Raw genomic sequence first — 69245 nt, forward strand, 5'->3', positions numbered from 1 at the left:
GCAGCAATACTCAGAACAGGGCCCCAGGGCTTCCTGCTTGGCCCCTTTATCTGCCCAAGGGGTGGACAGATCTCTCTGCTCTAGCCACAGAGGAAAAGCACCCAGCAAGCTGTGGAGCCTGGCTGCTGCAAAGTGAGCTGCTTGGGCTAGGAGCTGGGATTCAAGTGGGATCACTCTGCACCAGGAGGAAGAGGGTGGCCAAAGGCTCTCCAAAGGAAGGCAGGCCAGAGCAAGTGTGCTGGGGGCTCAAGGGACACACCTGCTCTGCCCAGCAGAGAGACCCCAACCCTTGTTCTGGCTGAAGGTGGCTGGCTGGGAGTAGCGACCTCAAAGCCTTGCCTCCCACAGAGGCACCCTTTGTCCAGGGCTTGCCTACAGAGTGAAGGCAGGGGCTGGAAGCTCAGGCCAGACCACACCACAGGGCCAAGGGCCACCACACTGGCCTCACAGGGCCTGTGCTCAGGACAGGACCCCAATGGGTTGAGGTCCTGCAGGGGCCCAGCTCTGGGGGAAGGGTCAAAGCCCAGGCACCAGACAGACTACCTGTCATTCCCACCCCCCAGACGCAGGGTCACCTTCCCTGATCTGTTCTAAGTCTCAGTCAGGATGAGAGGAAGGAGAGCTCAGGCCCCCCAGCAAGGAGCCTCAATGGGGTTGGCAGTGCTGTCAGGCCAGGTGCCCTGAGATTTGGAAGCTCTGTCCCTGGGCTCTTTCTCACTGCTCCGGGGCTTTGCTCCTTTCCTTTCTTAGGAAGAAAACTAGCTTGCTTCAATGAAAATCGAGGGGAAGCATGGCTGTTTCTCCAAGTCAGGAAGGATACAGGGGTCAGCACTCCCTGGTGGTAGGGTGAGGGATGGAGGGTGAGATTTGTGGCACTCCCGTAGTGGCAGCATGAGAAAGACAGGAAAGCGTAGTGCTTAAGGGCACAGACACTGGAGTCAGACCCCGTGGATTTGAGTCCTGGTTCTGACACTTTCTAACTGTGCAACCTTGGCAACTTCTCTAAGGCTCGGTTTCTCCATCTGTAAAATGGGAATGATAACAACAGTATCTATCATGACATTGTTATTAGGGTTAAATGGTGCTTTAGCACAGTTTTTGGCAATATAGGCAGTCTCCAAGGTTACCAAAGACTGGCTTACACACAACCCATCAGGAACCCCCACAAAGCCTATTATAGTAAACATCTGAGGTGCATACAATGGTTCATAACAAATGGGTGCTACTTTGCCATGGGCATCAAAACATTATTATTATCACCGTATTATTATGTTAAAGATGTTTTAGTGTATTTGGAAGTGTTTCTTTCATGTTTTTAATGCATACATTTATATGTACTAAGACAAACAGTTGACTAATTGACATTAGATATAAACATATGTAACCATTCATAGTTACATACAATTTCAACTTAAAGACAGATTTAGGAACGGATCTTTGTAATCCAGGGGCTGCCTGTACATGTTATCATTATGGATGGAGCACCACATGTGGACCCAGATACCCTGTCTCCTCATTCAGATCCCGACTCAAAGTTCAGGGGCCCAGCCTGAGGATGGCCAAAGTGCCTCCCCACCCCCACCCCACTAGGGAACTTTCAGAGGTGAGAGTGTGGGTGGGGAGTCCTGCCCTCCAGGGCCTTTCCAGCTCGGTGATTCCCGAGAGCTCTAAGGCAGAGGTCACCGGGAACTGGCCAGTCTCTGAGGGCTCATTGTTGTTCTCTTTTGAGCTGAGAGCACTATTCCCTCCTCCCCTGACTCCCAACTCTGCACGTTCAGGAGGTAGATAAACAAGCCCTGCCCTTCTCTTGTTGTCCAGCTCACAAAGAGCCCTCAGTGCCTCACAATGGCCTTGTGATGACAGACCTCCACACTTATTGTCCCAGCTCACTGATGAGGAAGTTGAGGCCGAGAGAAAGGAAAGGACTTATTTGCTGTCCTACAAAGAGAAATGGCACAGCCAGGGCTAGATTTTCCAGTCCTGTGTCCAGCATTTGAGTGTAGACCCGTGGGCACACCAAATGCACAACCACACCCTGAGAGACAGACAAGTAACCCCACAGGCAGAGAGCACAGCCTAAGAGGGAAAGGAGGGGAGGGGGCGGCCTTGATTCTCACCTCCTCATCAGCCAGGTGGTCAGGGCAGATTCTTTTCTTCCTAGATGAGTTTCAAATCCCAGGTAACTAGAGCAGAAGCCCTCAGCTCATCTTCTCCCCAGGTGTGATGGCCACTGCTCCAACAGGAGCCAACACAGTCCACCCTCTTCCATGGCTGTGACCTCTGCTTGGCTCAATGGGTATGAGGGAGGGGGAGGCAGCAACCAGGGTGCCCTCCCATCTGGTGGATTGCAGGACAGCATGACATAGGGTCAAAAGAGCTATTCACATGACTGGGTGTTCCTTTCACTCTCCTGAGGTCAAGAGGGACAGAAGAGGCTAAAGACCTGAGCCTAAGGTGACCAAAGATCCAGGCTTTCCTGGGTTGCCATGATACGGGACTTAATGTTTAAGCCTAGAAAATCCCAGGCAAACAGGAATTAGTCAGTCATCCTACCTGAGTCTTCTATACTTCCCATTGTGGGAAAATGAGACTCAGTCAGAAGCAAGTAGAGAATACTATGGACTGGGCCAGACGGGAAAAGAGGAGAAACACAGTGAACCATTGTAGTGGCTGGCAGCCTGCCTGGAGGAACGGGAGTCTGCTCCCTCCATGAAAATAAATAATGGAGACCCCAAGCGTTCAGGACCTTTCAGCCTCAACTCCCCTCAGCCTAAACTAACCACCACCCCTGTACGCAGGGGCTCAATCATATTCAGGCTGCTTTTCCAGGGTCCCTCTTTGTGCATGGGTGGGGCACACAGGGGCCTCTTCCCAGTATAACCCAAAGTCATCCTCAAGCTGCATCCCAGAGGGTGGTAGGGGTATAAGGGGAGTATCTCATGACAGAGGTCACTGAGCCATGGGGTCAGTGGGTTACAAGGGCACAGGCTGGACTTGGTATAAGGGTTCCTATTAGTACCTGCAAGTACATGCTTGACCGAGCTGGTCTAGCCTTGGTGCCACCTCCATATGGGATGCGGTCTCTATTTTCTACATAAGGAAACTGAGGCTGAGAGAAGCTAGGTAACTTCCTTTGTGTCTTAGGCCTCACTCCCTCAGTCTGACTGGGCAGTTAGTTAGACACAGCCTGGAAGAAAGGCCATGGCCCCTTTTATTCCATGCAGGCAAGCTGAAGGGAAGTTGCCAAGGTTTCAGAATTCCTAAGCGCTCTCAGCGTCTGATCCAGCCAAGGTTCTGACTCCATCTTCACAATACTCAGGGCCTAGCCTGCTTCTCTGGGCTCGTCTCCCACCTCCCTTCCCACTCTGGGCATGGCAGGCATCTCCTCCTGAGTTTGAGCAGAGCAAGGGCTATGAAGTAATGGTCATTGGGGTGCCCCTGAGCTTCAGAGGGTCACTCACAGGGCCTTCCTCCTGCTCCTCTGGCAGCATGCTACCCAGAAGTTTTCCTCTGCATTTTAGCCTACAGTGGCTGTGGGTGCTACCCCTGCCTAAGGGTGGTGCTGCTTTCTGGGAGGACACAGTCCCCATCACCAGCCCTTTTGAGTACAGTTGTGGAGAGTGTTCACTGCATAAAGGTACCTGACTAGGGGGTAAGTTGGGGGAAATCCTGCCCATACTTCACTGGTCATGTCAATGTCTTGGCAGAAGACTGTGCATTCCTAGAGAAAGGAACACCTTTTTAAAATCACACAAAGGTGCAGCATGGGCTTGGCAGCCCTCCTCCTCTTCTGTATGAGTCCCTTTCCACTCAAGGTCAAATCTGCTGAAGTCAACTGTCCTTCCTTCCAACAAAGAAGTCCTGAGGTTGGTGGGCTATGCTCAGTGCCCAGCAGACCCTGCCTTCACCTCCTTCCCCAGACCCTCTCTGAGACTAAAGCTCAGGCTCAGTCCAGGGGACCAGGCCATCCTCCCAAGTCCCAAAAGCCCTTTGCTCCCAATCAAAATAGAAAAAACCGCACTAAACTGATTTCTCACCTCCTTATAGAAGAAAAGGAAGTAAATAGTTAAAGTTTAATAGACAGGGCACAGGGGTCACCCTACTTGAGTCTTCCGGGAATGCACAACCCCTGTGAGCCTCAGTTTCCTTATCTTGAAAATGGAGATACTGTACCCATCTTTTAAGATTGTATTAAGGATCACATGAGCAGCCGCTCAATGGATGTTTGCCACTGGGGTTGTTGGAGGGGTCTTTCTCCACCCAGATTTGGGAGGAGATGCCTGCCCTGGTCCTATATCTCACCCATGTTTCACTGTTTCTTCAGGTCTTCTGCTCAACCCAGGTACCAGCTGAGACTCAGTCCTTGGTCTTGCCTCCAGGAAGTGCCAAGATACGAGGTGGCTGGGGAAAGGGTGCCCTGGAGGAGGGGGAGGGGAAGATAATGGGGTGCCTGGAATCTGAAATGGGGAGACAATGTTGAATGGGGAGAAGTTTCCAGTTGCTGGAAACTGAGGGGTTCTCAGAGGTGGCTCAGGGCAGGATTTACCCATGATGTCCAGGGGTCTGGAATTCCTACACATTGGGACACAGGTGTCTGGCAGTGAAGATACTCCCTTTTGGGCCCAACCGCAAGCCAAGTCTCCCTGAGCCTTGAGTGGATCATCTAACAATGGTCAGTGGAAATACCCAGCTCCTCCTTCACCCTAGCCTATACAAAGGCCCAGTTGTCTGGTCCCTTTCTCTTCCCAAGCCCTGACTGGGGCAGTCAGCACCATTAAGTTCTTCCTCTCTGAGGCCTTCCTGGGTCAGCACTTTGAGGCTGTGGAGTTAGAGGGCGGTGAGCCAGAGCCGGGAGACCTCTTCCTGTTCAGGCTGATGTCCCCTACTGGACGCTGGTGTGGGGCCCACGTGGGCGTGTATTGCGGCCACGGAGAGATCATACACTTCGAGGGTGAGTGCCTCCAGCTGAAACCCAAGGCCAGGACAGCAAAGAGGGGCTGCCCAGCCAAGCCACGCCCCACCAATGTGCGGGGCACATAGGGATGTAGAATTTGTCCTGGGCTGAGGGCGTCTGAAGTTGGGAGTTTGAGCACATAGCGAATGCGGGTAGGTCCCCTAGGTTCCAGGAAGTGGGGGAGCAGGATCACAAGATTGGGGCTGGAGGGTCTGACGCCTGGGGTATTGGGACCTAAGTCTGGCTCTGATCCGCATCCATCTGGCGGTCCAGCAGGCAAGAATCCCCAGGGCGGTGGACCCCACACTTTTCTAGGCTCCTGGGAAGGTGTCGTGTCTAAACAGGGCCAGCGCCCACTGCTGCACTCTCGCTCCCTCTGGCGTGTACTGCATAGACGCGGTGGTGTGGATCGCGCAGCATTGGAGGGACGCGTGCCCGAGGCCATGGACGCGGACCCGCCTCTCTATCACCCCACGCGCAGCACTGCGTCTGCTCAGCCCACTTCCTGGCCTGGAATCTCCGCAAATACATCAGAGGCCCAGTGGCTGGGTGAGCGCAGCCCTGCTACCAATGCAGGATACCAACCTCCTCCCAAGCGGGCTAACTAACGCACTCCTGAAAGATTCAGACTCTACCCCTTTCCACCCAGGCCACGTTCCTTCAAACTCAGTATCTGCCCAAAGCCGCCATAACCAGACTAGACATGCCGATTCATCGCGGGTCTACCCTTCTGAAACCCTTATGAGCAAGCCCACTCCAGGAAGGCGTTCTGCACCAGCTCGCAGAACCCGGTCACAACTATTCCTTAAACTGAGGTTCAGGCCCCCCCCCCCAAAAAAAAACTAACCCATTGCCGTCAAGTCAATTCCAAGTCATACCGACCCTATAGGACAGAGTAGAACTGCCCCACAGAGTTCCCGAGGAGCGCCTGGTGAGTCTGAACTGCCGACCTTTTGGTTAGCAGCCATAGCACTTAACCACTGTGCCAACAGGTAACGCTCAAATTCAGGCCCCGCCCCATTTGTATTCGCCCAATTGAGTTTACCTACCCCGCCAATTTCCATCCTTCTGGAACCGCCCAGTTCCACCCTGGCCCACCAGTTCTGGCCATGCTACTCCTCCGGGGTCCTAGTCCACAACCCTTATGGACTCTTCCATTCCCCAAGCCCAGCCTAGAGACCTCAGCCACCCAACCGAATACATCTCTTTCCACACCCAACTCAGGACCACAAGATCTCCCTTCTTCCTGCTCGGGTCATTACTTGCCCTCTGATCCAGGCCGTCCTTCCCAGGGGTCCCTCGGGCCTTGGGAGCTGAGCTGGAGACCTCGCAGGACCCCAGGAGTTCTGGCAGTCGCACCAGAACCTAACTCAGCCCCCAACCCCTTCCTTTCCTCGCTGGGTGTTGGTGGACGTGATGGTGGACTAGGCGTGGACCTCTGATCCTCCTGAGTGGGTGTGAGAGTTTCAAAAGGGGCCATTAAACTGTTCTCCAAAGCTGAACTCGGGGTTCACAGTCCTCTATCTTCTCCCCATCTCTCGTCCTCAGCCCACTATGGGCGCTTCTATACCAGCCCGCCTCCCTCCCCCAATTCCACTACCTCCAGGAAGCCTCTCGGCTTCCCGCTTAGAAACCAAGGTCCAGATTCTGAAGGAGAAGTGGGGGCAGACAGAAGGATCATCTGAGAAGGAGTTCCGTGTGTGGTGCCTCCTTCCTGTCCTCGGACCCGCCAGTTTGCGGGCTCGAGCTTCCCTTCAGCCTTCACTCTTCCTCCACCTGGGTGGGTGAACATAAGCGCACGTGTCTGGGATGAGCGGAGCCCCTAGGACCCGTTCCGCAAGCCCAGGCTGTCAATGGATGGGGGCAGGTGGATTGCATCCTTCGAAAGGCTGTCCTACCGTCAGCCCAGCAGCCTCCGCTCACCCCAAGCCTGGAGGGGTGCAGAGTCCCTTTAAAAGACCAGAACCGTCCTTAGGGGAGGAGGGGATTGCTGAGGATTGGGGCGGGCCAGACCCTGCCGCACCGCCCCCCGCCCCCTGCGGACACGCCCTCCGCCCCGAGGGCGCCGGCGCCTTTAAGAAGCTCAGCTCCCGGGCCTGATTGATAAATCCGCGCGCAGCCTCCGCCTCCGCAGATTGCGGCTTCTGCAGAGGCCGGGCCGCGCCGCCGACTTCCGCGGTCAGACCCGCGCTCCCTTTCTAGGCCCCAGTCGAGCCCCGGCCGCTCAGCCTCCTCCCCAGGGAAGCCCTCTCTCGGCTGCCCCATGTCGGCCGCCCCCGCCTACAGCGAGGACAAGGGCGGCGCCGGCGGCCCCGGGGAGCCTGAGTATGGACACGACCCGGCGAGCGGCGGCATCTTCTCCTCCGACTACAAGCGGTGAGGGACCTCGCCGAGAGGGTCGGCAAGGGGCGCGGCCTCCATAGCCGCGCCCGGGCCTGGCTGCCGCGGTCCGCTCTGGCACCATGGACAGCGCCCCGATCCGGCTGCCGGGCCCCGGCCTCGCCCAGCCCCACGCCTGCGGCGGGCCCCCCACCCGCGGCGGGCCCTCCACCCGCAGCAGGCCCCCCACCCGCGGCAGGCCCCCCTCCCTTGGCGGGCCCCCCTCCCTTGGCAGGCCCCTGGCAAACGCGGTGCCTCTCTCCCACATTATACCCCCTCCTTCTCCCTTCACGTCACCACTCTTTCTTGGAGGGGTCAGCCTGGGACCCGAGAAGGGGGGAGGGTTCCCGAGGCTGGTGGGGGTGGGCCAGACAGCTCTACCTCGGCACCGCCCATCCACCCGACCCAGGTTTCCCCTGTTTGTGGGGTTTCGTCACCAGTGGTTCCCCATCTCTTTCGGGAAAGGCCCGTTTGGCTCCAAAGCAACATCGAGGATGGGTCACGGTGGGCGAACTTGAGCTTAGGGTCCTTCCAGGAAGGCAGGCCCTGGACCTAGACCCAGAACCTCCCAGGCCTGGCACCTCCTACAAGTTCGTTTTCCCTCCTTCTGGTTCCCCTGTTCTCATCCCTGCCTCCCATCTGGCACTCCTGCTTCTGCTCTGCACCTATATTCCCTGTATCAAATTCCCACTCTCCCCCATCTTAGATTCTCATTCCTTCTTTCTTTCCTAAATTCTGAAACAAGAATTTATTAAGGGGCTACTGTGCCAAGTCCAGAGGTCCCTAGGTGACGAAAACGGTTTGCACTCAACTACTAACCCAAAGGTTGGCAGTTCAAACCCACCCAGTGGCACCACAGAAGAAAAGCCTGGTGATCTGCTTCCTTAAAGATTGCAGCAAAGAAAACCCTATGGAGCAGTTCTACTCTGTAACACATGGGTCACCACGAGTCCAAATTGTTTGGACTTCAGTGGGTTTGGTTGAAGATAGGTCTGTGAACAAGAGACAGTCCTTGTCCTCAAGTTGCTCTAAAGGGGAGCACAGATGAGGAAACAATCCATGATAATTCGGAGTAGTGGGGGCACCGGGAGGGAGGTGTGAGAGGAGTTTGTTTCTGGCTCTGGAGAGCAGGGAGGTGAGAGACAGGGATTTCCAGACAGAGGAAAGAGTGAACAAAGGCTGGGAGATGAAGGAGCATTAGGCCACAGATTTAGTAGGTGCGAGTACCCTGTGGCCAGAATCATAGTGCAAGCCACTGGAGTGGCCAAAATGAGGGTGGGGAAATGCCAAGGTCGGGGAGGAGGGCTCTTGAAGGGTTCTAAATAGGTTTCCATTTTAGAAGGATCACAGGCTGGATTACAGAGACATTGGAGGTGAGCTGGATTGAAGGCCAGAGGTGACCGAGGGGTGTGTTGAAGTTGATAGTCTAGATATGAAGGAGCCCTTGATTAGAGGAGTGGCAGAGGATTTGAGGGCCACTGTGGAGGTAGAAGCCACAGACCTGAAGATAAATTGGATAGGAGAGGGGGGCTGGGAAGATAGGGATAAGACTTCAGATTACCAGCTCAGGCAACTAGATACATGGTGGTGATATTCACTGTAACGGGAAATAAAGAGGTTACAAACAGATTTGGGGAAAATAACGTTGAGGAAGTGAAGAGCATCCAGGGAGAGTGGATGAGTTCAGACAAGGCCTAAGTCTGAAACCTGAGGACTCCAACATTAGGGGTCACCAGAGAACAAGGGGGAAGTGTTTCAAGGGAATGGGGAAGTGACTCAAAAGGCAGGGGGGAAATAAATAAAGTGTGGCTTCAAGGAGGGGGAAGTGGTCAGTAGCATCATTGCCCATTGAGCTCAAGTAAAACAAGGAAAGAAATTTCATGACCACTGGGTTTAATAAGTAGGAGGCCTTACCAACTCCCCAAACTCCCCACTGCCTGCCCTGGTAGACCAGTTCTCATGAAGTGAGGCGAGCAAGAGCTAAGTTATTTTCTTCCCCCAATATTCTATTATGAACACTTTTAAACATACAGGAAAGTTGAATGAATAATACAATGAACACCTGTGTATGCTTCATCTAGATTCAAAAATCTTTGAGATTTTGCCATGTTTCCTTTCTCTAACCATGTATATATAAATTAACCATTGAAAATCCCGTGGAGCACAGTTCTACTCTGACACACATGGGATCGCCATGAGTTCAGGTTGATTCAATGGCAACTGGTTTGGTTGTTGTTTTTTCTAACCATATAGTTGTTTTTTGGGGGGGGTGGGTGGGTGGGGAGGTCTGAACCATTTAAATGCAAATTGCAAACATCTTGACCCATCAGCCCTAAATTAATCAGCATCTAAAGCCAGATTAAAATGAATAGAGGGTGGAATAGTAGGTAAACAAACAACACACAGTGAACGGGAATTTTGCTTTCAAGACATTTGACTATAAAGGGAAGAGAGACAGAGTTTCTGGAGGAGAAGATCAGTTCAAGCAGGTTTGGTTATTTTATTTTTGTTTATTGTCAGGATGGGAGAGACTAGAGCAAGTTTAACTGCTGATAGGAAGGAGCCAGTAGTGTGGGAGAGACCGAAGGGAGTGAAAAGAAGCTCCAGAGCCCTGCGTTGATGCGGGGGAGGGTTACAGAGCTGGGTGGGAGGACTCTGCCCCAGAGGGAGAAGGAAAGGAGAGGAAAACCTAGATGCAGATGTATGTGAGTCTGGGGGAGGGAGCAGCAGAGGATTTTTTTCTCAGGCCTTTCATTTTCTGTGAGAAGCAGATAGTGAAATTATATTAAGATTGAGGGCAAGGCTGTGGGTGGGGACTTGAGGGACGAGGGGATTTGGAATCCTCCTGGTGTATAAAGCTAGCCAGCCACCCGGCAGGGTAGGGGCAGTGGAGGACAGTGGGACAAGAGGGCCACGTACATGAGCAAGAGAGCATTTGGAGGGATGGATTGGGGCCTAGGCCAGGTAGGAAGAAGGTAAAGATGAGACAAGGCCAATAAAAAAAAAAAAAAAAAAGGCCAATAGGAAGGAAGAAATCAAGGAACTGACTGTGGAAAGACAGGTGAGGATCAAGAGGGTTGGGATCAGAGTGAGAAGGGTATGTGAGGTTTCTGAGGAAGAGCAGTTCTGGGAGGATGAGATCCGGCTGTGGCGTGGGAGTAGAGCTGAGGCCTCACCTCCCATTGGATCAACTCCCCGACCTCCTAGTCCTCTCCTCCCCTCCTCTGAGACTGGTGCAGCCCTAGTCCCCAGTCCTGCCCTCCTCCCCTTCCTGAGGCCTTGCCACTGAACACTGCTGAGGAAACCAGAGCCTTCCTCCCTGCCAGTGTCAGGTTTCTGAGTTTCGGGGGCAGGCCATCTGGTGACAGTGACGAGGGCAGCTCTGGCTCCTGGTCAGCTCAGTCTCATTCCTGAAAAGGGTCTGGCTCTCCATGCAGCGATTCCTGCAGCTCCCGGGGTCCGTGGTGAGGCCAGGGGCTAGGGGGCCCTGTGGAGCTGATCAGGAGGCTGCCAGCCCTGTGCTGGACCCTGAAGGTGGGCCCCCACCCTGGTACCAGGCCCTTCAGCCCGAGGAGCTTCGGCGGCTGCAGGCCCTGGAGGAAGACACAACCCCAGAAACTTCCCTGGAAAGTCCTGACCCAGAGCATGGCCAAGGCCAGAACCAGACCCAGCCACTACGGTATAGAGGGACCCCTGGGCCCCCACCCAGCCAGGAAGGCCAGGGTCACTGACAGCTCAGACTTCTACAAGTCCCACCTTCTCAGGGGGAAGAGGACTGGGCTGGTGTTTAGGGACCAGGCTCTGTGTGTGTGTGTGTGTGTGTGTGTGTGTGTGTGTGTGTGTGTGTGTGTGTGTGTGTGTGTGTGTGTGTGTGTGTGTGTGTGTGTGTGTGTGTGTGTGTGTGTGTGTGTGTGTGTGTGTGTGTGTGTGTGTGTGTGTGTGTGTGTGTGTGTGTGTGTGTGTGTGTGTGTGTGTGTGTGTGTGTGTGTGTGTGTGTGTGTGTGTGTGTGTGTGTGTGTGTGTGTGTGTGTGTGTGTGTGTGTGTGTGTGTGTGTGTGCAGGTGGGGGAGGGGAGGGGAGGAGGGTACACAGAGGCACAGTATGGGGGTAAGTGTATGAGTGGGGGCAGATGAGGAGCATAACCCTCCACAGACTCTGAGGGGAGGAGATGGGTCAAATATTTGAGAGTTGAGGTCCCACCTTGATCTTTTCCTCTCCCCAGGCCCTGGCTGGGTGGGCTCTGGGTGGATTTTGGGGACAGGATAAAGCACACACTGAGTTTAGCCAGCTTCTTCTCCGCTAGTGGATTCAAACTTGGGTGGGGAGGAGGGGTGTGGGTCAGGGGAGGTGAGCATGACTGGCCTAAAATGCCTTGTTGTAGCCCCTGACTGTCTCCAGGCACCCCAGGAAGTCCCTCAGGCCAGGACAGGGGTCAGGTCAGAGGAGAGCAGTGTAAGGGGATCTGACCATGGGACATTCATGTTTCATGGCCTTAGGGTGTTGCTGGCATCTCTCTCTTCCTCTCCCTCTTAGGAATATAAGCTGCTAGGAGCAAGGATGGGAAGACTCAGGGTGGTCTCACCCTGGAGGCATGCTGCTATCTGTATTGGGTATATGCAGGGAGGGGTGCCCTTGGTTTGACCATCAATCCTGCCTGTGCTGTCTGCTTTACACCCAGTGGTCCCTTCTTCCCTCAATTCCCTTGCCCAGGAACCTTCAGTGGCCTGGAATGTATGTGCCTGGCTGGGTGGCCAAGGAGTGGTATGGGTGCCCCAGTGCATGCCCTGGGGCTGGCGCATTTGACATGGGTCTTTGGCATTTGTGGGTGTGGTGAGAGCACCCTGGTGTGAGGAAGTGGACTCTGGAGCAAACCCAGAGTTCTAGGAGTCTGGGTAAACTCTGACCACCTCCCACTAAAGCCCAGTGAGAAGCCATGCCCAGGTGACAGGTGAGGACACTGGGCCTGTGTAGTGACACCCACCTGATCCCTCTGATGGAGGCCAGAAGACCCCTAAGGCTGGATATATTTGATCTTAGAATCCTGAGTTTATCATCAAGGATCTCAACTAGGACTCCACTGGTCATTTTGCTGAGTGACCGAGTTTGTCAAAAAGGTGTTATGTATGTGGTGTGGCTGTGGTGTGTGTATACATCTAGGAGAGTGAGTTTGTTTCTGTGAGGCATGTGTGTAAGTGTGCCTGTAGGGGGATGTGTGTGTCCATGGAAATGTGTGTGGGTGTCTGTAGGGGTATGTAGGTTGGCTGTGTGAGTATCTATAGGTTTGTGGGTGTTTATGTGTGGAGAGTGTGTATCTGTGTAGGGAAGTGTGTCTGAGTGTGTTTCTGTGTGGGTTGTAGATATATCTGTGGTGGGGTTTTGTGGGAGTTAATGGTTAATGTGCTCAGCTGCTAAGTAAACAGCCGGAGGTTCAAGCTCACCCAGAAGTACCTCGGGAGAAAGGCCTGGCTATCTACTTCCAAAAAATTAATCATTGAAAACCCCATGGGCACACAGGGGGTTGTCATGAATCAGAATCGACTCAACGACAGTTAGTTACTGGTTGGTTGTGTGTGGGGATAGGTGTGTCTATGGGTATATTATGGAGGTTGTAGGTGTGTCTGTGAGGTGTGGGTGTGTCTTGAGGGAGATGTGGGAGCATCTGTGATACATGTGGGTGGCAGAGGGTATGTTGATGGTACGTGTTTGGTGGGGGCGTTGGGGTGTGTAGGTGTCTGTGGGGTGCGTGAGCTGACTGTGGGTGTATGTATGGGGGACCCTAGGGTACAATGGTGTGCATTTGTAAATTGGAGAAGGTGGTGCCTAGCTCTGTCATTCTTCTCAGACCCTCAGTGCTACTCAGGCTTAGCCAGTGGTCTGTAACTCTGTATGCACTCCAGCTGTCCCTTAGGAACTGGCACCCCAAACCCTTCCTCTTGACTTCTGGCTGACTCACATGTTTCTCCCAACCCCAAGTCCTCAGGTCTGTACTTTACCACCACCACCACCAGCCCCTCTCTGGTCCTTCTCCTCTGGTTGGGGTCCTGCCTGAGCCTTCCCTGGCCTGTGTCCTTTCTATCTGGCTGGGTCCTGATTGATCCCCTAAACCCTTGTGCCCTCAGCTGACCCCTTGTGCCTCCCACCAGGCATGATGACCTGAAGGAGATGCTGGACACCAACAAGGATTCACTCAAGCTGGAGGCCATGAAGAGAATTGTGGCGGTGAGGGGGGAAGGAGGGACCTCCCTTGGGGGAAAGGCCTGAGTGACAGAGAGCAGCTCTCCTTGGCTCCTTATGGATCCCTCCCTAATCAGTGCTGTATCTTTGCCTATCTCCTTCTTCCTCTCCTCTGATGCCACCACCTCAGATGATTGCCCGTGGAAAGAATGCTTCAGACCTGTTTCCCGCTGTGGTGAAGAATGTGGCCTGTAAGAACATAGAGGTAAGCACTACCCAGGGAAGGATCCCTCATCCCCACCTCCCCCAGGAATAAACTCAAGCTGGGCTGGGAGTGAGGAAGGGAACCATTCAGCTCTTGGGGGCCTGACCTGCTGAGAAATATCCTCTGGCCCAGGAGAAGACACTGTCTACCTGTCACTGAACTGCATGTGAGTCAGGATGAAGGACCCAGGATACACTTTCCCCATTCACTGCAGCTGGCTGGGGTGATGACATTCCAAGGGGTGGGACACCAGCCCCTGGTTAGAAACCTGCTCTCCTCCCAGGTGAAGAAACTTGTCTATGTGTACCTGGTACGTTATGCGGAGGAGCAACAAGACTTGGCCTTGCTGTCCATCTCCACCTTCCAGCGTGGACTAAAGGTCAGAGGTCTCAGTTTGGCTCTTTGGAGTCTGGGTCTCATTGGCTCAATATTGGAGGAGTGGGCCCAGGTAGAGGCTGTGAGCATGGGGGAGGCAGAGTGTGGAGGCCCCTTCCTATTGCCTAAAGTTGGGAGGGGGAGAGTCAGAGGGTGGAGGCCCACTCAGAAGGAATGGGAAAGATGAAGTGGGTACCCAGGAACCTATCTCTCCTCCTCTGAGGAGCCTGTGATAACGGCTGCCTCAGGTATGAACCATGTGAGCCACTGGCAACAGAAAGTCCCTCCCTCAACCCCACTGGTGTAAAGGTGTTCGTTTCAGCCCACAGCCAGGCAGAAATCAAACTTGTTAAGACAAGATTCTGTGAGGGAGCTGCTGACCTGGATTCCTCGCCTCTGGGCATCAGAGTTTTAGCACTGGCAGGCTCACCTAGTCCAGGTGTCTGTAGTGAACAATGACTGTGGGAACCTTTTCACCTGGAATTTGGTAAGGAGAACAAAAGGGTTTACTTAGAATATCTGAGCCCAGTAAAAAAAAAAAAAAAAAATTTTTTTTTTTTTTTTTTTTACTGAGAGGAAAACAGCATAGTTTACTATCAGGAGAGTTGCTTTGCACATGGAAGTTGTGTTCTAAGATCAACACAGAAGACAATACATGTTTTGTCAAAACAAACCATGAAAATTCCATCTTAATAAGTTCAGTACAGCCAGTCATCCCTCTTGAGTTGGAGCATATTAATCTTTCTTCTGTTTAGCTCCAGCAAAACTAATCAGCTTGTCTTAGAAATCCAAGGGTATAAAAAATATCAACACTTTAGCACCCTTGCCGTGGTAGATGCTCCCAGGCAGGCAGAAATTGGGACAGTGGGAAGACTCAAGTCAGCTAGAATGGAGTTGTGGGCAGAATCCCCCACACTATTTAACTTGTGAAGATTCTCACCTTTTGTTTCGTTTTGTTTTTCCCAGGACCTATAACTGAATTCACGTATGTTAGATGCATGCATAAGTCTCCACTGACTGCGCTTTTTTGGCTAATCTAAGATATCTCAAGGGTATAGTCGTCCCTATCACGGCCATTCTGTGCTCTCTCCATCTCAGACCTTTCCATTCTGATTATAACCATGAACCCCTTATTCTTTCCATACATTTAGTTCAGATCCCTGTGGAAGGGAGTCTGAAACACCTAGCTCATCTTGTCATACCCAGCCATTCTTTAGGTTGCTGGGTAGACTGCAAATTGATTGTCTCAATTGGTTCTGTCTGCTGTGGCCAGCAGGTGGGATTGGCAGGGTCTGCTTTTTTGGGGTGGGGAGGAAAACATCACCACTTGCATGAACAATTCATTTACTAAGCAAATACTTGGGTATCTCTATGCCAAGCATTGACTAGGTTCTTGGTGTAACATACATTGATGTAGAACAGACATGTTTTCTGTACTCACAGAGCCACAATCAATAAATACAGATTGAAATATATCATTCCCAATTACGGTAATTGCTGTGAAGGAAAAGAACGGGGTGCCATGACAGAATGACAGGGGAGACCTAATTGAGATTGGGAATCTGGAAAGTGCTTCCTGATGAGGTGACAGTCTGGCTAAGATCTGGTAGAGAAAGTCACTTCTATATGAAGTGTGAGCTGCAAGTAGTTTTCTTAAATGTAAACTATGCAATATCAATAGTACAAAGCCCAGAAACTGAGCAAAACTATGTACTGACTTGACCTGTCTGGGCCTTTTTTTTTCTTTAACTTTTTATTGAGGAATAACTTACACACAGTAAAATGCATCTGAGACTATTTCTTCACCAGTAAAATAGGGATTTGAACTGATGAGTGGAGTCCAACTGTTTTGTGGAATCCTAATTCATTATGAAAAGTTCTGCTTTATATATGCTTAATAAGGAGCCCTAGTGGTGCAAGGTTAAGTGCTCAGCTGCTAACCTAAAGGTTGGCGGTTTGAACCTACCCAGTGGCTCCTCGGAAGAAAGGCCTGCTGACCTCCTATAAAGATTCAAAAAACTACACTCATTGCTGTGGTGTCAGTTCTGAGCACAGTGACCCTACAGGACAGAGTAGAACTGCCCCGTAGAGTTTCCAAGGCTGTGATCCTTATCAGCTGATTGGCAGTGGGTTTAACCTTTATGGAAGCAGACTGCCACATCTTCTGCAGAGCGGCTGGTGGGTTTGAATCACTGGCCTTTTGGTTAGCAGCTGAGCACTTAACTACTGTACCACCAGGGCTCCTTCCCTTAAAGATTACAGCCTAGAAAACTCTATGGGGCAGTTCTACTCTGTCACATAGGGTTGCTATGTGTCGAAATTGACTAGATGGCACCTAACAACAATATGCTTACTGCCTGTTATTGCCACTGAACTATAACAATAAACAAATGAATATTAGGGGGCATTTCTAAGACTTTATTTGGGAAAGAGAGTTCTGCTTGAAGGATCCTTCCAGCTCTCACAGTATATGAGCCTAGATCTTAATTGCACAGGGACTGAGGAATCTATTTTTTGATTGCCTCATCTCCTTTTGAAAGACCAAACCAGTAAAAAACCTGGCCGTCAGTCAATTTTGACTTATATTTTGACTTATGCTGATCCCATGTGTGTCAGAGCAGAACTGTGCTCCCAGATTTTTCAGAAGTAGATTTTTCCAGGTGCCGCTGGGTGGACTCGAACTGCCAACCTTCTGGTTAGCGCATTAACCGTTTGCACCACCCAGGGACTCCTTTTAAGGACAGCTCACTGGAAAGCTGCAAGGGCAGCTGCTCAAGTCTCATTCCTGAGCTCTGCCTTCTTCATGTGCCCTCACTGCTCTGGCCCTGTAGACTTACGGCTTGCTGGCTGAAGAACATCCAGCCTTTACCTCAGGCACTTTACTAGATGCTATTGTGTTGATTGCTCAGATTCACCTGGGCCTATCAGAGGCCAGGTCTTTCACTTCTGAACCTTGATTCACAGAGCTCTGCAACCTTAGCGTTCCAATGATAAGGTAAACAGTTTTTTTTTTTTTTAAAGCCAAAACCGTAGAATCCAGCTCAGACTGGCAAAAAAACTTTTTGTTTGAATGAGAATTAAGCCATTTTATAAAAATTTTATAAACATTGTTTTATAAAAGTTATTCTGGAATTTTTGCAGAGACAACTTTTGCAGTTACCAGTAGTTTCTACAGTCTGCCCCTTTTCCTCTTTTAGAAAATCAGAGGTCATTTAGTGCGATGATCACTCCAGAACAATGGTCAGCAAACCTTTCTGTAAAGTGCCAGATAGTAAATATTTTAGGCTTTGAAGCAATACAGTGTCAACTATGCCAGCTACTCAATTTTGCCCTTGTAGTGTGAATGCATCCATAAACTAGTGGGCATGGCTGTGTTCCAATAAATTTTATTTACAAAAAGGCATTGGATAGATTTGACCCAAGGGCCATCGTGTGCCCACCTCTGCTCTAGAACATCTCTGCCAGGTCATTTCAAATGATGAGGACCTCATTCTGTAAGGCAACTCACATCATCTTAGGGCAACTATCACTGTTTTTGAAAAACTCCTTATGTTGCATTGAAACATACCTTGCTGTAAGTTTTAAAAATTTATCTCAAGCTTACAAAAAGTCAAAGAATATAATGAATACCCATATACTTAACATAAGAAACCAAGCATTTACCAAACAGCCAAAGCCCCCTACGTATCTTTCCTGTGTATTTGTTTATATGCGTATCTTTATTCTTTTACTACCTATTTCTGAATTCCTAAACAATATGTCATTTTGTAAATTGTATCATACTAAAAAAAAAAATTTTTTTTTTTTATATATGTATTCCTCTGCAACTTGGTTTCTTTGTCGTTGTTTGGCCTTTCCTGCACATTGGAACCAGCTGTTTCCATCTAGGGTTCTTTCTTCAAGGCCATGCTTGCTTTCTTAGCAGCACACCCATGTGGTTGGCTCCATTTGGACAAGCCTCCTGTTGCTAAGAGGATAACCTAGGCTTCCAAATATCCTATCCTTGTGTAATTGATCCTTTCAGCCACCTATGAAACCTTATTATATTTCATTTTATTGGCTTCCCACAGGGCCTAAGTCCAGGGTGATTCTGAATCTTAATTTTGTCCCTCCTGATTCTGTGTCATCTTCCAAGATGTTGATAAGCTATTCAGACCAGGGCAACCCACTTCAGTTTCTAGGTTGAGACCGATCTCTTCATAAGCCTCCCCCAAGTACAATGTTTTACCAAGCTGTGGATTTTCCTAACTGTACAATTGGCTGGCATTTTCCCACACTGTCAGGAAGGGGCTTGGTCAATAGCAAAATAAAAAAAAAAAAATCACCTTTCATGTGAAAAGGGCTGTTTGGGTGTTACAGAAATAAAAGACATGAATTCTGCTCCGAAAATGCCTACATAGTAGGTGAAACAAAAGGCTGGCATCAAAAGTGGCAATACAGGAGAAAAAAAAAATGACAGTACAGGAAATGATATGAGAGACTGAGAAAAGCCTTTCTGAAATCCAAATCCATTGTACTAACCTAACATCTACCAGTCTAGTAACACTTGCAAAAAGCAAAACATTTTTTGCAACTTCCTGTGACTGTATGATCATTTCCAAATAAAACGCTAAAAAAAAAAAAGCAGGCATTAGCAGCTGCCTTAATATGATTTATTTCTAAGAAAATATAGACTCCTGCTTCTCAAATACCTATTTCTAAACCATCTTAAAAATAAAAAGTCAGTTCTAGAATTGTGCCAGGGATTACCACTAAATTCACCTGTGATTTTGTGACTCTTCTCTTTTTCCGTTTTAGAAAATCAGGGTAACATCTATCCTTCTTTAGTGTTACAGCACCTCTCCTATGGCCCATAATTCTCCAAGATTAACAGTAATTTACATCTGCTGCTGCTGAAGATAATGGGAAGATAGCCTAAAGCCCCATGATTTCAGTACAGTGTGGCTAATGCTCTTATCAGGTGTGTAGAGTATATAATAGGAGCAAAAAGGAGAGGTCTACATATGCTGCTTTGAGCTCTGCAAGGTAAAGAGCAGTGTTTGAGAGGCTGCTGGGAGGCAGGAATGTAAGAACGAATTATTTGGAAGGGAGACCAGCTTCCATTTGCTGGCGATCAACTCAGGCGTAAATAAAGGGGCCCCCACTCGTAAATCAGGTTGGCTCATTCGGAAACATTAGGTGTTCTGAAAATTTTTCACTCTTTCTGAAGGTGAAGCTGCCTATTTCCATACCTGTTTGGGTATCAGATTTCTGAAGCCAGGGCCAAGAGTCAGTATTCCAAGCAGTGCCCCCAGGTACCTCACATGGCACAACAACCAGGCTCAGGTCAGGAGGCAGGGAAACAAGAACTGGTGGTAATTGGGGACAGTGACTTGCAGAGGGTGTACCCTCACCCCAACAGGGCACTTGGTGCCTCTTCACTGCTGTGCCCACCTCTGCCCTTAGGATCCCAATCAGCTGATACGGGCCAGTGCCCTCCGTGTCCTCTCTAGCATCCGTGTGCCCATCATAGTACCCATCATGATGCTGGCCATCAAGGAAGCTGCCTCGGACATGTCACCCTACGTGCGGAAAACAGCTGCCCATGCAATCCCTAAACTCTACAGGTATGCCACAGCCCCTGCCGTTCATTCCTGGGGATTGGTTTTCAAGCCCCCATCCCACTCCTGGCCTCACCTGAAGTCCCGCAGACAGCCCCTCTTTTTACCCTTCAGGTGATTTAAGGCAGTTTGGAGAGGTGACCCAGATGGAGGACAATGGAGATGGGGGTCCCACCTCTTTATGAATAATCAGGGGCTGGGGTGCAGGAGGCTTGGGCAGGTATTGGAAAGGCTGGCAGTGGGGGTACAAATTCTCCTTGACAATTTCTCCCTAAGTCTGGACTCTGACCAGAAGGACCAGCTGATAGAGGTCATTGAGAAGCTTCTGGCCGACAAAACCACGGTGCGTATTTTGGGCACACAGGGATGGAAGAAGGGAAGGTACGGGTCAGGGGCCCATCTGCCTCTCCCGTTCACCCTCTTGCTTCTGCCCGTCCCCCAGCTGGTGGCTGGCAGCGTGGTGATGGCCTTTGAGGAGGTGTGCCCGGAGCGCATCGACTTGATTCACAAGAACTACCGGAAACTTTGTAACCTGCTCATCGACGTGGAGGAATGGGGCCAGGTGGTCATCATCAGCATGCTTACCCGCTATGCACGCACGCAGTTCCTGAGCCCCAACCAGAACGTGAGTGGACCCAGGCGGGGTGAGCGGGACCGTTGTCCAGGGGAGGCTCCCACTGGCTGGCCTGTCTGTCTGTCCCTCCAGGAGTCCCTGCTAGAGGAGAACCCCGAGAAAGCCTTCTACGGCTCGGAGGAGGACGAGGTCAAGGGCCCAGGGCCAGAGGAGGCTGCTGCCACTGCGCTGCCCGCCCGAAAGCCCTACGTCATGGACCCGGACCACCGGCTGCTGCTGCGCAACACAAAGCCTCTGCTGCAGAGCCGCAGCGCTGCCGTGGTCATGGCGGTGGCGCAGCTTTACTTCCACCTGGCGCCCAAGGCTGAGGTGGGCGTCATCGCCAAAGCGCTCGTGCGCCTGCTGCGCAGCCACAGGTGCGCACCTCCTCGCCCCGGCACGGATATGGCCCGCCCACACCCCTGGCCCGGCCCGCCCCCCGGCACGGCCCCGCCCCCAGGCCCTCCTAGGTGACTCAGGCCAGATCTAGCCCATCACGACCCACTGCCCCGTACCTACTCCACCTGCTCCTGCACTGGCTCCAGTCTGGCCCTCCTCCTCCTGGACCAGGATTCCTGCTCCTACTCTCCCTGCTATTCGGCCCACCTTTCTTATCCCCACCCACTGCCCCTTGCCCCAGGGGGGAGCACCAGTGACCTCTGACCCCTCTCTTCGTCTCTTCTCAGTGAGGTGCAGTATGTGGTGCTCCAGAATGTGGCCACTATGTCCATCAAGCGCCGGGTGAGCACGCGACCAAGGCCTGTTCTCACCCTCTGAGGGGCGGCTGCTGGGGGCGCCAGGGCGCTGTGGGGGGTGGGACCTGGGGAAAACAGAGACGGTGGAATGCCAGGCTGCGTGGGACCAGGCCAGAGCCTGAGGAAGAGGAGACCCTAAATGCAAGCCGAGGAGGAAGGCCTGGATCCTGAAGGGCTGCTGAGAGGGGAAAGCTCAGTGAAGGGAGACCTGGTCAGATCTGAGAGGGAAGAGTTGAGGAGTGGAGGACAGTGATGAGGCAGGAAGGATTGTGGGCTCTGGGTCAGGAAAGGATGGGCTCTGGGTCAGGAAAGGATGGGCCCTGGGTCAGGAGAGGTGGGCCTTCTGGAAGAAGGGCAGGCCTGGGGCTGCTGTTGAGTTCTGGGGTCTGTCTCTTTTGTGCCAGGGTATGTTTGAGCCCTACCTGAAGAGCTTCTACATCAGGTCCACTGACCCCACCCAGATCAAGATCCTGAAGGTGAGTAATGGACAAACGTATGTGAGGCTTTTCTGGCCCTTCTTCACCCCCACATGCCCATTTTCATAATTCACAGTGGCCACACGTGGTGCCTATTTCCGGGGGCACTGAGCCCATGGCTGCCTCAGCCAGATCTGTTTGTTCAAGCAAGCAAGCTAATGAGAATTGGGGAGATGGGGAAAGGAATTGCCCTCTGCCTGGTACCTGTTGTACACCTGCCACTCTTCACATATGAGTTCACTTGATTTTCTTAATAACCCCATGAAATGTACACTACCTCCATTTTATGAAAATGTAGACACGGGGGTAAGGTAGCCAACCCTGCTGACTCCAAAGCTTATGCTTTTCTCACTGCAGTCTTCTGCCTCCCACCCAGTGCTACCACCCCATGCCCCTCAAGCTTTTGTGCAAACATACACCCACAGAAAGAGTGGCAGGAGCCCTTACCTCCACTCCACCCCTGCTCCACCTCCACATTCCTGAGTGGTCTTTGTTCAGCAACAGTTTGTTCTCTTAACCCTTTCTGAGCACCTACTGTGTATCCTCACTTTGCTAGATTCAGGGGGAGAAGACAGAGAGAGCAAAAATAACCAGGGACCCTGTTCTTGTGGAGCTTATGATCTAGTTGGGGGAAGGAAGAAACATTAAGCAGCTAATCACAAAATGAAAGTAAAATTCCATTTGTGTAATATGGTAGGGAAAAAGTACAGAAAGCCATATAAGCATCAAATAGGGGAACATGATCTAGTCTAGGGGTGGGGTGTCAGGGAAGTTTTCCCCAAGGAAAACTTGAGCTGGGGCCTGAGAAATGAATGTGAATTATCTAGGTAAATACAGATAGGAGTGGAAAGGACTGCTCCACACAGAGAGAACAGCATATGCAAAGGCCCTGGGGCATAGAGGGCAAGGAGGAGAGTGGTGGGAGATGAAGCTGAAGAGGCAGACAGCATTCAGGCCATTCAGGAACTTACAGACTGCGGTAAGGATTTTAGTCTTTATCCTAAAAGCAATAGGAAGCATTAAGTTTTTAATGGGAATGGGAAGTGATGTGGTCATGTTGTAAGCATGCTCTGTCAGGGAATCCGTTAAGAGGCAAACTCCTACATTTTGGACAAACTTCATGATCTGTCAGCTCCCTCGTCAGTCCAAGGATGATGCAGCTGTCCTGAGGATTGTTTTCTGGTCTGTGAAGTGTGTTTTGGTCTGAAAGGTTATGAAAGCACAGGAAGCCCACTAACTACCTTGCCCATTTTCTATCTTCTCCACCCCTCCCCACAGCTGGAAGTGCTCACCAACCTGGCCAATGAGACCAACATCCCTACTGTCCTACGGGAATTCCAGGTACAGACCAAGGGCAGCTCCCAGCCAGAGAAGCCCAGGAGAGGTGCCATTCAGATCCTTGTTCTAGTGAGAATCGCCCTGGTGGTCAGACCTGATCGTGAGAGTCCGAAACTGGAGATCATGTTATCTTAGGTCACTCTTCCAATGCCTTCTGGTGGCTTTGGGCTGGGAAATCACTTGCAGGGGGACTGGGCAAGGTAGTTTCTACTTCCTTCCCAGGGTTTAGTCTCTGGCATGATGAGTCTTTGAGTAAGGAGTCACAACCTGCCTGAAGGTTACCCTCTAGCCTGTGGAGTCACTGGCTGCCTGGGGGTCACTCTCTGTTGTGTGTCCCACAGACGTACATTCGCAGCATGGACAAAGACTTTGTGGCAGCCACAATCCAGGCCATTGGGCGCTGTGCAACTAACATAGGCCGAGTTCGTGACACCTGTCTCAATGGGCTGGTGCAGCTGCTATCCAACCGTGATGGTCAGTGTTTGTCTAAGTGTCCAGCCTTATGGTCAGTGGGTGTCTGTCTGCATGTCTGACTCTGATGGCCAGTGGGTACCCACCTATCTGTCTAAGCACAATGTGTGTCCATCAGCCTGTCTGTCTTGATTAGTATCCAGGTGTTTCTGCCCCTTTGAGGGCCACTAAAGAAGTACAGGGATCTGAGGAGGGTCTGGGGTATTGCAGGTGTGTCGCTCTGCCTGTGTATGGCCACCTGTTGCCCAGAGGTCCACATACTCATTCCCATTCCACAGAGCTCGTGGTTGCAGAGTCAGTGGTCGTCATTAAGAAGCTGCTGCAGATGCAGCCAGCACAGCACGGGGAGATCATCAAACACTTGGCAAAGCTCACAGACAACATCCAGGTGAGGGAGCAGCCCCATGTTCCCCTCCTCACGCCAATGTCATCCTGCTTATCACTTTAACAACCTGTAATTAAATACTCCAGCCTTATCAAAATCAACGTCCAAACTTTCCACATTGGTCCGGAAAGGTCTTCAGGTAGAAGGAGGGGAAAGACTGGATTGTGTGACCTTGGCCTTGTTGCCAGAATTCACCTTCCCTTAGTGATCCCTTGATGAGCTCCACAGCCTTTACTACCACTCCCATTTTTGCTCTTTAAAGCTCTGGCCAGGGGTGGCTGATTGACAAATCCTGTGTTTTTCTGCTGCACTGCTGAGTTAAAACATTCCAGCAAAGAAGATTCAGGAAGAATGACATGGCAGCAAAACAGTGAGGGTTCAGTGAATCCAGAAAATTAGTCTTTTAAACCCTGGCCAACTTTGGGGCTTGAAGGCTCTGCTCAGGGTAATGAAACCCCAGGGGAGAGGGGAGGTCCTGCCCAGGAGAGGGCCACCTTTTAATTTCTCTCCCACTGTCCCCCACTCCCATTTCCACAGAACCCCACAATACAGTGGGCCAGCACAGATAGGAGGGCTGATTCCCTGGTGATCCATGTTCCTACTCCCATTCCCACATCTCCCCCAGTCCTCTCCTCGCACTCCCACACCCACAGGTGCCCATGGCCCGAGCCAGCATCCTGTGGCTCATTGGCGAGTACTGTGAGCACGTCCCCAGGATTGCACCTGACGTCCTGAGAAAAATGGCCAAGTCCTTCACAGCAGAGGAGGATATCGTCAAACTGCAGGTCATCAACTTGGCGGCCAAGCTCTATCTGACCAACTCTAAGCAGGTAAAGTTTGAGATATGCCACCCAAATTCTCTGGTCCCAGGAACTCTGCCTCAGCAGTATTCTGTGGGCCCTCACCAGGCAGGCCTCAGCTGGAGTACCTCTTTCTGAAGAGGGCAATCAAGGGTGGGTGGCTGGTCTTCCAGGTAAGCAGTGTTACTAAGTATCTGCAGCTGTTCTGGGGACCCAAGGGCCTGGTAGGGCTGATGGCCACTGCTGAAGAGTCTCTCCTGTGGAACCATGAGCTCCAGTCTGCCAGTGGGAATGTTCCTTTCTGCCCCTTTGGGAGGGGCCCGCAGTGACATGCTTTGATGGGAGAACATGAAATCGGGAAGATGTGGTCCATGCTTCCTCCCCAGGCTTGGCGATGTTTGGCCAGTCTGTGCTGGTGATAAGGGCAGGTGAGTCTCTGTTTGGGTTTGTGTGGTCCATTGTCATTCCCAAGGTGATAGCATGAGAGGAACCATAGCTAAGGGTAGAACTTAGGTGGAACATCAGCGTATTAAAAGGCTCTTGGGTGTCCATGATCCTCTGAGTTGCCCCCAGGAGATTTTCCTAACAATGTAATGTGCAGAGCTTTTCAAGGTATTGGGGGCACCAGGCACCCTAACAGTGCTCACACTCACTGCCCCACTCAGTGAAACAAGGCAGGGATCGGCAAACTACAGCCCAAGGGTCAAATCTGACCTGCTGCCTCTTTTTGTAAATGTGGTTTTATTGGAACACAGTCACCCTCATTCACTTATGTACCGTCTTTGGCGGCTCCTGTGCTATAACGGCAGAGGTGAATAGTCCGTATTTACCCTCTGGCTCTTTACAGGAAAAGTTTGCCAACCCCTGACACAAAGCATCTGGGCAGGTGGCCGGGGTCTGCAGCAGAGCTACATCCTGAGGTTGTTGCGTATCTGCCAGGGGTATAGTTCTCTTCATCTTGGGTTGGGGCCACCCCCATGCCAGCAGGTAGGCAGTGAGGGGAAGGGGCAGCACCTAGTGCACCTTAACTGGTCAAGTCACTTAGTGACTCTGCTCTCCTCTGTCAAATGGGGGTGTAATTCCTACCTCAAAGGAGCCCTGGGGGTGCAGTGGTTAAGCACATGGTTGCTAACCAAAAGGTTGGCAGTTCGAACCCACCAGTAGCTCCGTGGGAGAAAGATGTGGCAGTCTGCTTCCGTAAAGATGACAGCCTTGGAAACCCCACAGGGCAGTTCTACTGCGTCCTGTAGGGTTACTATGAGTCGGAATTGACTTGACGCAGTAAGTTTGGTCTGGGAATACCTAACTCTCAGAAGGGCTATGCGGATTAAATGAGATAGTGTGAAGCACCCAGCACAGTGCTCAACACTAGAAGGCACTCAGTAAATGACACCTGCTACCACTGTCATTTTGTTTAAGGCCTGGCAGGTTAGACTAGGCCAGCCCAAGGGCAGGAATTGAGATTTTGGGTCCTGGAATGTGGCTGCCGTGACCAAAGACTGTGAACCCTGCATGACCTCAGCAAACCCTGTACAATGCAGTTTACTCTGATCTCATTAGAACCCTCTAGGAGGGAGGGTCATGAGCTCCGAGTCCTCTGGGCTGCTCAGAGTGTATCATGTGGTCAGTTGGCTATGAGGGCAGCCTCTGCTAAGGGGTCCCTGCTGTTCCCCCTCTCTATTTTTGTCATCCGGTTTCCCTGGGTGATAGGACCTGAAAACTGTGAGGTCTAGCAGAATATTCCAGACCTTCGCTTACCATGACAACCCACGGTAGAGGGGCTGGCCCAGCCTGGGTAGGTAGGGTAGGAGCAGGGCCTGGAGCAGCAGGGACCACAAACCTGAGGAAGAGCAGAGTCCAGGGCCAAGAGGGCAGCCTCTTTTGCTGACCCAAGGCAGTTGTCCAAGTGGGGTCAGGAGTCTGGGCCAGAGAGATGAGAAGATGTGTTGGAGTCTGGAGCAACGGCAGGGTGAGGAGGGAAACCTGTGTAGAGGCAGCCAGTCACAAGGAAGGAGGGCCTGCAAACTGTGAGGTCTAGAAGCCCTGCTTGGGGGTGTTCGCTAAATGATCTGGGTCAGAGCCCTCCTGTTCCCCCCCCAACCACTCCTGACTTACCTCTTCTTGTCCCCTCAGACCAAACTGCTGACCCAGTATGTCCTGAGCCTGGCCAAGTACGACCAGAACTATGATATCCGTGACCGAGCTCGCTTCACCCGGCAGCTCATAGTCCCTTCAGAGCAGGGTGGAGCCCTCAGCCGCCATGCCAAGAAGCTCTTCCTGGCGCCCAAGCCAGCCCCGGTCTTGGAGTCATCCTTCAAAGGTGGGAGCTGAAATCAAGGGTAACCTTCCTGTGAGGCCCCCAGCCGCAGACCCTGGCCTTAGCCAGGCACCAGACTTCTGGGAAAATGCTGGCCCAACCCTCTGGCCCACCTCTTTGGCCCCTCCTGCAGTAATCAGGGCTCACTCTTATCCACCCACAAGTACCACGAACATCATCTCACCTGAGCCTGCCTCTTGGGCACAGTGGGCTCCTGGCTCCTCTCCTCTCTGGCTCCCTCTTTGATGCCCTCGATGATCAGGCACTGACCATCAGGTGTTGCCATCAAATCAGATCTGACTCATGGCAGTCCCACAGGTGCAGAGCAGAACTGTGCTCCATAGGGTTTCAATGGCTGATTTTTCAGAAGTAGATTCTCAGGCCTTTCTTCTGAGGCACCTTAGTGTGGACTCAAACCTCCAGTCTTTTAGTTAGCAGCAAGCATGTTAACTGTTTGCACCATCCAGGGACTCCAGTCAGACACTAGGCCTGAACATGTGTATAAAGATTTTTAAATACTGAGGACTCAGGAACGCAGGAACTGAAACAACATACAGAGGAGAGGTGTGTATTTGTAAAAGTCCTGAGAACGCAGTTCCCAGCACTACATGGGCTGGGTCCCTGGAGGTCAACCCAAACCCTAGCCCAGCCTCTGCTCACCTCTGCTCTCCTGCTTGGCCCTTAAAGGCTCCTTTCCCCTGACAAGGGCGCTGAGAGGACTCAGAGAGGAAGGCCCTCCAGCTGGCTCTCTGAACTCCAAGAACTGAAGCCTGGAACCGATGCAGGAAAGCCATCTCCTCCACATAGCTTAGTTCCCCTGGACCTCAAGAATAGGGAGTTTTTTTTTTTTTTTTTGAGGTGAAAATATGCACAACAAAACATATACCAGTTCATTTCTCCACATATCATTCAGTGACGTTGATTACATTCTTCAAGTTGTACAACCATTCTCACTATCAGGAGTTGATGTTAAGGGATGGGGCAGATTGAAAAATCTCCCAGGAAAAAGAACAGTCCTTTTCTCCCTCCCCTGACACCGTCACTGCTCATGGGTCTCTGTGCCATGGGTCTTGTGTACTACATGGCAGTTCTCTGACCCTGAATCCTGCTACTCCATTCTACTGCCCCCTTCCCAGACATGCCCGTTCCCCTGGACCCAGCCTGGCCAGCCTTGAGGTAGTTGTAGCTGCCATCCTCACCTCCCTCTCTAGGCCTCCTCCCTGGATCTGGCTGCAGGGTGGCACGCAGTCCCCACTGCCCAGGTAGAGAAGACCAGACTCAGGCTCCACCTGCTTATCAGGGAGAGCCAGAGCAGATGGGCCCAGAGTCACTCTGCCCTCCCCTCCAGTCCCACCTGCCCCCGCTCCTCAGGCCCTGCTGTGGTCAGGCCTGACAACCTTTCTTACAGCATGTGGGCCTGAAGGTGAGTCAGGGTAGAAGAGCCATTAGGGGACACATCCATCCCTTTCTCCTACTCAGCCAGGAAGTCTCAACCAGAATTGCCCCTGGCCCCACCTAGGAAACAATTCCCAGGGCATGTCCTCACCGCCACTACTGGCCTGACCTCTAACCTTGTCCTCAGACCGGGATCACTTCCAGCTGGGCTCACTGTCCCACCTGCTTAATGCCAAGGCCACCGGCTACCAGGAGCTCCCAGACTGGCCAGAGGAAGCACCAGACCCGTCTGTGCGCAATGTGGAGGTCAGCAGGGGTGAGGGTTGAACTGCGTGCTTGTGGAGTGGGGGTGGGCAGTGGTAGGGAGCCCTGGCAGTGCCAGCACAGCCCTCACACCCCACAGCTCTCCTGACACCCTCCCCACACACAGGAAGAAGACTTCTCTCTTATTGAGACCCACATGGGCCTGTTGGGCGAATACACTGAGGTCCCCCTCTGTGTGCTGTGTGCCCCCTCTGTGTGCTGTGTGCCCCCTCTGTGTGCAGTGCATGCCTCCCTGCCCTTCCCCTCGTGGGCTGTGTCCTGGGCCCTTCCTTGTGGTTTGGTGTTGCCCCCTCTGTAAGTGGCATCCCTCCCCCTCTGTTGTCAAAGCCTCTTTGCTCTTCCCCCATTATTCCTTTTGGGGGACAGGTAGGGCCCCAACAAGAGGTGGGTGAAGGGGAAGAAGGCTCTGCTCTTGCCTTCCCCTTTTCCAGTCATTGTGAAATGACCTTCTCACCCTACCCCCCACCTCCAGGTTCCTGAATGGACCAAGTGCTCAAATCGGGAGAAAAGAAAGGAGAAGGAGAAGCCCTTCTATTCAGACTCCGAAGGGGAGTCAGGGCCCACGGAGTCAGCAGACAGCAGTGAGGAGATGGGCAGAGCTGGGGCCTCTGTGCCCTGCTGTGTGTGTTCCTGGTTGACTGTACTGGAGATGTGTGTGTGTGTGTGTGTGTCTGTGCATGTGCTTATGTGGTTGAATGTTCAAGGGGGTATGCACCCGCTTGGGAGCTTGTGTGACCGTGTGTGCACACACGCATGAACACACATGCCCATGTATCTGAGGGGAGTGCATATACTAAGTGTGTGTGTTTGTGCAGATCTTACCCATGTGACTCTGTCTGTGTCCCAGTGGGTTTCCACTGACATCTGGGGGTAGGGGCAGGTGAGAGGGGTTTGAGGCTTTAGTGCTGAGTCTGAAGCTGGGGACTCAGAGCACCTGCTCGGGACCTGAGGAAACCTGCAGACAAGGTAGGGAGGCCTGACCCATTTCCTCCCCAGACCCCGAGTCGGACAGTGAATCAGACAGTAAGAGCAGCAGTGAGAGCAGCTCTGGGGATTCCAGCAGTGAGTCGGACGATGAGGATGAGGAGAAGGGGAGGAGCAGCGAGAGGTAAGAGGGGAGCTGGCACACGCCTGGTGGGACTCAGGGGTCTTCCCTGGAGAAGAACAGCTGGCACCTGGCCTTAGCCAGTCTCCCAAGAACCCTGAGCCTTATTATGAGCCAGTGGGGTCCTTGCAGAACCAGGGGTCAGCTCACTGGTCGCTGCTTTGGCTGGCTGCAGGAGGTCTCTGAAGCCAAGCCTGCCGTTCCCCAGGAGCTGTGTAGAGAAAGAAATGGGCCTGGGATAGAGCTGGCACAGGCTTGTTTAGAGCTGTCACTTGAGCCCCACTTCCTCCTCTAGTGAGCAGAGTGAGGAGGAAGGCAAGAGGAAGAAGATGAAAAAGAGGAAAACGGTTGCAGAGGGACACAGAGAAGGCTCGTCCTCAGATGAGGGCAGCGATTCTAGCAGCAGCTCTTCAGAGTCTGAGGTGACATCAGAGTCTGAGGAGGAGCAGGTGGAATCTACCTCCTGGAGGAGAAAAACAGTGAGAGCCTTGGGGCAGAGAGGGGGTGGGCTCGTGGGCCAGGGCCCTCCCTGCCCTCTGGGTAGATCGAGACACCTCCCACCATCACCCCTACCAACAACCACTGTATCATCTACCCAACTCAGAACAGGCAAGGGTACTCCCTTCCCAAACCCCATCCCATTGTTCTCTTTCAGCCTCCAAGCAGCAAAAGTGCCCCTGCAGCCAAGGAGATCTCTCTGCTTGATCTAGAGGACTGTGAGTCTGTGTGGTAGATGGGGTGGGGTGAGGAGGCCATGGGGAGAGTGACTGAGGAGGGTCCATGGGGGATCTGGATTAGTTTCCTTGGGTGTTGGGAGGAGCAGACAGAACAGTTCTTCAGGCCTGAGAGGACGGCAGGGTGACCTCACTGGTTCTGAGGTTGGGGGACAGGAGGAGTAGCTGCTGGGAGCCTCCAGGCTGCTGCACTGTCCATGGTGCTGAACTATCAGCTTCTCGTGTCTGGGTTCCCTGTTCAACTCGAGCCAACTCCACTTTGCCTATTCCTCGGTATAACCAGTACCAGTTGCTGTTCAGTCAGCTGAGACTCATGGAACTCGGTATTTATCAGAGAACTCTGCTCCATAGGGTTTACAATGACTGATTTTTCAGAAGTAGATTGCCAGACCTTTCTTTCAAGGCACCTCTTGGTAGACTCAAACCTGCAAAATTTTGGTTAGCAGCTGAGCGCATTGTTTGTACCACCCAGGGACTCCATTCCTCATTAGAACCTTCCTCACCTCCTCCCACAGTCACCCCTCCCAGTGTCCAGGCTGTGTCTCCCCCCACAATTGTATCCACCAGTCTGGCCACTGACCTGGAGGGCCTGACACTCACAGACTCCTCCCTGGTGCCCTCGGTAAGTGGGATGAGGACGGGACTGGGCTGGGACAGGGGCATATGTCTGTTCTGTAGCTAAGGTTTGGGTTTAGTGGGGATGGGGGCTGTGATGGAAGGGATAGCTTTGAGTTCCAGTTGCTGGGTGGCTCTAGGTGGGGACTGGGACAGGCTCTCTCCTTCTTGCCTGTTTCCACACTTCTCTCCTCCTCCCCTCTAGCTGCTGAGCCCCGTGCCAGGTGTTGGGAGGCAGGAACTGCTGCACCGGGTGGCTGGCGAGGGACTGGCTGTGGAATATGCCTTCAGCCGCCAGCCCTTCCCTGGGGACCCCCACATGGTGTCTGTCCACATCCACTTCTCCAACAGCTCTGAAAACCCCATCAAGGGCCTGCGTGTGGGCACCCCCAAACTGCCTGCTGGCATCAGCATCCAGGAGTTTCCTGAAATTGGTTCGGAAGGGCTTTAGACAGGGTGGAAGAGGAGGCTCTGGGCAGACTCAGTTTTTCTGTGGGTGCTGATGCCCTCCCTGTGCCAGGCCAGGGACCAGACTGGGGGGAACAGATGGCATCTAACATGATCCATGCCCTAGTAGACAAGACAGACTAGGAAACAAGCAATCCCAAATCAGGGCAGAAGGTGCTTAGGCAGAAGATGTGGACCTTGGTTGTTTCAGGACTGATGTGAGTGGGGGAAGGGTATAGGTTGGGGGAGGGTGTTTATATTTCAGGAGGAAACTAGGAACAGCCTCCAGGGACCAGGAAGCCAGAATTCCATAGAGGGGTGATTGGGAGAATGGGGCTAGACTGAATTCCAGACCTATCAGGTGATGGTGTCTCCCCGCTGAGGCCCCCTTTCCCTGCCTCCCACCACTACAGAGTCCCTGGCACCTGGAGAATCAACCACTGCTGTAATGGGCATTAATTTCTGTGACTCAACACAGGCAGCCAACTTCCAGCTGTGGTATATATCTAACTCATGCTGAGGGTGGGAGGTGGGCTGGGAAGAGGCGGAGTTAAAATGAACGAGCGCTGGGGGTGGTGATAGGTGGGGGATACATCATGATCTGGGGGGCCTGGAAGTCCCAGGCCTTCCTTCACTCTTCTCCTGCGTCTAGATAAAGTGGGAAGTAGGGGGAGAGATGCTGGCTTCACTTCCTCTCCTTGTTTCTTCCGCCTTTGCCAGCACCCAAACCCGACAGTTCTACGTCTCCATTCAGCCACCTGTAGGGGAGCTGATGGCGCCTGTGTTCATGAGTGAGAATGAGTTCAAGAAGGAACAGGGTGAGTGCTCCATGGGGATGAGCAGTGGGGAGGCTCAGTGCCACCCACTGGTGTTCATTAAGCTCCACTACACAGCTATGCTGGAGGTACTTCAGCTTCTCCAGACACAGGGAGGCCTGGTGGTTTGTGGCCCCAGCAAGGACTTCCCAGAGGCCGGAATGCTTCAGTGAGGTTTTGGAGAGAGCTGGGACTCAGGCAGGAAGGAAAGACTAGGCCAGCCTCCCAGCTCGGGGATCAACACAAGCAAAGGCGTGGTGGCGCTGGTGAAAGTTTACAGGAAGAGAGGAGGAGAACAGTTTGATTTGGGGCATAGCAGCCCCTAGCACAGGGGAGTATTGAGGACAAGCTGAAAATAATATGTTTGGTCTAGTTCCTGGAAGCTTTGAATGCCATGGTCAAGGCTTTCAGCCTAGCATTTCAGAGCCGGAGGGGGTCCTACAGGTTATTAGGTCCAATCTTCTCCTTAGATGAGAAAGCTGAGGCCTAAAGAGGAACTGTGACTGCAGACTTCATTTTCTTGGCAGTGAAGGAGTCACTGGAGATTTTGGAGTGAGGGCTAGGAGGCAGGTTCAGATGTCTGCTTCAGAAAAAGGAATCCAGCAACACCCAGAGCTAGCATTGGAATGGGGAGAGCCTGCAGCAGGAAAAAGAGGCAGCCCAGTGTAAATGGGAGAAACATTGGGCTTCATAAGTCCTGACTTTAACTTCTGAACCTGCCATTCACTTGGGGTATGACCTTGGACTAAATTTCTGCCACTCGGTGTCTTGGTTACTTAGTACTGCAGTGACGGAACTACCACAGTGGGTAGCTTTAAAGAACAGAAGCTTTTTTTCTTACAGTCCTAGAGGCTAAAAATCCAAATCAGAGTCACAGCCATGTCAATTCCTTCCTTTGTCAGTAGCCCCAGGCATTCCCTGGTTCTTTAGCATTCTTTGGCTTATAGATGATCCTCATATGATGTCTTATCTTCCCCCGTGTGTGTGTGTCTGTGTCTATTCTAGTGTTTTTATAACTCAGAAGTGATTAGGTTTAGGGCCCACCTTACACTGGTATGACTTCATTAACATAAAAGAAAATCCAAACAAGATCACATCCACAGGCACAAGGGCAAGGAATTCAATACATATTTTTTGGGGGGGGAGGGACACAATTCAATCCGTAACACTAGGTTATGGATTGCAGTAGCTCGGATGAGATGGTGAGGATCTAGATTCGAGCCATGGCAAAGGGAATGAAGTGATGAGCCCCTGTAGACATGAGGCCTCTTAGATGACTGACAGTCATGAAAAGAGGGAAGCCATGGGAAATTACCGTAAGAGGAGGGGAGAGAGATAGGTATGTTAACTCTAGAATTTCTGCCTTAGATGGTAGAGAAGATGGTGATGCCTTTCACCTAGACTACAGGTCAGCAAGATTTTTCTGTAATGGGCCTTTAAGTAAATATTTTAGGCTTTGAGATCCATACGGTCAGTCACAACTACTCAATTCTGCTGTTGTAGCCCCAAAGCAGCCATAGAGGATATATAAATGAATGAGGTTGTTCCAATAAAACTTATTATGGACTCTGAAATTTGAATTTCATGTGATGTTTACATATTATGAAATACTAGTATCTTGATTTTTTTCAGTCCTTCAAAAATGTAAAAAACATTGGACCATACAGGTGGTAGCTGGATTTGGCCTGAGGGCTATAATTTGCCAACCCCTGACCTAGAATAAAGAAGAACAGGTTGGGCAAGGGAGAAAGGAAGATCAGAATTAGTTTTGGATAAGCTGATTTCGAAATGCAGTTGGGAAATTGAGGAGGCGGTATCTAGTTTGTGATTGAAAATGTGGATTTGTGCCCAGGCAACACTTCTAGGCTGGAGTCATGAGTGTAGAGGTGGTAACTGAAGCTGTGAGTGTGAGTGAGATCACTCTGGGAGAGAGATGGCTGGGAAGATAAGAAGGCTAAGAACAGAACCTGGAGGAAATTCTGCATTCCTGGGAGAAAATGGAGGGGGAGGGGTAAGAAGAAGAGTAAAGTGAAGGGTAGGAGGAGAACCAAGAGAGCTGACAAGACAAGAGAGTGCCTTGGGGTGATCTGCAGGCCAGGATGACCAAAGACCTTCAGGTTCACCCTACAGGGAGCCACTGCCAACATTAGGGAGAACAGGCTTTTGTCAAGGTGGGACAGAGGCCAGTTGCAGTGGGCTGAGGGAGGCAAGGGCTTGAGGAAATGGAGTGCTCTTTGGAGGACTTTGACCACGAATGAGGAGAGACAGGGCATTGATGTGATGAAGGATCTCACTTCTGGAGAGGAATTTTTTAGAAATGGAAAGACTCGAAAATGGAGAGACTAAAGGTACCGGAGCAAGAAAATGTTACTTGTCGGGAATGGAGCGTACAGAAGATACAGGAGGGATGTGTCAGTTCTCAAAAGGAGGGATGGAATGGGGGAAGCGGTGGAGGAGGGGAGAGGCTGAAAAGAAGGCTGTGAGTGGGCAGGAGGGTGGACAAAGAGCTCAGGCCCATGACCTAGACTTTGTGGTTGGAAGAGGGCGCGTCAATCCTGTAAAATGAGGGTTGCAGGGATGCTATGAGGGCCTGGGGACTTACAAAGTTGCTGCTGGGAGTCTCCTGTGGGGGCTTCATGGAACTACTGGGCTCTGGCCTGTCTCCCCAAGGACCAGAGCTTTGGCCAGGAGTCCAGCATCCACCAGTGACCTTTGTGAGGGCTCTCAATATCTAGCAGCTGGGAGGGGGTCAAACCTAAGAAAGACCACAGGGTGTGGGGTCCAGAGTGTGGGAAACCTCTAAGAACTGGCTAGCCACTGAGTCCCCAGATATCTGACAGTGGGGAAGCCCAGATCAATCTTTGATCAACAACATGGATAGAGCCCTGGGTTTGATGGCATGGGGTAGGGAGGGTGACAAAGGCTTCCTGAGGGAGGACCAGGTCTGAAAGGGAAGTACCCCCTCCCCAAGACCAATGAGGGAGATTCAGAGCTGCCCTGAGGAGAGCCCAGTGTGAGGAGAATCTGGTGAGAGTGTTCAGGGAGCAGACCCAGGGGCCAGCCTCAGTCCCCACCTCGGCCTCTGCCCTTATCATGACCTCTGCCCCCAGGAAAGCTGACGGGCATGAATGAAATCACAGAGAAGCTCACACTGCCGGACACCTGTCGGAATGACCATATTGTGGTACAGAAAGTGACTACCACTGCCAACCTGGGTCGTGTCCCTTGTGGGACATCTGATGAGTACAGGTACTAGGCCACCAGTAGAGGGGAAGAGATGGGCTCTTGGGAGGGGCTAGTTTGAAGGTGGGGCCCTATACCCTACGGCTGAGCCCCTTTTTCTACCCCCACCTCAGGTTTGCAGGGAAGACGTTGACCAGCGGGAGCCTAGTCCTGCTGACCCTGGATGCCCGGCCAGCTGGGGCTGCACAGCTGACTGTCAACAGTGAGAAGATGGTGATCGGCACCATGCTGGTCAAAGATGTGGTACAGGCTCTGACCCAGTGACTCCTAAAAGCTGTGACCTCCTCTTTGGCCCCCACCTGCCCCTCCCCCATGATATCTGGATTGTCAGCTCCCCTCTCTCTCTCCCCCATCTATCTCCTCTTTCCCGATAGCATCCAGGCGGGCCTCTCCCTCTAGGCTTACCAGGCTACACACCCCATTCCCTCCCCATGGGTTCTTAAATGGCCTGGGCGGAGGGAGATTGCAGCTGCTCCTCAGTCCTCCCAGCTTTCTGTAGCTGTTTATGTAGCAGAGTCTCAATAAAATGTTTTCTCCCTAAACGCTGGCTCCACTTTCTTTCCTTTGGGTTCCATCTAAGGTAGTTGTTGGGGGTGGGGTTGAGGTGTAAAAAGTGACTGAGGTTGACCCCTGTGAACGAACGTTACTGACCTTCCGGGGGGGCTGGGATGGACTCTCAGGGGTGACTGGTTGGACCCCTTGAAGTGACCAACTCCTAGCCTCCAAGCATCTCTGTGGAAGAGACATCTGAGCAAGGATGTGGGGCCAAGCCAGAAGGACTCCCTCTTGCTTTTTATGAACCCCTGCAGAAGTGAGGCCTCTTGGATGGCTGACAGCCCCCCTTGGTTCCCCTCTTGGGCCTCAGGAATGAAGGACCCATAATGTGGGGAATTCCCCAAATATAGGCATGGGATTCCCAAACATAGGTACATTCTACATCCGTCTGGGAAGGTGACCCAGCTGGGCAGGGTTTGGTGGGGAAGAACAGGAGACAGCAGTGCTTCTGAAACTGCTGTGCACCAAGCCCCCTGGGATCTGCCTAACATGCAGACTCTTATCAGCAGGTCTGGGGTGGGACCTGAGAGTCTGCATTGCTAACAAAGGCTGCTCCATGGACATACTAGAGTAGGGAGGATAGAGAGCCTCCACGTCTGGGACAAGCCTTTTGGTGGTTTCAGTGAAGGCCAGGGCCCTCCCTAAGAACCTTTCCTGGTTAGGAAAGTGGTCCCAAAGGGTGTATTATTAGCACTGTTCTGCCAAAAAAAAAAAAGTCTGTGCTATAACAAGTTTAGAAATCAGGGACTTAAAGTGAAATAAGCTGGAGCTTCCTGATGGTGAAAAACATCAGTGCACATGGGAAGGCAGCACATCCCTTTTTGAGACATGGAAGCTTTGTGTTGAGAACCCTCCCAGACCCCGCCCTATGCACCTCTGCTTTGTGCCGATCCTGGTTTGTATCCTTTATAATAAAGCCATATTCACGTCCTTCAGGAAATCTCAGAGGGCAAGGTGAATTCTATATTCCGAAGTACGTGGGCTCAGGATAAAACTTTAAACCGTGCAACTCCTTGACAACACTCGAGATACTGTTTATTTATCATTGTGCTCGGCAGATAAAACAACTTCCAGAAGAAAAACAAGAGTAAGTTCTCTTCCAGATGAAACTACTAGATTAAGGAAGCCCAGAGGACAGTGCATTTTCTTCAGTGATCATCATACAAATGAAATTTCTCAGCTTTAAATCTTGGTAACCAGTCAATCTGACAGCGCTAACACCCTCACGCTCAACAAGAGCTGTTTTTCCTGGAAGGCATCTGATTTTATCTTTACATCCTGATATTAAGAAATGTTCTCTTAAAAATCAAATCTTATCTGTAAAAAAGTTTATTTTCCATAGGCTTCTCAGAGCCTTTACTGCACTAGTGTTCATTGTGATATCCTCTCCCCCCGAAAGGGGCTAGAACTTGCAGTGTTACCCAAACTTGGTTTTGACCTTGGAACAATTTTCCCACAGAACGTTTTGATTGACTGGGTTATGGACCACGTTCCAGTGAAAGTTCGAGATGTGGGTGCTTCAGCCTCTGATACTCCATGGCTAAGACTAGGTCTATGGTCAAACCCCCACAGCCCTGTCACTTCAACACCCCTGCGCAAGCCTCTTCAGGGGTAAGACAAGGGGAAGCAGGGCGTGGCGTGCCTCCTCTCAGGGAGAACAAAGGCAGTGCCAGGGGACACCCTGACTCTGGCTCCAGGGACTTGCTGGGCTTGGTGGCACCAGAGAGCAGCTGGGCTGCTGCTTTTCTGAGAGCTTTTGGGCCCCAGAGTCTCCCAGAGATGACTGTTGTTATCACCGCAGGTTCTGAGGTGGAACTGATGCACCCAGTCAGCGACCGCCTGAATGGGAGACTCATTCTCACTTTTGCCTCTGAATCAGCGCTGCCCACAGCACTGGGAAAGATAACAGGGGCTGTTTTCCTAGAGATTTGAACAAGGGCCATCGGAGAATTCCATGTCAGCCTGCATTCTGCAATGAAGGCCCCAGAGTGAAGTCTGTGGGAACAGAAGTGCATAAGGCAGGTCCCCTAACATCCCTCAAGGAGCTCACAGTGCAGATTTCCAGAACCTCTCAGAACAGGCACTGGGATCTTCAACCTTAAGAATCCAGAGAACAGGACTCTTGGTCACGGCTCTGTGTTGGTTTCTCTGGAACATGTCCCAGGCTGTGAGATTAGCAATAACAACTCTTCATAAGAAATGGTTCTTGTGCTTGTCTCAGGGGGAGAGGCAAGAGGCAGAGGCATGACGGGGGAGCAGGGGAGACTGCCTGACTGCAGTTGGGCAGGAGGAGGAGGAACCCAGCGGGGGTGGGAGGGGCAGTGACTGCTGGTAGAGGATAGGCAGGCAAGGGTAGCAGTCTCTGACCCAGGAGGGAGAAGGGGCCCATTCCGTTCAGAGGAAAGTTTAACACAGGCCGAACCCTGGTGGTGTAGTGGTTAAGTGTTACAGCTGATAACCAAGATGTCCACAGTTCGAATTCACCAGGTGTTCCTTGGAAATTCTACGGCATAGTTCTACTCTGTTCTATAGGGTTGCTATGAGTCAGAATTGACTCGATGGCAATGGGTTTGGTTTTTTAGTCAGAGAGGGAGGAGGAGAGTAGCTGTCTCAGCACTCATCCCAGCCCAATCCATCTTCTCCAAGACTTTTTGCCCATGGTCCTACCTTCCCACAGTGGCCATGTCAACATTCATGAGTGAGTCTCCTCAGGGGTAGGGCAGTGGTCCGCCCAGCACACTGGTAGAGACCAACTAGACATGCAAGAGCTGAGGGGGCCCTGCTTCTCCTCAGGGTACTCTCTTTCCCACTCATATCATACCTTGTAGTTTGTCACTCACTCTGGTCTTTGCTACTGTGGTAACATGATGTCCTCAGGGCCTCAGGGGCCTGATCGAAGACTGCCTGGATCTTGGCTGGGAGAGTGGAAGGGATGCCTGGGGGAATGTCTGGGAGGGTAGTAGGTGCCTGGATCTTGGCTGGTAGGAAGGGATGCTTCCATGAGCAGCACTGACAGGGCAGCCAGGGAGCTGGCACATGGCTGTGGATCCAGGTGGGGGCCTGGATCCCAGAGCAGGCTGGGAAGCACTCTTAGGACCCTGCTGGTGGACAGGTCAGGATGGATTGAGGAGTGGGGTGGAAGTGGATAGAAGCACAGGACTGGCACAGAGGCAGAAGGTGTCCCCAGCCAGGATGGGGTAAAGCATCAATGGGGACAGACGATGTCTGAGTATATTCCCCAACCACATGCCCCAGTGGGTCAAAAGACAATGAGGGATGATTCAAAGTGGTGCCCTGGCAAATGGGGGAGAAAAATGACTTCAGTTTCTGGCCACGTGGCTGCAATAGCTGGGTGGGCCAGTGACCCTCAGAAACAGCTCCACCTAGAGATGTGACGGAAGTCACTACAAGGACCCCAGGGCACAGCTGATGCTGTGCCCATGTCTGAGCCCCCGTCCATCCAGATGCCAGGGCAAGTCCTTCTGGCCAGTTCAGCACATTCTGCTGGGCATCTTGAGGTCACCTCCTCCTAGCACAGCCCATAGACCAGGGGGATGAGTGTTGGTATGTAACTAGAGTGACAGAATTTCCCTGGCCTGTCTGGGAAAGAAAATGGAAAATAGGAGAATGCTGACCCACCAGAGGGCCTGGTTCCCAGACAGCCAGGATCCTCACCACTAATTTCTCCTGACTACCCAGCCACGTCCGTGTCTTTCTGTCACTCCCATTTCTACTATGGCTTCAGATGATGGGGGAAAAGCCTGCCTAAGATCTGCCCTTCCTCCCTCAAGCAGCCACAGCATACTAGGCACTGTGGTGACAAAGCTGAAGGCCAACAACCAGCCAGGAGTGGGTGTGAGCTGTGGAGACCACTGGGACCCCATGGGTCCTGTCCATTCCACCAGCCTGTAACTCTCCACAGAGCCCACTGAGTATAGAGAGCCTGGCTCAGAAGTGCGGGCAGGAGAGCTGGGGTGGAGGGTCCTCACAGACACGGGTCCTCATAAGGGCGAGCTGGACCTTTCCTTCATCACCTCCTCGTCAGCTTTGCCTCCCAGGGTCAAAAGAAGGACAGTAAACTGGTGCCTGGAAGGAGGAAGCCCAGGATAGGGTACAGATAACAAGGGGGAAATGTGGGCACACCCAGAGGAAAAGCAGCAGTGGGTACCTTCCTGATCTTCTCCTGATGGTGTTGGCTTGACCCCCTTGTCTCCCCCTAGCCCCGTATTCCACCGACCAGTCTACAAGAGAAAGCACTTTGGGCAGCATTTTTTTACCTTGACTGTTGGGAGTCCCCATCCTTAGTGCCCCATTACTGCAGAGGATGCCTGGGAGTTGTTGAGGCCCACTGCTGGGCCTGAGACATGTTGATGAATGTGAGTGACAGCCACAACAGTGAGCTTGGAAGCAGCTCTCTAGCCCAGTAGCGCTTCAGATTACTGCAGCCCTGGCTGAGCACTTGACTGCAGCCTCAGGAGAGAGCCCGAGCCAGCCCCACCCAGCTAAGCCGTTCTGGGACTCCTGACCCTCAAAAACTGTGTGAGACACTGCTTAGCATCTACCTCGAAACCCCTTCATTTTAGGGTTACTTAACAGCAATAAATGACTAATACAATCCAGCCTTTGACCCATTTTCTAAGGTGTAGGATAAGTCGAACTGGACGCAGGCTTGTCCTCAGAGGATGCCTGGGTCCCCAGCTCTGGCTTTTAGAGCATTTTGTACCCATACTCTGTACTGAGTGGTATGCTGAGCTGGCTTGTTCAGGACATCGACGGTTACACTTTCAGGAATGTTGTGAGCCAGTTGATGTCACATTGGTAGCTTGAAATCAGCTCTGGTGGGAATATTTATGCTAGGGAAATAGGCAAACGCTACAACTCACCCCCTCCCCCAGCCAATTGTTAAACATTTATCAGCACATCTCTGCCCTTAATTATCCCCAACACTTCTCTCTTTAAAAAAATTATGATGATATAGTTCAGGTTTAAAGAATAAAATAACAATCACCTGTGTATTGATCACCCAGCTTAGGAACCAAGGTATTTATCAACTCTGTAGATGTCCCCTCATTTTTTTTTAAATTGTGCTTTAGATGACCATTTACAGTTCAAGTTAGTTTCTTATACAAAAATTTATACACACATTGTTATGTAACCCTAGTTGCTATCCCTATAATGTGACAGCACATTCCTCCTTCCCACCTTGGATTTCCCGTGTCCATTCAACCAGTTCCTGTCCCTTTCTGCCTTCTCATCTCACCTCCGGACATGAGCTGCTCATTTAGCCTTGTGTCTCTACTTTAACTCAGAAGCACAGTCTTCACGAGTATCATTTTATGTCTTATAGTCCAGTCTATTCTTTGTCTGAAGAGTTGGCTTCAGGAATTGTACCCCTCATTTTACCTGAAGTAAATGACCACTCTGAAATTTGCTGTTTGTCAATGCTGTGCATTTTTTGTACTTGTGCTCCACACAGATGTGATCCTACATAATATATAGTACTGAGCTTCACGAGAGGGGTGTACTGCATGTTTTAAAATTTTATATAAATGCCATCTTGGAGCATATATTCTCTTACATCTTGCTTTTTTCACTCAATATTGTTTGAGAGTCATCCATGTTGATACACTTAGCTTTATTTCACTTACTTTTACTTATACGTACTATTCCATTGTACGACTATACCATGATTTATTGCTCCATTCTCCTGTTAGTAGGAAATTAAGATGGTTACTTTATTTTTGCAATTATGAACAACACAGCTATGGGCATTTTTACTCACACCTCTTTTTACACGTGTTGAGTTTCCTCGAACATATTTACCTAGGAGTAAAATTTCTGGGTTATAGTTGTTGTTAGTTGCTGTCAAGTTGATTCTGGCTCATGGTGGCCCCGTGTGTGCAGAGTAGAACTTCCCCATAGAGTTTTCAAGGCTGTGACCTTTCAGAAGCAGATCACCAGGCCTGACTCCTGAGGCACCTCTGGGTGGGTTCGAACTGCCAACCTTCTGGCTAGTAGTTGAGCATCTAACCATTTGTGCCACTCAGGGACTTCTTCAACTTAACTAGACGTTGCCAAATTGTTTGCCAAAATGGCTGTACTTCACATAAAGCACATTCATAACAGCTTTATTCATAATAGATCCCAAGCTGGAAACCATTTGAATGCCAATGAACAGAATAGATGGAATGCAGTGGAATACTACTTAGCAATAAAAAAGGAAGAAACTATTGAAGCACACAACAACATTGATGAATCTCACAGATGCTAGGTTGAGTCAAAGAAGCCCTGACACTTACATGAAGTTCTAGAACAAGTAAAACACACCTATGATGAAAACAGAATAGTGGTTAACTTGAGGAGGGGGTATTGAGTGGGAAGGGGCATGATGGAATTCTATGGGTTCTGGAAAGATTGTATGTCGTGTGGGTAGTGTGTGTGTATATATATATGTAAGAAAAACCATGGAGCTGTACACTTAAGACGAGTGCATTCTAGGTACTTCATTGTTGTCTTATCCCTTAATTTAAAGCAATGTAAACAATAAAAGCAAAAACTGGCTGAACCACTTTACGCCCTCACTGACAGATATTCTTGCTATTAGGATAGCAAGACTCTTCCATTTTTGCCCATAGGAGAGGTGCGTAATGGTATCCTATCATGATTTTATCTGCATTTCCCTGGTTACTGGTGAGAATGGTCACCTTTTTTCTTATTTAATTTTTATTGTGCTTTAAGTGAAAGTTTACAAATCAAGTCAGTCTCTCACACAAAAATTTATATACACCTTGCTATATATATATTTTTTATATACCCCTAGTTGGTCTCCCCCAATGAGACAGCACACTCCTCTCTACCCTCTATTTTCATGTCCATTCAGTCAGCTTCTGACCCCCTCTACCCTCTCATCTCCCCTCCAGACAAGAGATGCCCACATAGTCTCATGTGTACTCGATCCAAGAAGCTCACCCCTCAACAGTATCATTTTCTATCCCATAGTCCAGTCCAATCCCTGTCTGAAGAGTTGGCTTTGGTAATGGTTCCTGTCTTGGGCTAACAGAAGGTCTGGGGACCATGACCTCTGGGGTCCTCTAGTCTCAGACCATTAAGTCTGGTCTTTTTATGAGAATTTGAGGTCTGCATCCCACTGCTCTCCTGTACCCTCAGGGGTTCTCTGTTGTGTTACCTGTCAGGGCAGTCATCATTTGTAGCCAGGCACCATCTTGCTCTTCTGGTCTCAGGCTGATGTAGTCTCTGGTTTATGAGGCCCCTTCTGTCTCTTGCGCTCATAACTACCTTGTCTTTGGTGTTCTTCATTCTCCTTTGGTCCAGGTGGGTTGAGACCAATTGATGTATCCTAGATGGCTGCTTGCTAGTGTTTAAGACCCCAGAAGCCACTCTCCAAAGTGGAATGCAGAATGTTTTCTTAATAGATTTTATTATGCCAACTGGCTTAGATGTCCCCTGAAATGATGGTCCGAGAGTGGGCATCTCTTGATATGTTTATTGGCCATTTGGGTTACCATCTGTCTTGGTTATCTAGTGCTGCTATAATAAATACCACAAGTGAATGACCTTAACAAATAGAAATTTATTCTGTCACAGTTTAGGAGGCTAGAAGTCCAAATTCAGGGCATCAGCTTCAGGGGAAGGCTTTCTATCTCCGTCTGCTCTGGGAGAAGGTCTTTGTCATCAATCTTCCCCTGGTTTAAGAGCTTCTCAGCACAGGGACCCCAGGTCTAAAGGATTCGCTGTGCTCCTGGCTCTTCTTGCTTGGTGGTAATGAGGTCCCTCTCCTCTCTGCTAGCTTCTATCTCAAAGGAAATTGACTCAAGATACAACCTTATCCTGTAGATTGTCTCCTGCCTCATTAACATAGCTGCCTGTAATCCCGCCTCATTAACATGAAAAACCCGCTGCCAGTGGAGTCAATTCTGACTCATAGCAACTGTATAGGACAGAGTAGAACTGCCCCAAAGAACTTCCAAGGCTGTAAATCTTTACGGAAGCAGACTGTCACACCTCTCTCCTGTGAGCAGCTGCCACATTAAGGTCACAAAACGGAGGACAACCACACAATACTGGGAATCATGACCGAGCCAATTTGACACACATTTTGGGGGGGGACACAACTCAATTCATAACACCATCTTTCGCCCACTTTTCCTCATTAATTTGTAGAAGTTCTTATATATTCTGGGACCTAGTCCCTTATAGAAGTATTGCAAATATCTTCTTCCAGTCTTTGACTTGTCTTTTCTAGTTTTAAATATCTTTCAATAAACCAAAGTTTTTAATTCAAGTGTGGTCAAATTTATCAGTCTTCCTTTATATCCTGTGCTAGTTGTTTCTTATTTTTAAAATCCATTCCTTCCCTGAAGTAATAAAAATATTCTATTTTCTCCTGGGGATGGTGGTGGTTCAGTGGTAGAATTCTCCTCACCTTCCACGTGGGAGACCTGGGTTTGATTCTCAGCCAATCCACCTCACGCACAGCCACCACCCGTCTGTCTGTGGAGGTTTCAGTGGAGGTTCCCAACTAAGACAGACTAGGAAGAAAGGCCTGGTGATCTGCTTCTGAAAGTCAGCCAATGAAAACCCTATGAATCACAATGGTCTGATCCACCACTGATCATAAGGATGGTACAGGACCAGGCAGTGTTTTGTTGTGTATAGGGTTGCCATGAGTCAGGGACCCAGTTGAGGCAGCTAATAACATGTTGTCTTCTAAAAAATTTCCAAGCTTTGCTTTTCTCATTTATATCTTTAACCCACTTTGAATTTATTTTTGTGTATAATGAAGGGTCGGGCTGATCCACCCTTTTATCCCACTTAAAAGAACACACATGCAAAAAGAGAGAACCTTGCTCTTTTGCACAGAGCTTGGCCAAACTTAAACAGAGTGCAGGGGCTGTGTTCCCACTTTACTTCGTGGTCCTCAGTTCCTAACTGAATTCTCCCTCTGACCTTTTGCAACCAGGAAATTATTTTCTCTTAAGTCTCCTTTCTCCTTTCAGCTCTCTGCCTGCTGGGGAAGCACTGAATACATAAGCATATAAAAGATTATAGGGTCCCTCCTGTATCCCTAGGACATGTGTTTAAAACCCAATCTAACTAATTACAGTTACTCTTAAAACCTGTATTGTAAATCTGGGGCTTGACTGTAGAGATGGTGCCAGGCATAGCTGGGCTCAAAGGCTGTTTGTTGACTGAGAGAATGGATAATGCTGCCCATTTGTTCCTGATACTTCTGCCACTGACCAGCTGTGGGGACTTAACCAAGTCATTTAATGTCCACCTCTGGTTCTCTCTGCACCCTGCCCTGTGGACTGAGGGCACCTCCTAGTCAGAAGTACTGTTCTTCCTGTGTGACCTGCAGGCCTGGCAAAGTATGGGCAATGAGCAAGGACTTACCTACACCTGAGGCCATGATTGTGCGTTTGCACACTCATCTGCACTGAGTTCTGTGATCAGGCACAAGGAAGTATACACATAAAGGGCTGAAGTTTTATTCTCATGCAGTTAAGGGTATAGGCTCTGGAACCAGGAGACTGCCTGGGTTTTTGTCCTCTGCCATGTCTAGGTGGGAGACCTTGGTCGAGTTATATAACTCCTCTGAGCTCCAGTTTCCTCATCCACAAAGTGAGTTAACATATATAAAGCACTCACAACTGTGCCAAGTATACAGTAAGTGCTCAATGAAGGTTAGCTATTATTACTAGCTGCAACAGAAAAGTTTAGGAAGAGGGATTTTAGAAAGCAGAAATTTCTGTTCCAAGTCACCTGAAAGATACCTTCATGTTCTTAAGGCTGGGAGTTCTGAAATATGAAAACAGCCCCCAGACATGTGTTCTCTTGGGCTCTCTTTCAAGTTTCAGATTCTATTACGCCCAGCTTTGGGGTCAGGAAGGAGGAATGGGGAATAAGGGATCACAAATTGGCAGCTGCATGGGGCCCCTGGATATGCTCGGCTTGGCTCTTTTAATTTGAATTAGTGAACAAATTTAGAATTTGGAAGATTTCACATTAAACAAGCCTATTACTTTCAGCTTTTCTTGAAAGATCTGGCTGCCGTAGGACCTCATTCTTGCATGTGCTCATCAGTTAATTGCCTTTTTAGACATGCCCTGGTCATTTTCAGTGCTCTCATCCACCCTCACAAGGTTCCTGTACTGCAGGCATCTGGGTGTGGCACTGAGAAAGGACAAGCAAGCTGTCCTGTGCTGCTTGAACCAGGGTGAGACTGCGGGTGTGCTGCCCCCTTGAGAAAGAAGCAAGGAGGGAGCTGAACCAGGAGATGCCCTATCCTGGGGCGCTGAAATGGGCCACCATTTTTTTTTTTTTTGTATGTACTATATTCCTTCCCCCTCCTCCCTTTTTTTTAAAATTGTGCTTTAAGTGAAAGTCTGCAGTTTAAGTTAGTTTCCCACACAAAAATTTACACACACATTGTTATGGGACCCTAGCTGCTCTATCATGTGACAGCACCCTCCTCCTTTCCACCCTGGGTTTCCCATGTCCCTTTTGCCTTGTCATCTCGCCTCAGGGCAGGAGCTGCCATGAAATGGGCCATCTTGAGTACTGACGGCTGATGGCTGGGGGATGCTAGGGCCTCCTTCTCTCCTGTCCCTGCATCCATGACCCTCTCTGCTTATGACTTCAGCAACTCCAGAAAGCTCCGCATGAGGACTAACCGGTACATAGAGATTGGTTAACTATTACTATCACTCTGAGCCCCCTTGTGGACTTCAACTCCAGCATCCATTCTTACCTTCTACCATTAATTCTTCTGAAATACTAGCCTAAACCATTGACTTTCTCTCCTTCCACTGCCCCAAAGAGAACCTCCTCCACTCCTCCTTAGTCATTACACCCAGGCTGGTCTCACTAGCCTGCCAGCAAGGTGGCAGCCCCAACTTCCCAACTACCAGAAGTAGCCTCTAGCACGTGAGTGCTTAATAAATATAATAATGATGGAATAACCCATATAAAACAGCAACGCTCGATAAATGCATGTCCTCCCCACCCCACTCCCTTGTTTCTTTTTTTCTGGGTAACCTCTAAGTCTCCAGGAACATCTTAAAAGAGATCAGATACTACCATTCTCTTCACAATTCTTCAAGTTTTCTTCTGTCTGCAAAAAAAAAAAAAAAAAGGCCCTTCACAAACTGGCCCGGGCTCCTCTCCTTCCGTTTGAGCACGCGGTATCTTCAGTCCTGGTCAGACTGAGCCACTCTGCTCAGCCGCCCTCTCCGCCTTTGCTTGGTCTCCCCACCTGGAATGCCATCGCCGCCTCTGCCCTTGCCTGGGGCTTCCGGTCCGCTCCTGCCCCAGGTTCTCCAGGACGCCCTTCCAGTCGACAGCCCAACCAACACTTGTCTCTCTCGCCCCCTAATTTTCTGGAGGGCTTCCCCTCGGCAGGCCCGTGCCCCCCACCCTATTCCTCGTTCGCTCTCCTTGGAGCTTCTTTTCGCAGTCTGGTGCGAGATCTGCCCAGGAATGTCAGGAGCGATTTCCCCCTAGGAAACTGCGGTCCAAAGAGGACCCTGGTTTCTTTCGGAACTTTCCGGTATCTCGGGACCCGCATTCCCCTTTCAGCGCACAAAGCAGCCAATCTAATGTGTGTGCGTCTGCTGGAGCCCGGGGACGAAGGTTCGGACAGGGACGCCCAAGGCTGGCGCTAGCCCTGGCGGGCTCCCTGGAAAAGGAGCAGCGTGGGCGCAAGACTTTACTGACAAAAAACGTCTCTGCCGTGTCGCAGACGCTTGTAAACCACGCCTAATTTCATAAAGGGGGAAACTGAGGCCCAGAGGAAGTATGTAACTTGATCAGGGTCACGCGGTGAGTGGCACGCTCAGGCTTGGGCCTCCCAGGGCGGACGGGGGGTGGCTGTGGCCAACAGCGGTTGCGAACCTCGTACGCAAGCCGCCCTAGCGCCCTCGTCCAGCCCCGGGTGGGCGGCCGAGCCCTCGGGCCAGCCCGCTGGAAGGGGCGGGGGCGGGAGCCCGGGCGGAGCCGACACAGGTGCTTCGCATCCGGCTAGGGGGCGGCTACGCGGGGCTTTATAAGCCGCCCGGGGTGCGGAGCTGCGTGCGTCTCGCTGCAAAAATAGTGCCCACGTGTCTGCGTGCCCCTCGCCGCGCCTGCTCGCCGGCCGGCCGGCCCGCCCGTCCCGCAGGGCCACGCCGGCCCCATGGCGTTCCCGCTGGTAAGAGCTGCCTGCCGCCCGCCTGGGCGGGGCTGGGCGGGGCCGCGGTGCCGGCCGCGGCAGCTAACGGTCCGCGCGCAGCCTCGGCCGGCGCCACCGTACCCCCTCCGCCCCCAGTGCGCGCGAGCCCCGGGCGGGGCGTGGGTCACGTGCCCGCGGGCGTGGGGCCTCGTGGAGGGGGGTGTGTGGTGAGGGGGGCAGGGAGCCTCCTCGTGACTCAGGTCCTTTGGGCTTAAAGGCGCCGCGGTCCTCCGGGGTCGGCCAGTGGGGCTTCCAAGCTGTACGGTGGACTCCCTGTGGCCTCGGGTGTCTGTCCAGACAGGAGCTGATCGGACGGAAGGAGCCCCGGGCCCGGAACACTTCTTTCTCTTGCGGCCGTCGCACGTGAGACCCGAAGCTGCGGGCGCCTGCAGCTTAGGCGCCTAGCGGCGCCCCCTGTGAGTCTCGAGTCTCCTTCGCACCCACTGAGGCGGGGCGGGGCTGCTGGCGGCGAAGACTCTCGCGCTGGGCCTACGGTCACAAGGACCGCGCCACGACGGCCGCGGGCGCGGCTCCTTTAAGGCGGAGTGATCAGGCCCCTCGTGCCGTCCGCGCGCTGGCTTCCCCGGGCTGGGGGAGGTCACGTGGCTTCACACGTTCGATTGGCGGAGGAGCCGGAGTTCTGGGACTGGGGCGGCCAGGTAGGGGTCGCGCCCTGGTGCGTGGTCCGGCGTGTGTGGCTCAGCCTCGCAGCAGGGAGACGGTGCAGCTGGCGACCGCGGAGTCGACCCTTTGAGGTGGGTTCTGGGGCTGTGGGTTAGGAAACATGCAGGCCGCAGAGGTGGCCCTTGCGGGGAGCGGCCCTAGGCCGCGCTAGCTTTTGCTTCTCTAGCTCCTCAAGGCCCGGCTGGACGGATGCACGTGGCCTTGGTTTTGTCGCCTGGTCATTCACTCCTCAGTCCAGACCAAGGCCAGGTGCCAGGACAGGATTATCCAATAAGCGAGGTAAGCCCGGGCTTGTTTGTGCGTACTTAATTCGTAGCGAACAATTTCACATTTTTGATGTGGCGGAATCCTTGTGAAATCGTTCACTGCAGATGCTCTGGTAAGCTCGGTTAGCGCCGTGTGTACCGGGCCTGTGGGATAATCCGCCCCTGCCAGGTGCCCGAAGTCGCTGGAGGAGTGGTGGGGCCACCTCGGCTCACCTGGTCAGCCAGCTGGGTAGGAAGGCCCGCGCCCGCCCCCCGTGAGGGGTGAATGGGGTCTAACACCGAGGGGTTACTCGCTTCGGTCGTCTCGCTCGGCGACGTTGCTCGGGTTTTTCCCGTCTGGTGGGTGTCCTCTACGGTCAGATCGGCGATGACGGTCGTGCCTTATTCCCAGAGGGCCCAGGGAAGACCAGAGTCCTGGGAGGTGGCCGAGAGGGGCGCCCAGTCGGGTAGCCTGTCGGCCAGCAGGCCCCAGTGGACGCCCAGGCTCTGGGATACAGCCTGGCGCGTGCAGGGTTTGTCCGTAGTGGTGCTTGCTCCTTGCAGCCTTTGCACGTTGTTCTCGAACAGGATTCCTTTTGTGAAAAAAGCTTGAGGCTCAGAAGATACCAAAATAGCTCTTAGAAGTCGGGGTTGCCTGCTGCCAGACCTTCTCCGGAATGAGGCCGGGCCCTCCTCCCCCGACCCGGCAGGCTCAGTCTCTGATTAACGTTGCATTTCTCCGGCAACTGCTTCCTTTGGTCTCCCTGGCTACGGCTCTGCCTCCTCACTCCTCTTCTGGCACCTGAGTAAACTGCTGGTCTGCGTCATTTGCTGGGGCTGTAGGGCAAGCTAGTCGGAGTTGGTTCTCTGGAAGGCCCGGGCGCACTGTCTGTCTCTTGTCTACTCCTCAGGTGGCATTGGTAACATGTGCCAGCTGGAAGGGTTTCTGTCGAGGGTAGTTCGCACCCTTAGGCTCAGGTTCTCTTTGAGCCTGGGGACACGTGCTGGGTTAAGAAATTAAAAAAAAAAAAAAAATCCATACAGCCGAAACAAAACCTCGGAAACCTCAATTTGGTGGTTGTTTCCTGGTTTGTTTTTTATTGAAGGTGGAAAACGAGTGGAACTTGCGCTTCTGGAGCTCAGCGGGGCTCTGGGCTGGCAAGAACCATTAAGGACACTAGCGTCCAGGGCCCACCACTTATGTTCTTTTCCTTGAGCTGTTCTGAGCTGAACTGTAGTACCAGAGCACATTGCTATGGAGTTTGTTTTTTAAAATGATTTAATTTAGACTGGAGTGGCCTGGCAGTAAATGCTGTTTGTATATATGGGATTGGGAAGTTGACTACCCTACGTGTAAGTCAACCTTCGTGATACAATAATACTTGCTCTCTTTTTCTCCCCACCCCCACCCGCAAAAGGTTCTCTTATAAGCATTTTCTTGGCCAAGGCTACCATGTGTGGAAGGGAGGTTGTGCTAGCTTATATAGCAAACAAAAGGTTAGAAAGCTAGTGCATGTGCTGAACATTCATGGAAACATGGGGCACTGGGATTGGGCCCTTGATGTAGAAGTAGTTCTGTGGTGTTTTCTTTTGCTGTGATACTGGTGTCCATGAGGCAGGAAATAGAGGAAAATGATAAAAGTAGTGCGTCTTCAGGTTCAACACCCAACTTGCTAACAAGTAAACTAATGATGATAATTGTTTTAATAAGCATTTTCCCTGGCCACCAAGTTATTAATTTTGTTTTTAATGCTTAAAATGGTCGCAAACCCGAATCCAAGCAGGGACCCAAGGTAAGAGAAATAAGAGCCCGTTGAGGTACAGCACATACACCTCTCTAAAGGGAGCAGCCATGCATGGTTGTTGCCATGCAGAAAATGCAGACCCAGAGTTGGTGGATGTTGGACTTTTTTCCTAGTTAAGCTGGCCATCTTTATTTTGATTAATTTCCTGATATTTTACCCTGACTTTTAAGTGTAGCAATTAAAATTTTTAAATACTGTATGAACCAAATGTAGCATGTTTCTGAAGATTAGATTCAACCTGTAGGTCAGTTTGAGATCTCTATCTTAAAACATCCCTGTTAGGTTTCCCCCCTATTTTGCAGATGAGGAAAGAGGCTCAGAAATCAAGTCACAAGGAAAATGTATGGGACCAGGTCCTTCTGGTGTTGTAGCCCAATCTATGCCATTGTGTTTGTTCTGGAAAGTCAGAGGGGTCAAGGGGTTATTGGTTGTATACATTATATAGAAAACTTAGTGATCTGTGGGCTGGCCGGCCTCATTTGTAGGCAAAATGAACCTTAACTGCATTGGAGGCAATCTCGGTTGATGTGGAAGTCAGTGTGGGTCTGTCTTCTGAGTATTAGTGCAGCAGTGTTGATGTCAGGAGGAATGTGCTGTGTCTATCATTCCATGATGTGTGTCAGAGCAGTTAGCAGATCCTGAGAGAACCAGAGGCTTGGAGAAAGCAGGCTCCTCCCACTGTGGGGGTGACCCTGCCAACCATCTGCACAAAAGACTTTGCTTTTTCCAGACCCACCAAACGAAACTTATTACCATCAAGTCAATTCTGACTCTTAGCGACCCTATAGGACAGAATAGAATTGCCCCATAGAGTTTCTAAGGCTGTAAATCTTTTAGGAGGCAGACTGCCACATCTTTCTCCCTTGGAATGGCTGGTGGGTTTGAACTGCCCATAGACTTTTCGCTTAGCAGCTGAGTGCATAACCACTGCACTACCAGGGCTTCTTTTTTCAGGACAGTTAAAATTTCAGTGATCTTCTTCTGAAACAAGGCAAATTTGAAATTATGTAATTGTTTTAAGATCTGTAATAGTAGAGTGGAGTTTACTAAGATCTCACTTTTTCTCTCTTAGCTAAAATTCTTGTAATATTCCCTCATAGCTTTTCAGGAAGAATTAGTAAGGGTTTTAGCAGTATGTGGCAAAATTTGGCATCGGCTCCCAGGGAAAAACATCCCTGCCCCAGGAATGAAGGGTTGGAGTTTCATTTTGGGTAAAGTTTAGAATCTCAGAAATGTATACAGCCACTCTGGCAGGTACAAACGATTTGTACATTTTTTTCTACCTTATTCTCAAGGGTCTAAAGTAGTGAAAGCATATGCGGAGCCTGGGGGACGGGATTTTTCTGTGAGAATGCAAACCCAAATACAAGCTGCATGGCTTCGTTACCTGTAGTTTGGGAAATTTTTGGAAAGATGGAAACTTTAAAATGTTGTGTGACCTCAGCTGCTTTTATTGAAACCTTTACTGGCCAGACAGTTACCTATGAATTCAATGTGGATTTTTTTGAGCTGGGGTGACGAGGTGACTAAAGTATCTGTCTGCTGGTATTTTAGCATTTACATGCTAGGTATTATTTGTGCAAGCTTTCTCATTCATGGGTTTCAGGCCCCTTTTCTAAATGACCATTCCCTAAAATTGTCGCATGTTTGTTTAAAGGGCGAGTTAATTAGTAGGCTTGTAGCTCTAACTTAAAGCTTGGCAGGAATGCACACCAAACCTGGATATTAATGTTTAGGGTCTTGTCTTCAGAAGCTGGTGGTGGAGACAGTAAAAGAATAATGGGATCAAATCGGAAATTGTTTTCTCTGCTGTGGAAGAGCCATGTTAATCCCATCCTGTTCTGCAAATCTGCTTTTCCTAGGTAGTGTCTAAACTGTACTGACTCTGGGGAGAACTTGCCAGAAAGCCACTGTGGGGAAGGGGTAGGAAGAGGGTTAAGACCTAGAGAATGGGGTGGAGGAGGTTACATTAAGGATTTTGCTTCAATCTGTAGTTTGAATTAAAACTAGGCAGCCCTGGTTGCACCCTTTCAGTGTTTATCAAGCCTTGTGGATACTCCACCTCCTTTGCCCCAACATTGCAGCTGTAGAATGCCCTCTGTTTTTTTTCTTGCTATTCTTTTTGGTTAACCTGGTTTATGAGAGCTGGTAATCTTGTGTAAGAGCACAGGTTCCAAATGCTGGAAGTTTTTAATGTTTGAGATAACCCACTGCCGTTGAGTCGATTCCAACTCATAGCGACCCTATAGGGCAGAGAAGAACTGCCCCATAGAGTTTCCAGGGAGCGCCTGGTGCATTTGAACTGCCTACCTTTTGGTTAGCAGCCATACACTTAACCACTGTGCCACCAGGATTTCCAAAAAGGCATAACCCACTGCCGTCAAGTTGATTCTGACTCATAGCAACCCTATAGGACAGAGTAGAACTGCCCCATAGTTTCCAAGGACTGCCTGGTGAATTCAAACTACAGACCTCTTGATTAGCTATCGTAGCACTTTATGGCCCGTGTTTGAGATAGGACCCCCGGAAAGGGACGTTTCACATTTAGAGTAAACTGAAAAGATTGAACTAAAAAGCACATGACGTATGTCATATTTCATATTTTTCGTGGGAGAATTATTTGACTTTCTGTAAAGAAGCCGGTATCCAAATTTCAGAATGTTAAAGTCACATTGTAGGTGTAATTTCTGGTAAATTTTGTTATTGGGATTTAAAAACACTCCTGTTAGGGATTATTTTGCCTCATTAGTATATAATGTGAGTGTTGTTGAATAGAATAGGCATGGGGGAAAAAAATCTCTGGATAAATGGGGATGAGCTTTGCTTTCAGGAAAGAACACTTAGGCCCATGACCTTTGAATTCTACTTTAGTATCCCTGTCTGGTTGTAGCAGCTGTTTTAGATTCTAGTGACATAACACTTTTTGTTTTGGTTAAGGCATTTTGTGATGAGTAAGGAGTGGCACCGTGGTTAAAGTGCTCAGTGCTGTCAGCAGTTCAAAGCCATCAGGGAGAAAGATGTGACAGTTTGCTTCCGTAAAGACTTAACAGGCTTGGAAACCCTATGGGGCAGTCTGCTCTGTCCTGTAGGGTCACTGTGAGTCAGAATTGACTGGATGGCAGTGGATTTGGTTTGGGTTTTGTGATGAGTTCCTTCAAGGTAGTTGGAGAAATTCCGAAATCGCAGATCTGAAGATTGATTTGTGCACTAAAAAGGGGTCACAGTTGCATGTAATTTTTGGTTCCGGTAGCAGCTTCACTAATAGTTTTACTCTTTTCTTTCTTCTTGGCCAGCATGCTCATAGATGCACCATCCTGACTTGAACACCAGTCCTTGTAGTCTCCTTTAATAATGGTGTGGGAGTAGATCTTTTATGTTGGAGGAGAACAGTTACCTTGAAGGGCAGGTGGTTTTATGTGTGTGTATGTGTGTGTCTTTTGACAGAACGTTTAATCTCTTACCACTTAACACCTGTGCTCTCTGCGTTCTGGCTTTGTGCTCCTGGGTTCTGGGTTTGGCACACCATCTGTCCCCTGAGTGTGCTTTTTCTTCTGAGACTTTTTCTTTAAAGCTGTAATCTTGGAATTGTTTTAAAGGTGTTAGAAACCTGTCTCCCAGGTATAACTTGGAGCTGACGCCAAGCCCAGATTACAGTGTCTGACTTCTTTGTTTCACAGACAAGGAGAATTAAGTTTAGAATGAAAAGCGATTGCTTTAAGTTTATACAGTGGGTGGGTGATAGAGTCGTAACTGGAGCCTATCTCTCTTCACTTCTAGACTATTGTTATTTCTAGAATTCTTACACCTCTATGTTGGTCTCTGATTTTCTCATTTAACATTTTCACTTGATTTGTAAGACTCTGACATCCTACTTTTTCTTTTCTTTTGTCTGATCTTTTCTTGTTCTAGCACTTGCACGTCTTCCTTTGCCCCCTGAATAAAGGTTCAGTCAGCGGGATCATTTCTTCTCTTGTACAGAGGGCTCAGGTCTTTATATAGGATCAGTTCTCTCTCTGTGTGACCAAGTTTTAGGTTGTGCTCTTTAGCCCTGATTGCTCTCCATGTTCGTAGTGCTGATTGGCCTACAGAGTGAATATATCTGAGACATATTAAACCCAGCAGGTGTAAAAACAGAACCAGTTTCTTCCTTTTCCTTTTCTCCTGGGGCTAGGGTAATTCAATCCCCTCCACCCAATTAGTCTGATTTGTTTTCCAGCTAAGCCGTCATGTCCTCTTGGGGGCAAGAACTGTGTTTGAGTGTTTGTTTTGAACACTAGAAACCCCAGTACAGAAGGATGCTAGGTAGGTAACACACTTGTTGCTTTCTTTTAGAAACCACTTCCCAGTCTCCCTAGCTATAAAGCATTGCTGTGATCCTAACTCTGTGTCTCCTTTAGCCCCTGTATCCTTTCACTCTTCTCCATTGCCATCGTTACCACTAATTCTGGTCTCTCCTGGGTGAATATTTTCGATCTGCTTTTTCCACTTTCCTCCTGAGTTGTTTCTGCCTATTCACACCTGCCACTCTGTGTGGAACTTAGCCACACTTTGGCTCATTGCCCCCAAACATATCCCTTTGACGCTTGGTCCTTAGGTCTTAATTGGATGGTATCTCCCAGGCTGGATGGTGAGCTGTGGATGAGAGGACCTTTTCATGGATCCTTCCTACCCACCTCCCATGTGGCAGTGACTGTTGCTTAATTAAATACGGAGGTTTTATGATGGAACTCAAACTTCCCTTGGATTTTTGGACTCCATGGGGCTGAATTTAGTTCTTCTGCTCAGGAGCTGGTGGGTGCCAGCTCCACTATCCCGCTTTTTTTACTGCCCATATTGCCCTGCCTGAGTTGGAAAGGTCTGTATATGCTAAAGCTGCTGAGTGTTTCAGATGAAGCACTGAGAAAAGTATTTCCTTGCCCTTGCAAGAGACTCCCTTACACCTTCACGGTGATCTCAGCAGTTACCCGACCTGATGTCCATCTCCGTTCCTGATCGTGTTTCTCAGGCTCCCTTGTTGCAGAAGGAACAGGGAGGGGGTTTGGAGTCTGGGATCCTGGTTTGAGCCCTAGTGGAGTCCCTGGGTGGTGCAGATGGCTAATGTGCTCAGCTGCTAATCAAAAGATTGCAGGTTCAGCCCACCCAGAAGCACCTTGGAAGAAAGGCCTGGTAATCTACTTCTGAAAAATCAGCCTTTGAAAACGCTGTGGAGCACAGCTCTACTCTGACACACATGGGGTTGCCATGAGGTGGAAGCAGCTTAATGGCAACTGATTTTTGGCTCCATTGACTGAGTGAATTTGAGCAACAGTTTCAGCTTCTCTAAACATGTGTTTTTCTTTGTAATATGAGAAAGATATGGTCTCATAAATTCTCATGAGGAACAAAAGAGACCGATGGCTCTGAACAGTAGCTCGTCATTACAGCCTTAGACTTGCCCTCCCCAATTGGACTTAGCTTCCATTACTATCCTTTTTTTTCCCCTCTAGTTGTTGAAGAAGGAATGTCCTCCCTATTCTAAGAGCAGATTTGTGCTTTGAAATTCATCTTTTCATGTACCGGTAGGCTCTCTTGGTCAGCTATCCCTGTCACACCTTTCACTTCTGCCCGTAAACATGATGAGCACTTTCTCATGCTTAGACCTTTTCTTAGCCCTACACTCGCCTTTGGTAGCCAGTCTCTGTGTCTTTCCTCATCAAGTTTCTGTACAGAGTAACCCCCCGTCTCTACTGCCTCACCTTTATTTATCTCTTTAATCCTTGAGGTTTGGCATCAGATACCCCTCTTCCTTCCCACACATACTTCTGAAACTTTTTTACCAAATTCACTGCGACCTATCAAATCCTATGGGCATTTCTTGAGCCTTTGAAAATGTTTTCATTCCTGCCGGGATGTTCCTGTAAGGTCTTTGAGAAGTGCAGATCTGATCCACTATTCTCTAGGGCAGTGGCTCACTTAACATTTTGGTCTCAGGACCTCTTTTCATTCTTAAAATTATTAAAGACCGCAAGAGCTTTTGTGTACATGGATCATAACTGTCAATATTTGCCAATTAGAAATTAAAACTGGAAATGTTTTTAACATTTATTAATCATTTAAAAATAATAAGCCCATTACATGTTAACACAAGGAGCATATTTTTTATGGAAAGTAATTATATTTTTTAAAAAACAGTGAGAAGATTGGCATTCTTTTACATTTTTGCAAGTCTCTTTAATGTCTGGCTTAATAGAAGACAGCTGAATTTTCCTGTCTTCTTCTGTATTTAATCTGTTGCCATGTGATGTTTGATTGAAGTATATAAAGAAAATCCAGGCTCGTACAGGTTTGTATTTGGAAAAGGGAGGAATGTTTCAGTAGTCTCTTCAGATGATCTTAACTAGTCCTCTTTGATACTACACCAAAACTCAACAAGTGGTAACTTCTTAAAGGTTAGTTGCAATATGGAATCTGAAACCAGATTGATGGACTCTTTATACTGTGCTGCATTGAAAAGCATCGGTTTATCTTGCACTTTGGATGGACCTTTTAACCCATTCCAGATTGTAGCATCATCATTAGTCATTTGACAAATGTTGGCTCACTGAGTTATGCAGTTATTGGAAATGTTCACACGTTAGTTAATAGCACCACCAATTTCATCAGAAAAGTCAAGTATTAGAGAAGCTGTTAAGCTTGTGTGGTTTCTGAAAATTCTCATTTTCGCTTCAAAGCTCAAATTTTCTCATTGGCAACAAATGCTGTCTTTTTTTTCTTGAAGTGACTGACTGACTTTGTTCATTTTAAAGAAAATGTCTGCCAAATACACAAAGTTGAATAACCATGGTTTGTCAGTTCTTTCAAGTAAAAATTGTGTTTCATGAAGAAAAGAGCCTAATTCTGCTTGCAATCAAATAACCACATAAATGCTTTTCCTTGAGATAACCGTTGTACTTCCATTTGCGGCAGAAGTGCTTTACACTTTTCACTTGTCACACAGTATTAAAGGCATGGACTTAAGGATCAAAATTTAATAAAATTATTCATTTTTACTGTTTCCTCAAGGATATTCATAAGTGAAACTGGCTTTTTGGGACTGTGTAGCACGAAGAATACAATGATGACTACTACAGCTTAATAACGTTAGCCTGATTCCTGCTAAGGCACCAGCAGTTTTACCTACACTGTTGCTTTTGCAACATCTATGCAACTGTCAACACAATGAAAAAAGCAAATAATGTCTTAGTGTTATGAAAGGAGTTCTGATTTTGTGAACCCCTGAAAAGGTCTTGGGCACCCCCAGGGGTCAACACGAGCTTACTTTGAGAACTCCCGCTATAGGGTAAGACCAAGTTCCTTAATGATAGAATATAAAACCTTTCATGTTGTAGCTGTAGCATCATGGATGAGTTTGATCCCTGCTAGTCTACACCTTGAACTTGTTTTAAATTGAGGAATAACGTAGATATTATAAAGGGCACTAATGGTAAGTATATAGCTTGATCAATTTTTACGTATTTATATGTACTTGAGTAACACAGATGAAGATACAGAACGCTTCCAGTGCACCACAAGATTTCTTCATGTCCCTTTTCTATACCTCTTCCCCCTGCCAGTGAGCCGCTAGTCTGACTTCTCTTGTTATCAGTTAGTTTTGCCTGTTGTTGAACTCCTTATAAATGGAGTGATGTAGTATACACTCTTTTGAGTCTGGCTTTTTTTCACTTAGTATCTGTGAGATTTATACATTTTGCTGCAATAAATTTTGTTGTTTAGTAGTACATTACAGGTATGGATATATCACACTTTATTTATCCATTCTCCTACTTATGAGTGTGCAGAAGAGAGTTAACATAGCAGACCTGACTTGAAAAGCCTACTTACAGGGTTGGCCCGTGACTGGTGTCTGGGAACTTGGATTTTGGGCATGTTTCCACCAAATAATATGGTTTATGCTGAACACCTGCATTCCTCTGGGAGTCTGAAATTTTGGCTCAGGCCAGGCAGAGGCTGCTTATGTGACCAGCCCCCAATAAAAAAGACCCTGGGGCTGAATCTCCAGCAGGATTCCCTGCTTGGCAGTATGTCACACATGCTGTCAAAATTCGTTGCTGGGGGAATTTAGTGCATTCTGACTCCACCGGCAGAGGGCCCTTGGAAGCTTTCACCTGGTTTCCCTCAGACTTCGCGCCATGTGCCTTTTCCCTTTGCTGATTTTTCTCTGTGTCCTTCCTTTAGCTCTAGCCTTAGGAGCAAGTACAGCTATATGTTGAGTCCTGTGGGTCCTCCTAGTTAGTCATCAAACCTGGGAGGTAGTCTTGGGGACGCCTGACACAATGCATTTTTTTTTTTTTGTATTTTGGCTATTACGAATAAAACTGCTGTTAATATTCTTGTACATGCCTTATTATAGTCTTGTAAGTGTTAAACGGCTGTAAACCAAAGGGTTGGCAGTTTGAATCCTCCAGGCGCTCCTTGGAAACCCTGTGGGGAGGTTCTACTCTGTCCTATAGGGTAACTATGAGTCGGAATCGACTCGATGGCACTGGGCTTGGAGTTGTTACCTACCGTTGAGTTGGCCCCCAACCCATGGCAATCCTGTGCACAATGAGATCTGACCATGTGATAAGGGCTTCTAACCAGTTCTTTTGGTTCAAACCGCTGCTGAGAATGTGCATTTTTTAATAGATTTTATTGTGCTTTAAGTGAAAGTTTACAAATCAAGTCAGTCTCTCACACAAAAACTTATTTACACCTTGCTACATACTCCCAGTTACTCTCCCCCGATGAGACAGCCCGCTCTTTCCCTCCACTCTCTCCTTTCATGTCCATTTCGCCAGCTTCTAACCCCCTCCACCCTCTCATCTCCACTCCAGGCAGGAGATGCCAACATAGTCTCAAGTGTCCACCTGATCCAGGAAGCTCACTCCTCACCAGCATCCCTCTCCAACCCATTGTCCAATCCAATCCATGTCTGAAGAGTTGGCTTCGGGAGTGGTTCCTGTCCTGGGCCAGAAGAAGGTCTGGGGGCCATGACCACCAGGGTCCTTCCAGTCTCAATCAGACCATTAAGTCTGGTCTTTTTATGAGAATTTGGGGTGTGCATCCTACTGCTCTCCTGCTCCCTCAGGGGTTCTCTGCTGTGTTCCCTGTCAGGGCAGTCATCGGTTGTAGCTGGGTACCATCCAGTTCTTCCGGCCTCAGGATGATGTAGTCTCTGGTTCATGTGGCCCTTTCTGCCTCTTGGGCTCGTAATTGCCTTGTGTCCTTGGTGTTCTTCATTCTCCCTTGATCCAGGTGGGTGGAGACCAGTTGATGCATCTTAGATGGCTGCTTGCTAGCATTTAAGACCCCAGATGCCACTCTTCAAAGTGGGATGTGGAATGTTTTCTTAATAGATTTTATTATGCCAATTGACTTAGATGTCCCCTGAAATCATGGTCCCCAAACCCCTGCCCCTGCTACACTGGCCTTGGAAGCATTCAGTTTATTCAGGAAACTTCTTTGCTTTTGGCTTAATCCAGTTGTGCTGACCTCCCCTGTATTGTGTGTTGTCTTTCCCCTCACCTAAAGTAGTTCTTATTTACCATCTAATTAGCGAATACCTCTTTCTCTCCGTCCCTGCCTCCTCTCATAACTACAAAAGAATGTTTTCTTCTCAGTTTAAACTATTTTTCAAGTTCATATAATAGTGGTCTTATACAATATTTGTCCTTTTGCAACTGACTAATTTCACTCAGCATAATGCCTTCCAGGTTCCTCCATGTTACGAAATGTTGCGTAGATTCCTTACTGTTCTTTATCGATGCGTAGTATTCCATTGTGTGAATATACCATAATTTATTTATCCATTCATCCGTTGATGGGCACCTTGGTTGCTTCCATGTTTTTGCTATTGTAAACAGTGATGCAGTAAACATGGGTGTGCATGTATCTGTTCATGTAAAGGCTCTTGTTTCTTTAGGATATATTCTGAGGAGTGGGAGTGTAAAAAAAAAAAAATTTTTTTTATGGTAGTTTTATTTCTAGCTTTTAAGGAAGCTCCAAATTGATTTCCAAAGTGGTTGTACCATTTGACATTCCCACCAGCAGTGTATAAGTGTTCCAGTCTCTCCACAGCCTCTCCAACATTCATTATTTTGTGTTTTTTGGATTAATGCCAGCCTTGTTGGAGTGAGATGAAATCTCATTGTAGTTTTGATCTGCATTTCTCTAATGGCTAATGATCGTGAACATTTTCTCATGTATCTGTTAGCTACCGGAAAGTCTTCTTTAGTGAAGTGTCTCTTCGTATCTTTTGCCCATTTTTTAATAGGGTTATTTGCCTTTTTGTAGTTGAGTTTAGAGATCAGGCGCTGATTGGAAATGTCATAGCTAAAACCTTTTCCCAGTCTGTAGATAGTCTTTTTACTTTCTTGGTGAAGTCTTTGGATGAGCATAGGTGTTAGATTTTTAGGAGTTCCCAGTTATTTAGGTTTTCTTCTGCATTCTTAATAATGTTTTGTATACTGTTTATGCCATGTATTAGGGCTCCTAACATCCCTATTTTTTCTTCCATGATCTTTATTGTTTGATTTTATATTTAGGTCTTTGATCCATTTTGAGCTTGTTTTTGTGCTCGGAGTGAGGTATGGGTCTTGTTTCATTTTTTTGTAGATGGATATCCAGTTATGCCAGCACCATTTGTTAAAAAGACTGTCTTTTCCCCATTTAACTGTTTTGGGGCCTTTGTCAAATATCAGCCTCTCATACGTGGGTGGATTTATGTCTGGATTCTCAATTCTGTTCCATTGGTCTATGTATCTGTTGTTGTACCAGTACCAGGCTGTTTTGACTACTGTGGCAGTATAATAGGTTCTAAAATCAGGTAAAGTAAGGCCTCCCACTTTGTTCTTCTTTTTCAGTAATGCCTTATTTACCTGGGGCCTCTTTCCTTCCATATGAAGTTGGTGATTTGTTTCTCCATCTCATTAAAGAATGTCATTGGGATTTGGATCGGAATTGCATCAAATATATAGATCACTTTTGGTAGAATAGACATTTTTATAATGTTAAGTCTTCCTATCCATGAGCAGGGTATGTTTTTCCACTTACGTAAGTCTCTTTTGGTTTTTTGCAGAAGTGTACTGTAGTTTTCTTTGTATAAGTCTTTTATATCTCTGGTAAGATTTATTCCTAAGTATTTTATTTTTTGGGGGGCTACTGTAAATGGCATTAATTTGGTGATTCGATGCTCTTTTTGTTGATGTAGAGGAATCCAACTGATTTTTGTATGTTTATCTTGTATCCCGATACTCTGCTGAACTCTTTTATTAGTTTCAGTAGTTTTCTGGAGGATTCCTTAGGGTTTTCTGTGTATAAGATAATGTCATCTGCAAATAGAGATGCTTTTACTTCTTCCTTGCCAATCTGGATGCCCTTTATTTCTTTATCTAGCCTAATTGCTCTGGCAAGGACTTTCAGCACAATGTTGAATAAGAGTGGTGATAAAGGCCATCCTTGTCTGGTTGCCGATCTCAGTGGGAATGCTTTCAGGCTTTCTCCATTTAGGGTGATGTTGGCTGTTGGCTTTGTATAGATGCCCTTATTATGTTGAGAAATTTTCCTTCTATTCCTATTTTGCTGAGAGTTTTTATCATGAGTGAGTGTTGAACTTTGTCAAATGCCTTTTCTGCATCAATTGATAAAATCATGTGATCCTTCTCTTTTATTTATGTGGTAGATTACATTGTTTTTCTAATATTGAACCATCCCTGCATACCTGGTATGAATCCCACTTGGTCATGGTGAATTATTCTTTTGATACGTTGTCGAATTCTATTGGCTAGAGTTTTGTTGAGGATTTTTGCATCTACGTTCATGAGGGATATAGGTCTACAATTTTGTTTTCTTGTGGTGTCTTTACCTGGTTTTGGTATCAGGGATGTGGTGGCTTCATAGAAAGAGTTTGGTAGTATCCTGTCCTTTTCTATGCTCTGAAATACCTTCAGTCGTAGTGATGTGAACTCTTCTCTGAAGTTTGTTAGAACTCTGTGGTGAAGCCGTCCGGACCAGGGCTTTTTTTTCTTGGCAGGTTTTTGATTACCTTTTCAATCTTTTCTTTTGTTATGGGTTTACCCAGTTTTCCTACCTCTGTGTTAGTTTAGGTAGGTAGTGTGTTTCTTAGGAATTCTTCAGTTTTTTCTGGGTTTTCAAATTTGTTAGAGTATAATTTTTCATAGTAATCTGATATTCTTTTAATTTCAGTTGGATCTGTTGTATTATCGCCCATCTCGTTTCTTATTCAGGTTATTTGCTTCCTCTCCTGTTTTTCTTTTGTCGGTTTGGCCAGTGGTTTATCAATTTTGTTGATTTTTTTCAAAAAACCAGCTTTTGGTCTTGTTAATTCTTTGAATTGTTTCTCTGTTTTCTATTTCATTTAGTTCAGCTCTAATTTTTTGGTTTCTTTTGTTGCTGTCTATTCGTTCAAGTTGTAGGGATAATGCTTTGATTTTGGCCCTTTCTTTTTTTTGGATGTGTGCATTTATTGATATAAATTGGTCTCTGAGCACCGCTTTTGCTGTGTCCCAAAGGTTCTGATAGAAAGTATTTTCATTCTCATTGGATTCTCTGTATTTCTTTATTCCATCCTTAATGTCTTCTATGATCCAGTCTTTTTTGAGCAGGGTATTGTTCAGTTTCCGAGTGTGTGATTTCTTTTCCCTGCTTTTCCTGTTATTGATTTCCACTTTTATGGCCTTATGGCCAGAGAAGATGATATGTAATATTTCAGTGTTTCGGATTCTTGCTAAGGCTTGCTTTATGACCTAATATGTGGTCTATTTTAGAGGATGTTCCATGTGCACTAGAAAAGAAAGTATGGTTGGTTGCTGTTGGGTGGAGTGTTCTGTATATATCTATGAGGTCAAGTTGGTTGATTGTGGCATTTAGATCTTCGGTGTTTCTTTACTGAGCTTCTTTCTCGATGTCCTGTCCTTCACCAAAAGTGGTGTGTTGAAGTCTCCTACTATTATCGTGGAGCTATCTATCTCACTTTTCAGCGCTGATAGTTTGTTTTATGTATCTTGCAGCCCTGTCATTGGGTGCATAAATATTTAATATGGTTGTATCTTCTTGGTGTATTGTCCCTTTAATCATTTTATAGTGTCCTTTCTTATCCTCTCTGATGGATTTAACTTTAAAGTCTATTTTGTCAGAAATTAATATTGCCACTCCTACTCTTTTTTGGTTATTGTTTGCTTGATATATTTTTTTTCCATCATTTGAGTTTTAGGTTGTGTGTGTCTCTAAGTCTAAGGTGTGTCTCTTGTAGGCAGCATATAGACGGATCTTGTTTTTTAATCCTTTCTGCCACACTCTGTCTCTCTGTTGGTGCATTTAGTCCATTTACATTCAGGGTAATTATGGATAGGTATGAAGTTAGTGCTGTCATTTTGATGTCTTTTTTTGTGTGTTGTTGACAGTTTCTTTTTCCCACTTGATTTTATGTGCTGAGTAGATTATCCTTATATATTGTCCTTTCCTCATATTTGTTGTTGTTGGTTTTGTTTCTGTTGAGTCTCTATTTTTTTCTTGTATTTTATTTTGATGAGTAGGATAGTTTGTCTCCTTTGTGGTTACCTTATTATTTACCCCTATTTTTCTAAATTTAAAACTAACTTTTATTTCTTTGTATCGCCGTATCTTCCTCTCCGTATGGAAAGTATATGATTACATTTCTTAGTTCTTCTTTATTCTAACGATGTCTTATGTAATAACATCGCTGTTACCCTGTTTTGAGGTTTTTTTTAAAAATAATCTTGCCTTGTTTTTTTGGATTTCCCTGTCTAGGTTGACTTATGGTTGCTCTGCCCACTGTTCTAGTCTTGGGTTGATACCTAATATTACTGATTTTCTAACCAGAGAACTCCCTTGAGTATTTCTTGTAGTTTTGGTTTGGTTTTTACAAATTCCCTAACCTTGTGTTTATCTGGAAATGTCTTAATTTTACCTTCATATTTAAGAGACAGTTTTGCTGGATATATGATTCTCGGCAGGCATTTTTTTTTCCTTCAGTTTTTTAAATATGTCATCTCATTGCGTTCTTGCCTGCATGGTTTCTGCCGTGTAGTCCGAGCTTATTCTAATTGGCTGTTCTTTGTAGGTGACTTTTCATTTATCCCTCACTGCTTTTATAATTGTCTCTTTGTCTTTGGTTTTGGCAAGTTTGATTATAATATGTTTTGGTGACTTTCTTTTCAGATCTACCTTATGTGGAGTTCGATGAGCATCTTGCATAGATACCTTCTCATCTTTCGTGATATCAGGGAGGTTTTCTGCCAACAAATCTTCAACAATTTTCTCTGTATTTTCTGTTATCCCTCCCAGTTCTGGTACTCCAGTCACTCGTAGGTTACTTCTCTTGATAGAGTCCCACATGATGCTTAAGGTTACTTCATTAAAAAAAATTTTTTTTTTACTTTTTTTTCAAATATATTAGTCCCAAGTGATTTTTGAGTTCCGAAATTCTAGCTTCTACTTGCTCAATTCTGCACCTCTGACTTTCTATTGAGGTGTCTTCTTCTGTAATTTTATTGTTAATCTTCTGAATTTCTGATTGCTGTCTGTGGATTTTTCCAGCTTATTAAACTTTTCATCGTATTCCTGAATAATCTTTCTGATTTCTTTAGTTGCTTTGTCTGTGTGTTTCTTGGCTCGTTCTGTGTATTGTCTGTTTCCTTCCTGATGTCTTGAAGGGTTCTGTATATTAAGCTTTTGTATTCTGCATCTGGTAATTCCAGGAATGCACTTTCATCTAGAAGATCCTGGATTCTTTGTTTTGAGAGCTTATTAAGGTGATCATGGCCTGTTTCTTTATGTGACTTGATATTGACTGTTGTCTCCGATCCATCTAGAAGTTATTGTATTAGTTTATGCTTGCTTACTGTGTCGTAGCTGCTTGCTTTGTTTTGTTTTGGTATACCCCTGTGGGTTGCTTGAGTGAGCTAGCTTGATTATTTTCACCTTTGGAGCCCTGGTGTCCTGTTCCCAGCTGGCTAGAGCTGTTATCAGGTATATCAGTCTAGGAGTCCATTCAGTTTTCTTGTATGAATTCAGCTCAGGTTTCCAGGTAGCTGATCATCAAGTGTTTGGTACAGGCTCTGTCCTACAGTCTTAGAGGGACAGGGGTGATTGGCATATATACCTGTATCTGATTGCAGCAGGGGGTCATGCTCTGAACAAGACAGGGTGCTGAGAACTGACCCCCAAGTGTCTCTGAGGAAATTGTGTCCCTGTTCCCTACAGCGTGCAGGTGGGTGGGTTCTGCAGACAGACCATGGGCACCCAGAGTTTTTGGGTGTAAGGACTGGGAGGTACCAGTTATCTTTGGACCCCTGTCACCGGTGGCTTTGTGACCTGAGTGGAGCTACCAGTCCTTAGGTCCCTGTTGTGGGTAGGTGAGGACCTTGTTTAATAGGCAAAGCAGTGTCAAACATCGAACACCCACTTCTCCACTGCACAGCTGAAATGGTTGGAGTCTGCCAACAAGGGCCTATTCTCCCAAAATAGGCCCACACAGGTCCACGCAGAAGCAAAAGGTGCTCAAGGTGCGCAGATGGTTTATGCCTTGACAGGAGCTGCTTCTGTCTTAAGCTCCCCTGGTTAGTGGAGCTAGCAAATTATCTTTTCCCCCAAATGCAAATTTTTTCCTTCCCCAAGGCCGGGATGATGGCTCTAGGTGCTCACCAGGGTCTGTCTCAGGCCCAGGGAATTCAGCTGCTGAAGCTGGTTGTGGCGGGGGGGGGGGGGGGGCATGGTAAAACATACGCAAGTACTTACCTTTTGCTGAGAGCGCCGTTCTCCTCAGGTTCCGGAGGTGTGAGTGGGCTGTGTGACTGGCTGCTTCTCTGTGAGGAGACTGCGGCCGAATGCTAGTAGCAGCCCACTGCTGCCACCGTTCCGGGAGGAGTGGTGCCCGAGGGCTCCTCGTGATTCGGGTCCGGTAACTCCTTTCTGCTTCTGAACGGTCTCTTCCTCCCCCTGCCCCTCAGTTCGTTTTCTGAGCTTGCCTTTGAAGCTCAGGGCTCCCAGCTTGTCACAAATACATACGTTTCACTTTTTTTTCGTGTCTTTGTTGTAAAGAGTCCTCTCCAGAAGTGTCTGTCTATTCCGACATCTTGGCTCTGCCTCTAAATTTGCATTTCTAACAAGCGCTCTGCTGAGAATTTGCATTTCTAACAAGTTCCCTGGAAGTTATATGTAAGAATCACTTTGGGATCTTGTTAAAATGTAGATTCTGATTCAGTATACCTAGGGTGAAAGTGCAAATTCTCAGTAGGGGTTCAGACTGGAATGAACTGGTTCAAAGCCCTAGTTGTGACTCATGTGGTTTTCATTGGCTGGTTTTTCCATAGATGACCAGGCCTTTCTTCCTAGTCTGTGTTAGTCTGGAAGCTCCACTGAAACCTGTTCAGCATAATAGCAACATGTAAGCTTCCACTGACAGATTGGTGGTGGCTGCGTTGAGGTGCTTTGACCAGGATTTGAACCCTAGTCTCCTGTGTGGAAGGCAAAATTCTACCACTAAATGACCATCACCCCCTTTTATAGTCATATGCACTCATTTCTCTTGGATATGGGATCGTGAGTGTGATTGTTGGGTCATAGGGTCATACTCCTTGTGCTTAAAATTATAACGGTATTGTACTTAAAGTTGCTTTAAACAGTTTAGACCTCCTGGCCTGTGTACATATTCTTTTTGCCCACAGTGCTCTCCCCATCCTTCACTATACCTGTTTGGCAAAAACCTTTCAATCTTTTACCTACTTGTTTATATATATTTATAGTTGGACTTACAATATAGCATATAATTTATTTATTTATGTTCTTGTATTCCCTGTTAGACTGTTAACTCTTTGAGACCAGAGAGACTGTTTTATTTGTTTTCAGTTCCTAGAATGCCTCCTGGCATATGATGAGAATTCAGTCAATAAATAATTGTAATCATTGGGTCCCCAAATACCAGATTATATTCTTTATGGGTTCTTTGCTTTTTGTTCATGCAGAGTTGCCTGTAATCCAAATTTAAAACTCCAAATCCTGAAATAACTTTGAGTGGCTCAGAGCCACAAATGAGAAGTAGAAGAATTGGTGAGTGAAGACACTGACCTTGGCTAAAAGCTCAAGAAAGGAATCACTGCCATTTATGGAGATTGTGATTGAGTGGTAAAAAATATCTGTGGAAGGAGTGTGATATGGTTCTGCCTTCCATGTGGTAGCTGTATTGATGAGTACCTGCAAATGTAGCAGATGTTATGTTGGGTGCTGCTGAGATACAGGCCTTCCAGATCTTATAGTTCCTATTGATTTGCAGACCTAACTGTGCATATAGCTAATAACACTGTGACAAGTAAAAACAGTATGCCAAGAGCTAAAATTACAGTGACCATGTGTTCTGGATATTCTCATTAATGTTCTCATAAATCTGTCTTAGAATTTATAGTAGAACTGGTACTCCAAAGCCTGTGCTCTTTCTGATGTGTGGAGCAGTGATTCCCAATTTTGGGGACTAGTCTTCCCTGTGGAAAAATAAGAGTGCTTTTATCCCCCCAGACTTCTTCTCCTTACCCCATATGTATCGCAGTTGGGGATCACTGCACGTAGGAAACCACTGTTGCATGGTAGTAGGGTCAAAATTGCGACATTATTTGTGTTGATAGAAATCCCTCATTAGCCACTCTTACTGACAACAAGTAGGTAGATAGGACTAGTTTTCTGTTGAGGCCAGTTTTAGGTATGACTGTATCATCAGCCTTAACCTTTAAAAGAATTGTTTATCTTTTCTGGCATTACCAAATAATTTTTCCTTTTTACCCAATTCTCAGTAGTATTAAAACTTGAGCTCTCCAATAGCCTCTGATCTGTCTGAAAGCCTGCTTTCCGTTCTATACTGAAAGACCAAGTAAAAGTAAAAAGAAGCTGTAGATGATCTCACTTTATGGCAAAATACGTCAAAAATAACAGTAGTAGAATAACCGAGGGAAAAGTTATTTTGAATAACCAAGAAAAACCCATTTTTCCTCATGGTAAAATATTGGTGTGAATTTGGATTGAATTGTGTTTCCCAAAATTATGTGTTGAAATCCTAACCCCTGTATCTGTAAATGGAGCCCTGGTGGCATCGTGGTTAAG

The 69245-nt window shown here is 48.6% G+C and overlaps 4 protein-coding genes across 5 annotated transcripts in view; all 4 read left to right on the forward strand.

Annotated features, from left to right (window-relative positions):
- The first annotated feature begins 4551 nt into the window (after window positions 1-4551).
- Window positions 4552-5562, forward strand: LOC126087844 (uncharacterized). The gene is made up of 3 exons (XM_049905699.1): window positions 4552-4590; window positions 4708-4951; window positions 5231-5562. The coding sequence occupies exons 1-3, from the start codon at window positions 4552-4554 to the stop codon at window positions 5560-5562; spliced, it is 615 nt and encodes a 204-aa protein (XP_049761656.1).
- A 1424-nt stretch (window positions 5563-6986) lies between these two features.
- Window positions 6987-36113, forward strand: AP3B2 (adaptor related protein complex 3 subunit beta 2). 2 transcript variants are annotated; one of them, XM_049852507.1, is made up of 26 exons: window positions 6987-7330; window positions 13477-13552; window positions 13698-13772; window positions 14056-14151; window positions 19593-19753; window positions 20024-20090; window positions 20190-20372; window positions 20454-20737; window positions 21047-21101; window positions 21520-21591; window positions 22870-22932; window positions 23271-23403; window positions 23679-23788; window positions 24439-24615; window positions 26719-26905; window positions 28485-28603; window positions 29094-29202; window positions 29618-29729; window positions 30022-30205; window positions 30382-30442; window positions 30976-31082; window positions 31281-31509; window positions 31936-32020; window positions 32243-32340; window positions 35448-35586; window positions 35694-36113. In XM_049852507.1, the coding sequence occupies exons 1-26, from the start codon at window positions 7218-7220 to the stop codon at window positions 35842-35844; spliced, it is 3246 nt and encodes a 1081-aa protein (XP_049708464.1). In that variant the 5' UTR covers window positions 6987-7217; the 3' UTR covers window positions 35845-36113. The 2 variants fall into 2 exon arrangements, with proteins under 2 accessions (XP_049708464.1, XP_049708466.1); XM_049852509.1 differs by lacking the exons at window positions 6987-7330; window positions 13477-13552; window positions 13698-13772; ... (2 more) ...; window positions 20024-20090; window positions 20190-20372 and having other exon boundaries at window positions 20653-20690.
- A 10659-nt stretch (window positions 36114-46772) lies between these two features.
- On the forward strand, window positions 46773-48769 carry LOC126087845 (POLG alternative reading frame-like). Its single transcript, XM_049905700.1, has 4 exons — window positions 46773-46831; window positions 47734-47902; window positions 48070-48531; window positions 48662-48769. Exons 1-4 carry the CDS (start codon window positions 46773-46775, stop codon window positions 48767-48769), a joined length of 798 nt encoding a protein of 265 aa, XP_049761657.1.
- Window positions 48703-69245, forward strand: part of CPEB1 (cytoplasmic polyadenylation element binding protein 1) — a 108003-nt gene continuing 87460 nt past the window's right edge. The window contains exon 1 of the mRNA XM_049906185.1: window positions 48703-48780. The gene's annotated coding sequence lies outside the window, so the exon portion shown is untranslated. The remainder of the gene's footprint in view (window positions 48781-69245) is intronic.

Source organism: Elephas maximus, chromosome 13 (assembly GCF_024166365.1).
Source record: "Elephas maximus indicus isolate mEleMax1 chromosome 13, mEleMax1 primary haplotype, whole genome shotgun sequence".
In the NCBI taxonomy this organism is placed as follows: domain Eukaryota; kingdom Metazoa; phylum Chordata; class Mammalia; order Proboscidea; family Elephantidae; genus Elephas; species Elephas maximus.

Bases quoted from the DNA above. Each gene is read 5' to 3' on its own strand.
- LOC126087844 (XM_049905699.1), top strand. From the start codon at position 4,552: ATGTCCAGGGGTCTGGAATTCCTACACATTGGGACACAG. The intron at 4,591-4,707 runs GTGTCTGGCAGT...CCTTCACCCTAG, and splicing joins TCCTACACATTGGGACACAG to CCTATACAAAGGCCCAGTTG. The intron at 4,952-5,230 runs GTGAGTGCCTCC...GCGGTCCAGCAG, and splicing joins AGAGATCATACACTTCGAGG to GCAAGAATCCCCAGGGCGGT.
- AP3B2 (XM_049852507.1), top strand. From the start codon at position 7,218: ATGTCGGCCGCCCCCGCCTACAGCGAGGACAAGGGCGGCGCCGGCGGC. The intron at 13,553-13,697 runs GTGAGGGGGGAA...CCACCACCTCAG, and splicing joins CCATGAAGAGAATTGTGGCG to ATGATTGCCCGTGGAAAGAA. The intron at 30,443-30,975 runs GTGAGTCTGTGT...CTCCTCCCACAG, and splicing joins TCTGCTTGATCTAGAGGACT to TCACCCCTCCCAGTGTCCAG.
- LOC126087845 (XM_049905700.1), top strand. From the start codon at position 46,773: ATGACCCTCTCTGCTTATGACTTCAGCAACTCCAGAAAGCTCCGCATG. The intron at 46,832-47,733 runs GTACATAGAGAT...TTCCCCTTTCAG, and splicing joins CTCCGCATGAGGACTAACCG to CGCACAAAGCAGCCAATCTA. The intron at 47,903-48,069 runs GTAAACCACGCC...AAGCCGCCCTAG, and splicing joins CTGCCGTGTCGCAGACGCTT to CGCCCTCGTCCAGCCCCGGG.